Raw genomic sequence first — 72,089 nt, forward strand, 5'->3', positions numbered from 1 at the left:
TACTCCACTGACGGATTTACGGAGCCGATTTTAACATTACGAGGCAACGACAAGTACCCTAAAATTTGATATTTTGTTAAGAGACCATATTGGCGAAAATTGGCGCTTGAGCTGAAATGTGCATTGTGAAAATTTGAAGCAAATTGGACAAATATTGAACAAATTATCGCCAACAATTAGGGTCTCATGGGGTCTGAAATGCATAGTAGTCGCGGAAAAAAGCTACTTGTAGCTACCCGAGCGTAATATATCATAGCAGGCAATGCGAATTGCAAGTGGACCAGCGACTGAAACGCAATATAAAATCAGCTTGTAAAAGAAATGCGCAGCCTGTGCCTTTCATGCGGTAAAGTTGCTTGTGTCCATGTGTCAGATGTTTCGAGTTAAAATCTGCTGCCAGAAGAATCACTGATACAGGTTGTTCCCATGACGCATGAACCTTCATGGATGCTGCGACCAACTGCAATTGACCTCCAGGAGCTCATTCATGCTACGCGGTAAAAATTCCCTATGTGCGATGTGTCGGCTCGCTGTCCTGTTAGTGGCCTGTTAACCCGCGCCCTGCTGGGGGGGTGTTTGAACACCCCCCCTTGTGGTTTTTCGCGAATATCTCAAAAACGGCGGCGCGGAGCGCCGCCGTTTTTTGGTACACCTTATCATACATCAATTCTACACATGTTGTGAAAATTTCAGACCAATGTCATTCAAGGTCAGGTCACCAGGTCACTTGAAGTGACCTCACCTCATAACAAGTTTCAATGTCTGTCATAGCTACACCGAGTGACCGATCGCTTTGAAACTTTCAGCGATTGCTAAGAGCAATAGCATGTACAAAATGTATATCTCAGAATTTTGATATCGATGACCTAAGGTCAGGTCAATTTTGCGACCTCCCCATTATAAGTCAATGGGAGAAAATTGAAATGCGCCTCTTTTGGACGACAGACATTATAAACACTCCCAAACACCGAATTACAAGTGGTTTAGACACACTGAACATGAAAATGGTGTCCGTGACCCCTGTTTATGCCCTGAGGTCATCTTAGGTCACGAATGGTATCTAACAGTTTTTCTCAAATAACTTTTGATAGAGGCATGCTAGAGCGATGAAAACGCCTTAGATGTGTTCAGCTCGACGATACGGATCGACTGATATGCAACATGACCCTTTCCGGTCAGGTCATGACCTTGACCTGAGGTCAAATTTTCAAGTTGACCTTTCAAGGTCAAGTTATAGTTCATTCGATGCGTCTTGACGAGAGGAACACGATGCCGGTAAAAGTAAGCTCGTACAAGGCTTGGGTCAAAAGTTATTGCAGAAAAACTGTTTCCGAAAAAATCGGCTATTTTTGCAGTTTTTGCCCCCTGCAGGCAAAACCGTTGACGTTAGGTCAAATCTGAGAGAATTACTCAGAAAGGGCGTTAATAGGGCTATCGAATGCGCTTTTTTGCGGCGCTGTAGCTCTATTGGTTCCCGAGTTATGCGTTGGCTTCTTGGAAATTTTTGACATTCGACCTGGAAATCGGCGAAATTTTGCCTTCAATGACCTCTAGTGACCTGACCTTTGACCTGACCAAAAAATTGACCGATGTGATTTCGTCATTATTTTTGACGCTCTTTCGAACGCCGCCTTCCGCGTATCGCTACGTGGCCCAGGAGCCGAGTTAGAAGGGGGGGTGTTCAAACACCCCCCCCCCAGCAGGGCGTGGAAATCCAGGACCCCCAGCCGGGCGCGGGTTAATGAAGCTCTGCGGTGGACTAATGATGCCTGGTAGCGGCCTGACATCAAGAACCGGAGCTCAGCTGTCAGTGCCGTGCCGGACATTGGCTGGGCCGCGCGGAACTGCCCGCAGCCTGGAGGGGCTGCACCGGTCAACTGTACAAACTGCCGGACCTCGGCAGAACCGCACGGCACTGTTCGCCTGGCAGCAGCAGCGTGTAATACAACACCAGCCTGACAGCAGCAACGTGTAATACAACACCAGCCTGACAGCAGCAGCGTGTATTACAACACCAGCCTGACAGCAGCAGCGTGTACATTACAACACCAGCCTGACAGCAGCAGCGTGTAATACAACACCAGCCTGACAGCAGCAGCGTGTAATACAACACCAGCCGACAGCAGCAGCGTGTAATACAACACCAGCCTGACAGCAGCAGCGTGTAATACACCAGCCTGACAGCAGCAGTGTGTAATACAACACCAGCCTGACAGCAGCAGCGTGTAATACACCAGCCTGACAGCAGCAGCGTGTAATACACCAGCCTGACAGCAGCAGTGTGTAATACAACACCAGCCTGACAGCAGCAGCGTGTACATTACAACGCCAGCCTCAAAACTGTACAATGCAGCGTTCGTACCCAAGTTCGTACCTACACACCGAAAAGCATGATAATTTGAAACACATTACATAACTCGCGCCCAACTGGGTTTTAGCACACCATTCTTAATTGTTTGGTGTATGATGCATGTCATAGTATTATTGTCATTGCTGTTAACATTTCCTCTTGGTTGTGGCTGGTTAGGAAAGCAAAGCATTTTGATTCGGACTTCAATTATGACTGCTCAAGTGCATACACTGGCAATTGGGGATTTCTGGTAAACCTTGCCTTCCCAGATAACTCAGCTTGCCTGCTAGTTTATGCACTTTGCATGTACGTGTAAGCGTTTGGATGGAAGCTTGCTTGCATGATTGCATTTTAACAGTTAAGAGCGTTCTCCAGGCCAAGGGGGAGACAGCAACGAGCAAGTATACTGTCGTGGACTGACGGTACCCAAATGGACTGACGTGGGCGCGCCTCTGCTGTTCCGGCTATTCCTTGTACTTCAGCAGACACGACCTGTACTTGGCAGCCAGGTACTCTCTGGCATTCACGGCGTGGTACGGCTCGGCTCCACTGGGCGGAACCACCATGGCGTCGTCGTCGGGCTGTCCGAAGTAGACCAGCGAGAGCCGGTCGGCGCGGCGCAGACGCTCCTCCTCCGGCACGGCGACCCGGTGTTTGGTGGCCAGCACCTGGCCGCCGGTCCAGATCTCCAACAGGTCGCCGGCGTTCAGCAGCACGGCGCCGGGCACGTGCGGCGCCGGCACCCAGCGGCCAGCGCGGCTCAGCACCTCCAGGCCGCCACACGGGTCCTGCAGCAGCAGGATGATGCTGCCCCAGTCCGAGTGGGTGGCGCAGCGCACGGCGCCGGCCGGCACCGGCTCCGGCAGCGGCGGGTAGTGCACGGCGCGCAGCACGGTGCCGCTCTCGGCTCCCAGCTGGTGCCGGTGGCTGGCCGTGAGCAGCGCTGGCCGGCCGAGCGCCACCTCCAGACCGGCCAGCACCCGCAAACTCAGCGCCGACAGCGCGCTCATGAGCGCCTCGAAATCGCGGCAGAAGACGGGCGCCTCTGCCGTCGGCATGTCCTCGCCCGGGACCATCATGTCCCACGCCTCTTTGAGCTCGCTGAGGGTGTCACTGTCACGGCTACCGTCGGAGTTGGACAGCACCTCGTCTTTGATAGGTGTGTAGCCGTTGACCCTTGTCTTCTGAAAACGATGATACTTGAGCTTTGTCTCAATCGGTAAGGCAAAGAAGTCGCTTGCCGACTTGAAAGCAGAATTACGTAGCTCTTCTGGCAGGCCGTGGTTCAGCAGATAAACGAAGCCGATGTCTTTTAGTGCGTCCAAGATCCGCTTACCGACTTGCTCCAGACGCTGCTCATCGCTGAGACCCTTCAGATCTGCAAGGAGAGACGGCAACGTCAGCAGACGGGACGGGATACATCACTGAACATGGAGCTCCCATTGAGCCACGAGCAACTGGTCCGCACACTATGCGTATGCGTATAGTTACCAATTAAAGCGATATTGCCCTGCAGCGATTATTTCAAGTAACACGAGCCGTGAGGCCGTCAGTGGCGTAGCCAATATGGGGGCAGAGGATCAGCTGCCCCCCCCCCCCTCCGAAATTCCTGTCGGGGGTCCGCCATAGTTGAGCGAATTCGATCGATCGGAAACATGTCCGGTCGAACCAGGCGAGGTTCCCAGAAATGCCTAGACACGGGACTCTGGCAGGCTCTGAGAAATGGCGTAACGACTGACGATCATGTATGTTGCAATCTGCTATGCCGACAGCTGAATGCCCGTCTGGAGCTCCATCTGTGTAGGATGTGGACAGCCGGCAGCCAGACCGCTGAAATACTATGACCGGTGACCGGAGAGCTCATTAGCGATTCTGAGGAGCCGAGGGCAGGGCGGATGGGTCGGGTGGCGTACAAACTCTGCCACGACGGTCAGGCTCGTTCAGAAAGTCCCACACTCGACCCTGGACCGGACTGGACCAATTCTACAAATCATGTGACCATGGGGAGACGACACGGTCAAATTTTAGTTCATTCGACGCGTTTCGACAAAAAGAACACGATTCATGTGAAATTAATTTACAGGCATTGGTGTCAAAAGTCCAAGAAACATTTTTCTTTTAAATGTCAATTTGAAAAGTTTTCCCATCTGGACTCGGGAAGCTCCCGCTCAACCGTTGACCTCAGGTCAAATATAAGGCCACTGAAAGAAGTAACTTTTCTGCGCTTTACGTAACTTTATTCCTTTCCGAGCTATGCGTATTGCGCACTCAGATTCTGTGCAAAAACCGTCGACGACCGACTCCGAATCTGACCCCTTGCTTGTAGACACCTACTAAGAACGTCCGGCGAGACGCCTGCCCTGATGAAATGACTAGACCTACACCCAATGCATGGGTACATTACATCGCATAATGCAAATAATAACGATAATACAAATAAGCAATTCCACATCCGTGTATCAAAAACCGAAGAATGCGTTTCTTTCAACAGGACATCGCCTTGACTGTCGTTGAGATTTCTGTGATGAAACCTGATAGGCCAAGCGATGAATTAAGACTTCAAATAGGATATCGATTTCTTCGTTTCGTCACACCAACACGATCGCTTTGTCATCGGACCTCTAGCTCCATCGGGGGCCATGTGACTGGGGTTCCGACCGGTCCCCCAGACGTTTGCCGCTATAAGAATTGGAAAAATATGAGATTCAGCATTCGAGATGCAAACAAAAGAGCTTTGAACATAAGGTTTATTCGTCACCAAAACGTAAAAGACGAAAGCAATACCAACATGTAAAACGTGATAGCCTCCAATGGTGCGCAAAAGTGAAAGTACCACCCACTAGGTACAGTCACCAGCACTTGCTACTAATCACCTCGTTTTTGTTCAGCAGCTTGAAGACCGATCAATTCTCAGTCGCGCAAGATACGTCAAACGATCCATTTGGTCCTCCCATTTTCGAATATCTAACTTGTTTTTGTATATTCGAAGCATTTTGGGATGGGGAGCCAAAAAACCTCTTTTCTGCCCTAAAGTGTGCCCCAAGAAGTCGTAGAACCTAGCCCCGCCTCTGATCCACAGACCACTAGTGCCATCTCTTGTCAGCCGAACAAACCGCAGAAGTAAATAATGACACGTGACCTTTGCACACGCTACAATTTCTACGCAGCTGTAGTGGGGGAAGCGGGGCGGAGGCGTGGAGAGGGACGCGATCGGTCGGCTGGGGTCAGGTCGCCGAGGTCAGAGGTCATCCGCCGGAGGGTGTTTGGGCGGTTGGGCCGTGTGGGCTGGGGCCTGCGGAGTGGGGAGCGCCTGGGCCTGTCTGGAAACACGTCCTACAACGCTGTGGCAGTCGAGAATATTGTGAAGAAAGAGAGAGAGAGAGAGAGAGAGAGAGAGAGAGAGAGAGAGAGAGAGAGAGAGAGAGAGAGAGAGAGAGAGTGAGAGAGAGAAACAAAAAGAGAGAGAGAGAGAGGGAGAGAGAGAGAGAGAAAGAGAAAGAGAAAGAGAAAGAGAAAGAGAAAGAGAAAGAGAAAGAGAGAGAGAGAAAAAGAAAGAGAGAGAAAAAGAGAAAGAGAAAGAGAAAGAGAAAGAGAAAGCGAGAGAGAAAGAGAGACAGATGAGAGAAAGAGAGACAGATGAGAGAAAGAGAGAGGGAGAGAGAAAGAGAGAGAGAGAGGAGAGAGAAAGAGAGAGAGGAATAGAGAGAGAGAGAGAAAGAGAGAGGGAGAGAGAAAGAGGGAGAGGGAGAGAGAGAGAGAGAGAGAGAGAGAGAGAGAGAGAGAGAGAGAGAGAGAGAGAGAGAGAGAGAGAGAGAGAGAGAGAGAGAGAGAGAGAGAGAGAGAGAGAGAGAGAGAGAGAGAGAGAGAGAGAGAGAGAGAGAGAGAGAGAGAGAAAGCGGCAATCGAAAGAGCGTCAAAAATAAGGAGAAAAACACTTCGGTCATTTTTAAGGTCAGGGCAAAGGTCAGGTCACCAGAGGTCATCAAAGGTCAAATTTTGTCGATTTCAACGATTTTGAATACCCGACGGCTAACTCGGGAACCAATAGAGCTACAGCGCCGCGGAAAAGCGCATTCAATAGCGCTTTTAAAACTCTTTGGACAATTTGTCCTCAAATTTGACCTCAGATCAACGGTTTAGCCCCGCGTTTTCAGTTTTCACCGCTCTAGCACGTCTCCGTCAAAAGTTATAGTAAAAAAAAAACTGCTGAGGACCTTTCATGACCTGAGATGACCTCAGGGGCACACAAAGAGGTCACAGGTGCAATTTTCCGACTCAGTGTGTCATGTTTACCCATGAGCCGATGTTTGAGAGGGTGTAGAACGACATTCGTCCAAAAGAGGCGCATTTCAATTTGCTCCCATTGACTGATAATGGAGCAGTCGCAAAATTGACCTGACCTTAGGTCACAGATATAAAAAATCCGAGATATCCATTTTATACATACTGCTACTCTAAGCAAGTACTGAAAGTTTCAAAGTGATCGCTCAGTCGGTGTAGCTACAGCGAGCTTTCGCACGTTTTCTGAGGTAAGGTCACGTTACCTGGTGACCTGACCTTGAATGACCGGGGTCTGAAATTTTCATAACATGTGCGGAAAAGATGTCGGAACAGGTGTATCTGAAACAGCGGCGCTACGCATCGCCGTTTTTGAGATAGGCATTCGCGAAAAACCTGAGGGGTGCGTAAAACGTCCCCCCCCCCCCCCCAGCACGGCACGGGTTAAACGGTCGACATAGCAGGGGCGGCGGATTCCGGGGGGCAGGGTGGGCAGCTGCCCACCCTGAAAAATCTCAGGGTGGGCAAAACTATCTTTTTGCCCACCCTGTTCTGGGTGGAGGCCCTTTGCTCGGAATAGAGGGCCGCAGGCCCTCTATTCCGTTTTTTTTAGGACCAGCCATGCTTGAAAGAGGCTAATGGCTTCCGTGCAAAAAATGGCACTTTTATGCAAAAGAAGGTTTCCTGAGTGTCACTCTACAATGTTAAGATGAGGCTCTGCTGTGCCAGAAGACCCTCCCAGTCCCTGCAAAGAGAGGCCCTCCCAGAAACGGAGGAGGAACTATGTGTACGCAGGAGGCCCCTGTGCAAATGGGAGGCCATCCGCGTATGTACAGAGGAGGCCCTTCCGAGCACAGAGGAGGCCCCCTGAACGGATGAGGAACTAAACGTACGCAGGAGGCCCCGTGCACATGGGAGGCCCTCCATGCACATAGAAAATGCGTAGTATACAGAGGAGGCCCTTCCGAATACAGAGGAGGCCCCCTGAACGGAGGAGAAACGAAACGTAGGTACGCAGGAGGCCCCCTTGCACAGGGAGGCCCTCCATCTAAAGCGGAGGAGTGTCGGATACAAAGGAGGCCCCCTTGCACATGGGAGGCCCTCCATGTACAGAGCAGGCGCGTAGTATACAGAGGAGGCCCTTACGAGTACAGAGGAGTCCCCCTGAACGGATGAGGAACTAAACGTACGCAGGAGGCCCCCGTGCACATGGGAGGCCCTCTATCTAAAGCGGAAGTGTGTCGGATACAGAAGAGGTTTACGTCCACATGGGAGGCCCTCCATGCACAGAGAAGGCTTCAAGGCGCGTAGTATATAGAGGAGGCCCTTCCGAGTATAGAGGAGGCCCCTGAACGGAGGAGAAACGAAACATACGCAGGAGGCCCCCGTGCACATGGGAGACCCTCCATGCACATAGAAAACGCGTAGTATACAGAGGAGGCCCTTCCGAGTACAGAGGAGGCCCCTTGAACGGAGAAGAAACGAAACGTAGCTACGCAGGAGGCCCACGTGCACAGGGAGGCCCTCCATCTAAAGCGGATGCGTGACGGATACAAAGGAGGCCCCCTTGCACATAGGAGGCCCTCCATGTACAGAGGAGGCGCGTAGTGTACAGAGGAGGCCCTTCCGAGTACAGAGGAGGTCCCCTGAACGGATGAGGAACTAAACGTATGCAGGAGGCCGCCGTGCACATGGGAGGCCTTCCATGTTAGATATGTCAATCGGATACCAACTTTTTGGTATACCGATATCAAACCGATACCAACTTGGTATTTGGTATTTCAAGGCTAATTTATTTGGTATTTTGTTGGCACTATGAATCCTCAATAATGTAAAAGAGGTTGTGAATTTGGTAAAAAGTCGGTATTTTCCTCATATTCCCAAGTCGGTTCGGTTTCGGTATTTTCACATGATCATTGTTGGTATTTGGTTTGGTATCGGTGTCCCGACCTTCTGCCATCCTCGTATCTATTGGCGCCCTCTTGCTGGTCATCGCCCTTCTGATCATTGACGCCCTCACGTTGTTCGGGGCCCTCCCACATACTGGCGCCCTCCTGTTGAATGTTGATGACTGGCCATCCTACCTATTGGCGCCCTCCTGCTGCTCGCCACCCTAGTAGTGCCATCCTGGCGAAATTGATCAGTTAAGATCTCCTACCCTCTGGCGCCTTCATGTTGATTGCCGCCCTTCCACCCATTGGCGACCTTTTCTTGATAGCCATCCTCCTACCTACTGGCGCCGTCTTGTTGATCACCGCCCTTCTGATCACAAGCGCCCTCCTGTTGATCGGCGTCCTCCCTCCTCACAGACGTCCTTTTTATTCAATATCACCGTCTTGGGAAAAACGCCCTCTAACTATTGGTGTTTCTGTTTTCCTGTCATTCGCCGCCCTTCTACTCACTGGCGCCCTCACGATGCTCGCCACCCAAGCCTACCTATTGGTGCCTTCCTGTCGAATGTTGATCGGGGCTCTCCTACCTTTTGGCAACCTCCTGTTAAATGTTGATCGGGGGCCCTACTACCTATTTAGCGCTCTACTGATGATCTCCGCCCTCTCAAACATTGGCACTCTCCTGTCGATCACAGCCCTTCTACCTATTGGCGACCTCCGTTGATCGCTGCCCTCCTATCATTTCTCTACTCGTTAAGCTTAAGCATGTTTCCCAGTCCCAGCATAGCCGTTCTCTCGCACAATGTGATGCATTGCCTGTGACAACTGACACAAAGGAACGTGCATTCAGCACAATGAATGAAGTATACCTACCAAAGCTATTTACGCTCTTACGTGGATGAAACCCGTCTTGGTCTTAACTGATTGATTTTACAATCATGACTGGTATTTGGGAAGATTGTTGCTGCTACGCTGCTGCATTCTCGCTGTGAGCTTGTGCTTTCGCATCTCGTGCTCCGGTGTCGATGCGATGCGGTGATTTGGTGTGGATGCCGTCACCAATAAACTTTTTCTACACCGTCACCCATGGGCAGAACGTCTCCACCAACCCTTATTTTTGTCCCACCAACTTTGCTAAAGGGACACGAAAAGCTTTGAACGGTGAATACATAACAGGTGTGCCTAAAAAGCAGAAAAAAGGTTGTTTTTTGAAAATTCTGCGAGACTTCGGCGCGGCATTTAAAGAGCGTTTGGTCGAAAGAAATTTGGTACCTATGCCAATCACTTGCAACCTTTTTGTCGCGTGTGATATTAACCCGATACCAAGTTTCGCAGCACTGCGCGTCGCCGCCTTCCTTACATACGCAAAAAAGCTGGTGGCGTGGTAAAAAACACCCCTCCCCCTCCTGAGCGATCGTTAAGGATTTTTTTTATCTCGCCACCGTACGGCGCCCTCCTTGGGTAAGGTGGCGCCCTCCTAACCCAATTGCCCCCCCCCCCCCCTCCCTTCGCGATATTCTAAATACGCCGCTGACTACAGTTTTGAATTTTGTTTTCGTTGAATTGGCAGGCGGAAAAAAATATGCTTGCAGAGTATATTATTCTAAGTTGGGTCACTTGGGTGATATACGTTTAAACCTCCTTTCGTTCACTCACCAGAGGCCAGTTTCACCAACAAAAAATAGACGGTTGCGATTATTTTTTGACAAAACGATAGTCTATAAATCCTATTTACAGATGAAAAAAGTAATTGCTGACCAAATAATATAGCACTTGAAGGCGAAGTTGCTACATTTTTTAACCCGCGCATGACTGGGGTATTTTCCATAACGCGAGTGACTGGGGGGGCTCTCCAGAGCCCCCCTCCTATATCCGAAACTACTGGGCCGATCGTCAAAATTCAAACGGCATCTGATAGCCCTGGAAAAACTGTCGAGCGAAACCTATTTTCATTGACCTCGAGGTCACCGATGACGTCACAGGTCAGGTCAAAGTAAAAATTATCGACATTTTTGCTAGTTCACAATTTAGGCTCTGACCGCCGGACCGCCGGTCCGATCAGGCTCATTTTTGATTTACGCACTCCTTGACGGATGCCTTAGATACCCTGAGGGTACCGAACTTTTACTTTAAATTTTTAAGGTCAAGGCCAGGTCATCCTAGGTCACGAAAAGTGTATATCATGTATCGGTCACGTGGCGCATGTTTTATGGTCCATTTTACTCGTAGATTTCGAAAATAGTGTCGTCTGTGTCATTTGAGGTTTGTCAGCTGAATTTACCGGAGGTTAGGTCACTTTCAGGCCAGAAAAGGTCAAATTTTGAAAATGAAATTTTTCAACAAAAAAGGTGCCTATCAGATGCAGTTTGAGCTCAGGAACATGATGGTGCCATTTATATTGCTGCACGACGTCAAAAACGTACTGAAAATGGGTTTGAAAAAACATAAAATTGTAAAATTTTGACAATCACGCGAATAACTTGGCTATTTTTGAAGATATTGGGCTAAAACTTGAAAATGTAGTTGACCAGTGTGTGTTCTATCACATATATTCCGGTTTTTGCGAAAAGTCAAAAACTTTTTGAAAAAAATCAAAATTTTTTTTTTTGTAATTGTAAATACATATTTTTCAAAATTTTCAAAATTTCGATAATTCGAGATAGCAGTTTGATAGCTAGGTGTATTTTTAGTCCACCAATGCAAAGAAAAGGGATCTAGCTTCAAAACTGAGCTCTTGAGAGCGTTTGCCGTAATTCAGTATTTTGCATGAAAATCGGCCGACATGACGTCACTCTGACGTCATTTACGGCCAAACTATGGTGGCTAGAAAGTTGAAATTTTAACACAAGGTGTCAAGTTGATGCCTCTGAGGGTACCGCAAGTTTCGTGTTGATCCGTCAAACGGTTTAGAAGATATTGCTGAAAAACAGGAGGGGGGCTCTGTAGAGCCCCCCCCAGTCATGCGCGGGTTAAGTCAGCGATTAGTATTTTCAGCAGTAAATGACATTTTGAGACTATCATTTTGTCAAAAAATAATCGCAGCCGTCTATTTTTTTGTTGTTGGTGAAACTGGCCTCAGCCCTCAGATCTAGGAGGCCCCTATACACAAAAGGCCCTTTTTCGCCAGGAGGCCCCCACGATATCTTGCCCACCCTCTCAGAAATGCAATCCGCCGGCACTGCGACATAGCGACTCTCAGACTGAACAAATGCCTTTAACGTTTCAACGGTTGAATAAGGTGAGAAGATTGAGAAAGGCTTGTATCGGATTTTTCTTCTGTTTTTCGGTAGCTTAGGTTAAAGTTAATTTCGCGAGCTGTCCATAATCATTCAAGAGGGAAAATTCAGCGGCACATCGCTCGGGTCAAAGTAATACCATACATTCTTAAACTTTGTTTTTCAGGCAAAATTCGAACAATTATTCACAAAATATTACCGGTTGCCCTATTTTACATCCTATAGGTCATGTATGTAATGTCAGGAAAGATCATAAGCGATTGTTTATACTACAATTTTAAATACATATGCTAGCTTCGTGTTCAAAGCATATTCTAAGCTCTAGATCCAATGTATAAAAAGGCATACGATCTGACCCAAGATCTGACCTAAAAACGACCAAAAGACTTCCTTCATTGTCCGAAAACCGCTGTCAGTTGATAGTTCAATGACACTAGAGCCGTGCATAAGGAGGCGTAAAAACACTCCTCATCTCAATCTAGGTATTACGAGAGGACCATGTCATGGCGTGAGAAAGGTGCTCTCAAAATAAATGACACTCTATGAATGAATAAATAATCCGCGCCCCGTTGGGCTATTGGCGGACCCTACCACCTGATGGGGTGGTGCAGCCGTTTCGCCCTCCACCTGAGATCTCGGAAAGTTACCGACCGATTTTGAAAATTCAAAGAGCTTTCGATAGCCCCACCAGGGAACTACCTTGTTTCGCTGGGTTTCGCTGACCTAGGTGCAACCCATGACGTCACAACTCACAAGTCAGGTCAAAGGTCTGCATTTTTTACCGATTCAGTCTAAGGAATGCGTTAGTCAGTTAACACATCAAATAAAAGGCATGTTATCGAAAAACATCGATGGAGCGTTGGTTGCCTAATACATATGTTGCCTAAAGAGGTCACTGATGCCAGGTCAGGTCACAGAGGTCAGGTCACTAAGGGTCACAACATGAACCCAACTATGCTGGGGTCGCGTGATGCATGTTTTATGGTCAATTTTACATTTAGAATTAATTGATGTGGGCTAGACGGCCATTGGGGCGGTTTAGATTACGTTCTGGTGGAGGTCAGGTCAAACTCAGGTCAAACAAAGAAGGTTAAATTTCGAAGGTGATATTTTGCGTAAAAGGGGTATCTATTCGATGCAGCTCATCACGGGAAATCCAATGGTGGTCTTTGGCTTGCTTGGTGTGTTCTGTGACGGTTAGAAATTGAGTTGGAAAATTGAACGTAATAGATTTTGAGTAATTTTTGTCGCCATAACTTGCTTAAAATGAAGCTATCGGGTTTAAGTTTGACATATTTAGAGCAGATAGTTCTATAACATATATTCCAGTTTTAATTTTGAAAGCTGTTGGTTGTTTCTGGGTGTTATACATTTATAGTTTCGATGGTCCAAATCAATTTTTGTTTATAGAAATCAGAGTTAGCAGTTTTGTAGCGCTGTTCATTTTACATCTTTTTGATCTTGAATATTTTTCGTTATCTTCAAAACTGTAGGCGTGACAGCTCTTCCCGCTAAACCTTTTATTGGGTCGAAAATGACAGAACATGACATCACTCTGACGTCATTTGTGATTAACCTTTCATAAGAGCTCTAGAAAAATTTGGTCACAAGGTGTAAAAATGATGCCCAGAGGGGTCTTGAAAGTTTGGTGGCGATTTGCTATACTTTAGGCATAGCTTTAGGAGACATCGACTGAAAAGGGAGACCGGGGGCCGTTTCGCACCCCCTTCCCCCCCCCCCCCAACGGGGCTCGAGGCTTTGGAATTGCAAGTGGCAATATATTATATAAGCTTCCTGCCAGCGCCGGACCAGAGTTTAAGCATGCAGGCTGAATTTTAACATTTATATTTTAAATTCTTAAACCGTTGACCTTTTAGAAGTTGTATGAACTGTTCAGCTCCTTTTTTGGTCCATCACAGCGGGCTTATATGCTATTTGTCAATCAAAATCGAATTAAAAACTTTTATTGGGTCTGGTTACCTCGCCAACTTCTTAACTGAATCACTTAGTAGCTTTTGATTGGGCACTGCCCACGTTGCCTGTCTAACTTTCGTGTCATAGACCCTGTCTATGACACGAGAAGGGGCTGCCCTGACATCGTTTGTCGCGGTTAGATAATACCAATCCACGTCCCAGTGGCTGTTCGATCGCACTTTCCCTGGCCCATCTCTCCCGCCAGGCTAGACTTTGCCCGGCACAGCCGTCGCGTCGCCTCAGTGCCTCGGGCGGTGACCCGTTCACCCGTTCAAAGGGGCTCTCAATTCGTATGGTGCCGTGGCTCTCAAACCAATACAGAACAGTGAAACGCACAGGCTCACTTTCCATATAAGGCGAACGGCAGACTCTGGCGCCGGGGCTTCATTCATGCTAAGGCGCCCAATCACAGCGCCGCATTCCAGTTAGTGTCGGGCGCAAAAGCTACTATGCTCCGCCCCTTTATCACGTGACCCTGCCCTCACGTGGCCTCAGTCACGTGGTGTTTCCACTTCTTGGCGCATGGCGGCGCTAGTCTCGCAGGGGCGGTGGTAGCTTGCTCCCCCGCCGTCCGGGGGTGATGGGTAGCAAGTGCTGGTGACTGTACATCAAATCACAACCAACAACGAACAATGCCCACCCAAAAGCTCCCATACATTTGATGGCATACCTATGTATTCACTGTATTCACGTACATTCGGCAATGTCGAGTTCGAATACATTCGGTTGTAGGAACCTTGCTATTGCCCTGCCCATTCCCACTGATATTCAGATGCGGTGCTAATGATTACAGGCCATTTGTTGATCCATTTGACATTCACGTGGCCACTTATCGATATTTTCTTTAACACCAAGATGGCTTGACCGTACAAGTCAACGTTTTCAAAAGCGATTATGGCTGACGTCCACGGACACGGGCAGTTCGGACTGTTGTTGCGATGACCGTTGACCTTCCAGATCGACCACCGCCACCTCGCAGACGCGCCAGCGGCCCAGGCAGTGGCCGAGGGCAGCGGTGCCCGAGTTCTGGTGCTGCTCGAGGTCCGCGGTCGGCCAGGCCACCCCGTCGGCCGCAGCTGATACCCGCCGGCCTGACCGGCACCCGAAGAAGTATCTGAACGCCCTCCGGATCGCTGGGTTACTGAGGCCGTAAATCCAGGCTTCGCCCGCAATGGAAAGGATGCGTAGCAAGTGGATTACCTTCAGTCCCATGAGCGGTGACCAGCGCGATACCAGTCTTAGCACCGTGCCGATCACGTCAAATGCGATCACCACCAGCATGACCTTGACGATGCGCTGGAAAGACTTGAAGCGAAGAACGAACTTGCCACCATGATCTCGTAGCTGCCGCCGCGACTGTCGCCTCTCCTGTTGGACCCCTTGAGCGGCAGTGTAGACGAACATGCCTGCCGAGAATAGCGACGGAACCAGAAGATGGACTTCGAACCATATCATGAAGGCATGCGAATGCAGCTCGAATTTACACATGCGAGTGCCGTAACGTATCCCGAATACACGGAGGTCAAACTGAACCACAGACTCTAGGCCAAGCTGATAGCAGAGCAGTCCAATCATTGCTTGAAAGAGGACATAGGCCCAAGTGATAGCTATCATCCTCCGCGTCCAGGTGGCCATGATGTCGTTGTAGCGAAGAGAGTGGACCACAGCGATGAGCTGGTCGGTGGCGAGGAACAGCTCAGCCAGTTTCCAGCCGATGAGCAGTGCGGAGACCATGTAGTGGAGGGTGGCACAGATGGGCAGCGGCACGCCGTCCGCATACACCACGTCTGCCAGCCCCATCGCTAGGAAAGTCAGGGAGAACGCGAAGCCCAGCACAGTCAGATTAATCACAAGACGGATCATCGGCTCCTCGCGAAGGCTGGCGTTACGTCCCAGCACCCAAAGAGGGAGGAAGAAGTTCAACATCAGAATGCAACAGACCACAATTTTCAGCGAGACCAGCATCGCTTTGTTCAGGTGAGTACCGCAGACCAGAGCTTTGTAAGCGAATAGCTTTGTACGCTTACAAAGCTATTCTTCGGAACAAATCGGTGTGAATCATAATAGTAAATAGGACTATCAATACCATATGAAATGCTTCAGTAATCCTGAACAGTCCTTCAGATGCGTTTTTCAGTTGTCATGTCACAAGATGAGACACACTACCCTGTAAGCCTTCCAACAGACTTCTTCGTTAGACGTCTTCGTTATTCTGCACCACGGTGCAGCTGCTGCAGATGGTACCCTTTCTCGCCAGCCTCTGGCGACTGAGATCCCCGTGCTTCTAGTGCGCTATTTATCTCGTTTTCCTCCCGTTGGCACTCGTTGCCATGGTGATGCATCGAGACACACAACTGCGTTGGCGGCAAGGCAGCTGCGCCTTTGTAAGGTAAGTCACATGCCTACCAAATATTTTTTATTTAACCCGGCAGTTGCTGGGGTATTTCGCCACCCACCGTTTGCTGGGGGGGGGGGGGCGTTAAACGCCCCCAGCCGATAACTCGAGAACCAATAGGCGCAGCGAAACGCACGAGGCGGCAAACGAAAGAGCGCGACGAGACGCTTCAGATGAGTACTTTAAAGTTGAATTTTGAGGTCACAGGTCGGGTCAAGGTCAGGTCAAACACCTGAAATCGGGCTTTCAGTAGCATGGACTTCAGGACTTCGCAATGGGCGCCTCTCGCCATAAACTCTGTCAAAACGGTGCACAATCCACCCTATAAGGCCTACAAGAGTGTCAGCTCCATATAGGGGTCAGTCAAGCATAGGTCAGGGTCAAGGTCAGGTCAACCGGGTAGGCACATATCCCCGAAAATCAAAACTGATATTCGCAGCCTGTGACACATGTTTTATAGGTAATTTGGGGCGTAGAACACGATGGTGACATTCATTTTATCATATGTGTACGTGTTTGGCTCAAAAACTTCAATTTAAGAAATTCATGTATCATGGTCGTGAAGAGTCACGAAAAATTGCCAAGATTCAGTTCAAGATTTTGGAAAATGCGGAACAATAATCAATAATCGAAGATAGCCATTTGATTGATCATGGTATTGGCAGTCTAATCAAGGGCTCCGCCACCGGGGGGGACGGGGGGGACACGTCCCACCCAACCAAAATGTTGGGTGGGATATAGTGTCTTTTGTCCCCCCCAAAAATCTGTCCAAATTTCCCCTTTAGTTATATACCTAAACGTATTACAGATTTTGTCACTCTAGATTCTAGAAGAAAGGGAACGGCCACGGGGTAAGCCTATGAAGGAAAAATGGCTAGCAGAGGATTACTTCATATGGAAGCGATTGCTTTCAAACTCCATTGCCGCCTTTTATTTCATTTTTCAAGTTGTGGGAGGTTAACAGGCTTTTGCCGTAATACGTAATGTGCAAATATGTACAGAGCTGAAAAAATGGCTTGGCTGTCTCCAACTGTACAATAACAGGCTCAATTATGTCTCCCTGTCTCAAATTGTGCAGATATGACATACCACATAATACATATGTCATGGACAACATGGATTATACACATATGTACATTGGTTACATTTTTCTTTTGAACGTTTTCACCAAAATAACAGGTAACAATCGACCGCCCAAAAGGTAACAGAAATATCTTGATATTTTAATGCACGAACATTACAACTTGGTGTCAATGCTAACGCTAGCGGCAAGCAGCGTGATAGTGGCCGTGAAACGGACAGGCGTTTTTAGACGGTCGCCATAGTGTCCGCGCCGGCGAGCGCCAGATGAAAGCGCCCATTGTTACATTTTATGGCACACAGATGCTACCATTGGGCCCCAATCCCATACTGAACGATACGTAAGCGAATGCAGATGTCTGGGCATCGCTCCGAGCGGCGAAGAGCCTCCGCCCTACCCCATCCGGGCTAACCTGTGCCCGGGCGCCCAACATTTGTTGGGTGGCCGGGCCGCCTGTGGCCCGCGTGACGGGTCGGTGGTCAGGGGGCGCCGCCTCGCGTGGGTAGAGGTGCGAGGCGGCGTGGGCGGAGGCCGACGCTATCACCTGCAGTGTAGTGATACCCTAGATTGTGAATATCTATATTTGTGATGTATGAGTGTAAATCAGATGAAGGCATTGAAGCTAGCTGCAATAGTTTGAGAATGTTTGGGGTAGGGTAACAAACGTTTGCATTGAAGCGCTGTTCTCGTAATGGCCAACATATGGTGAATACATATCGTGGTATCGACTGGTCCTTGTGGATGATGCATGTAGAGTAGCTGATTAATTTATCCCGAGTGCAATAACTATATAGCTCTTTGCTTTTGTATAAAAGGTGACAACAGCATTGTTTAAACTAAGGTGTTGTGTATATCTTACCATCAACAAACGATTCAAAATAAAAATTAACTAAATTCGCAACTGAATTCGCGACAAGTAGATACATGCATGTACCTATTCATGTCTGGGCATCGCTCCGAACGGCGAAGAGCCTCCGCGCTACCCATCCGGCCTAATCCGTGCCCGGCCGCCCAACATTTGTTGGGTGGCCGGGCCGCTGGCCACCCGCTATTCTTACAACCGTCTTTGATTTGCGAGACCGCTCCCCCCCCCTTAACCTGAACTCCGTGGCGGAGCCACTGGGCAAACCTTTTTTTTTACTCTACTTAAAAAAAAAACAATCGCGCCAGGGCTATGACGAAAAATAAGTAGCCTAAATCCGATGAGAAAACAGGATTTGGGGGTACCCTAGGTTTAGAGGACACACAGGGCGATGAGCGAAGAATTGTCCCCCGTCCCCCCCAACCAAAAGTCCGTGGCGGAGCCCTTGAGTCTAATGGCGTTTACGGCATGTCTGTATGTCTATTCTGTGATTTTATATGATTTTTTGAACATATGCCGTTTTTGGTCGAAAACTCAGAAATCTTGACGTCACTAAAACCTCGATATCTCAAAAATATTCCGACCGATTTTTTTGAAACTTTGTCACAATAAACTTCAATCAATTCCCTACAGGTACCCAAGATTTGGCGCGCCTGCGGCGCGCCGTTTTTATGCTATGGCCCGGCGAAAAAAGTGGGGGCGTTTAACGCCCCCCCCCCCCCCCAGCAACTCGCGGGTTAACATCAGTGATGAAGTGCAATGATTTTCCGCTTCTTACATTTCGTAGATCTCTCGATCAGAAATAAAACGAAGTCAGTTTTGCGAAACACACATTCTGCAGATAGATGCAAAACTTAGAAATCGAATAGGGGAAGCGGGGGGAACACCGCCATGTGGGAAGCACCGCCATCCCATCTGGCGGTAAAGTATGAACAGTGAGTGTAAAGTGCTTAAATCCGTTATTTTCTATTAACCGCACGAAGGTAAGCGTCGTCTGATTTGCGTTCCGATGTTTCAGTGTAATTGAAGCTCAATATGGACATTTAAAGGAAAATGCTCTTATAAAAATTCGTTGAGTCGGGAGCACTTTTGTATGTCTTTAACCCGCGCCCCACTGGGGGGGGGGGGCTATTCATAGCCCCCCCTCCCGTTTTTTTGCATGTCCGGAGTCACCGGTATTGTATTAGGTAGGTCATCGGATAACTGATAATGTGCATATACAAACACACGTGTATAGGTATACCGATCGGTGGCACCGCCAAGCAGGGATGGTTGGAAAAGGATTCGCAAGTTAGTATTGTTAGAATGAGGACAGTTAGTGTTAAAGGTTTGTGAGGGAATGCTTGACGGTGCCAATCAATCAATCAATATGACAACCAGCGCAGTCAGTGGTCCACATATGGGCGCCATCGCTCGGCCCGCCACAAGGCTATCTCAGCCCCCAACGGGTCGAGGCCCACCACCTCAGACAGCCGAACGCGACCAGATATCACACCCGCTGCAATAACTTATTTAGTTATTTTTTGTTATTTTTCTGCAATAACTTCCAAACCACTTGACGTATCGACGCCAAACTTTCAGTACCTTCGGCTGCATCAATTTGACACCTTGTGTCAAAACTTGAACTTCGTAACTACAATAGGTCGGCCGGAAATGACGTCAGAGTGACGTCATGTTCGGCCGATTTCGACGCAAAACATTGAACCACGGCAATCGCTCCCAAGAGCTCAGTTTTTAAGCTAGATCCAATTTCTTTGCATGAGAGGACTCAGAATAGACTGTGTATCAAACTGCTATCATGGATTTTCGAAATTTTGAAAATTTTAAAAATCTAATATAATATCCAAAATTTATATTTCTACACTTTTTCACCAAGTTTTTGACTTTTCGAAAAAACGGGATATATGTGATAGAACGCATTATTATGACTAACTCTAGCAAGTTTTAGCTAAATATCTTCAAAAATGGCCAAGTTTTACGCATTATTGCAAAAAATCACAATTATTAATTTTTCAAATCAATTTTTCAGCACGAATTTGACATCGTACGCCAATATAAATAGCACCATCGTGTTCCTGAGCTCAAACTGCATCTAATAGACACCTTTTTTGTTGAAAAATTTTAACTTCAAAATTTGACCTTTTTTACCTGAAAGTGACTTGACCTAAGCTAAATTCGACTCAAAATGACCTCGAATGACACAGACGACATCAAATTCGAAATCTCTGACCTAAATGGACCATAGAACATGTGTCACGTGACCGACGCATGATATAATATTTTCGTGACCTGTGATGACCTGACCTTGACCTGAAAATCAAAGTACAAGTTTGGTACCCTCAGGGTAACTAGAGCATCTGTTCCCGAGTGTGTGATCCAAAAATGAGCCTGATCTGACTTGTAAGACGGCGGCCAGAGCCCAAAACGTGAACAAGCCAAAATGCTAATAATTATTACTTTGACCTGACCTATGACGTCATCGGTGACCTCGAGGTCAATGACATTAGGTTTCGCTCGACAGTTTTTCCGGGGCTATCAGATGCCGTTTGAAATTTGACGATCGGCCCAGTAGTTTCGGAGTTAGGAGGGGGGGGCTACGAATAGCCCCCCCCCCCAGTAGGGCGTGTTATACGCAGACCCCAGTGTGGCGCGGGTTAACTTTTTGCTCTTTTGACTTTAAACTTTTTGACGTTTTGACTTTTATACATTTTGACTTTCTTCCATTTGACTTTTATCCCTGTGGGCTTTTTGCATTTGACTATTTGCCTTTTGACTATTTGTCTTTTGACTTTTTGTCCTCTGACTTTTTGTCCGGTTACCATGCCACCCCCCTCCCACCCATAGAGATCTTATATACATAATATAAGATCTCTATGTATATAAGATCTCTATGCTCCCGCTCCCACCCTCCACGGGCGAGGGTTAAGGCCAGGTAGCGTTTCAGCGTTCAATTTTAGCATGATTATATGTTTGTAGCAAATAAATTGAGCCTATGGAAATAAATTCTTACTGAAAAAAACGCTTTCAAGCGCGGAGCATAGTGCTATAAAACAAGTGGGGAGTTTCTTCAATCTCGCACCTATTCCATATTATATATAAATATTCGTCAAATGCTATTAATTAATTAGCAATTAAAAATTAACGGATCGCTTTGTGTCGGAACTCAGAAGATCTGCAAACAGTGTAAGGAGGCAACTAAAATTATTTCAATGTAATAAGTGAATGAGGACTTTACTGATTACTCCACAAGAAATCGTTCTGGTCGGAGCTTTCGAATTGTACCTATTTACAGAACTTCGTCAGCGAGTCGTAATCGGGTTCGGGGGTATCGGTCGCAAAATTGAGGGCAGTTTTGTAAATACAATTCGAAAGCTCCGACCCGAGCAATTTCTTGTGGAGTTAAGTCCTCATTCACTTATTAGGGGAGAGTGGGGTAATTTGGCCGGTGGTGTAAATTGGCCGCCCCCACCTGTACGAAAGCTGATAAAAGTGAATGAAATAACTTAGGTCTCTATTCATTTGTCATCGGCAGAATTAAATCGAGAACAAATATCAAAACTTTCCCCCTCTTAGTTTTATTCAAAATTAATAAAAGGTGAATTACGTTAGAAAATGGTAACTTTTACTTCCGTTTAAAAATTTGTATAACATGTAGTATTTGGGCTGTAAACGAATTAAAACATTATAGCGCCATTTTTGAGGGTGTTCAGCGGCTCCAAGAGCAATTTCATCTAGTTCTGTACAGCCATGACGACTTTATAGACAAAAAATTTCAGAATGGCAATGTGGGGTTATTTGGCCGGGACCAGCGGGGTAACTTGGCCGGTGCGCTCAGAGTCACTATGCTGGGACGGCCGAGTTGTCATGGTCAATTATACCATAAAGGACATAATTCATGACCAACTTTGACTACCTTGATGCCATATTTCCTATTGGACAGCTGTAAGGGCATGTGACGTCATCAAAGGTTACCTAACGCTTTTTTGCTAATAAATACTTACAGAAAAAAGATACAGCCGCGCAAATGGTCTCATTGTGTTCAGTTCGTCAAGGCGCATCGAATGATATACATGATGACCTTGAACTCACGTAACCTTGAGGTCAAGCGACCTGAGGTAACGAGACCTGAAGCCAACCTTGACCTTGACCTTGACCGTGACCTCTCGAGGTCAACACATACATGTTTCGATGCGGAATGACGAGAGAATTACGATGGTGTTTTTAGTTTTGGCCTAACTTGATTACTTCAAAAGTTATTCGTAAAAAACTGTCATCGCATCTAGAGCCGCTATTTTGACTATTTTCGACCCCTGTGACGGGTGAGTCAACCTCCAAAATGCTTCAATTGCGTCGTAGGACACGCGTCATTGCTGAATGTGAAGCTGACTCGCCTATAACAAAAATCATGGCCTCAAACTAACACCGGCCAAATTGCCCCACACCCCCGGCCAAATAACCCTGCTAGTGGGGCAATTTGGCCGCTTTGCAGACCTTTGTAATCCGCCACAATTTCAATATAAGTAGTTACTCAATCATTTCAAGTTTACTGTCCAAGAAAGTAAAATGTATGCCACACCTGTCCGCGTTGAGAAAATGCAGAAATGTGTTGTCGATTTTTAGTTAGATCGTTTTCTAAAAAAAGCGGCCAAATTACCCCACTCTCCCCTACATTAACAAACTCCACATCAAGTCCTTAATAAAATTATTTCAACGGCTGAGCTGAGGTAAAAAAAAAAAACACACACACACACACACACACACACACACACACACGCACTCACCGTCGGGCTGCATATCCACTGACGGAATCGACTCCATGTTGGCTGAAAACGGGTGAACAAGTGCGCACCGCCGGCCAGCCAGTGCACGCGATGCAAAAACACCGCCCACCAGTGCGCCGCGCGGTGCAGTTTCGGTGAGTCCGTCCCGTGCGCAACGTCTGCCGTCTGGATCGTGTCCGCCAGGGGCGGTGGCAGTCGTGCACGGAGAGACGTCCCTTTCGCCATCCCGTCTGCAACACCAGACTGAAAGCCGACAGTGCAAGCTCTGTCTTCTGCTGTGAATGATTTTAGTACTTACAGATCATCATAAGTGCTTACAGTACCTATATAATTCATAAGTTGGCTTCATTTTGGAACTCTTTTATTTCAAATGGAATTGGAGCCTTTATAGTTCTTCATCGTAGCATTGTCTGGGGGCATCTGCGACCGCCCATCACGTGAGCAGACTGTCGTAAAGAGACGGGATATGGCAATGGAAAACAAATGAGGATAGAGAAAAAATCGCCAAGTAGTTATCGGGCTACCTGTGTTAGCTTTTGAAAAAGGCAGGGTAAAATGGTCAGGTCGGGTCCCCCCTGCTGCTGGCCAAGGGCGTCATCACACGCACACACTACACAACCAAAACTTCTCGCAGCACAAGTCATAACAGTCAATGCACTTTCGCCACACTATCACAAACCGGCTCAAACCGATATTTGACTAAACTAGGCAAATTTAGAGATGTTCAAACCCTTTTAATCATGAGCGGTAAACTGGTTGATGACGTCGGAGTTCAGCCAGAATGAATCCACCGTCCGCGTAGGTTTGTTTCATTGGGATGACATGTAACTAGGGACCATACAGAGGTTGGGGTCAGGGCTCAGTTTATATAGAGCCCCTTTGCTGCTGAGTGACACTGGAAAGGGTGACCCGACCGACAGGTTCATATAAGCCGTTTTCACGACGGCCATCTGGTACACATTTGGTGCAGATTAGGTGCAGATTTGGTCAAATTAGGTTCAGTGTGTCTCTTAGTAGCTGTCAGCTAGGGTTACACTAATTGCTTATATGCGTGCTTTGTCATATTATCAGAGAGTATCATCGATTAAAACACTGAAATAAATTCATGAAATAAAGATATTTGCTGTAAAAGAGATTAGGTGCAGATTTGGTCAAATTGCATATAGGTGCACTCGCCGGATAGCCCGTCGTGAAAACGGCTATAGCCACCCCTACACACCTGACCAACAGGAGCATAAGTGTCCCTTTGAGTAAGTGGCACTTTCTTAAAGTGACACTAGCCAACGGGGTTTTCTATGTAAACTGGGTCCAGGTCAAGTAACCAAATGCCATGACAGATCAGCTGCTGGATAAGATAGGGGAAAGTGACCTAATCCCGCGCTGCTCCTATTTACGCACAAGCGCAAGGAAATCATCTCTACAGGGGCCCGGGAACGATTTTCAAGTTGGGGGGGGGGGGGGGGGCGAGCCTAAAATGCCTGACATGATGCATATGAAGCAGTGGCGTAGCTAGGGGTCTAAGGGGACACGTACCCCCTCCCCCCATCGGGTTCAAGGGGACCCTCGGGTCCGAGAGGCCCTGCGGCGCCATTTGACCGCTGAGGGTTAACGATGGCCATGTTTCGGCTCAGAAGGGCGCCATGGGGCTCGTTAGAGCACCTCATGGGCCCTAAATAACCACACTAAGATCTCCATAAGGACCCCACGCCGGCTTCTGAGGGCCTCTTGCAGATTTTAAGGGCCCCTCAGTGGTCTCCAAAGACCCGTTACTGGCCTCTGAGAGTTCTTACCGGCCTATGAGGGGCCAGTTCTATAGGGGCATTTCCCGCCTGTGATGGTCACACACTTATTTTTCTGAGGGCCCCATAACGGCAACTGTGGGGGCCCTCATCGGCGCCTATGAGGGCCCACACCGGTGTCTCTGAGCGTTTCACACCCCCGACTCTGAGTGTCTACACCAGTGCCTATTAACCCATATATGCATGAATTAATTTTTTGTCGAGTATTTGTATGAAACTTTCTAGCATTGTTAAACAACATGTTACTAAGCTGCTGACATCAACTGTTTTGTTTTTACATTTAGTGCTTGCCTGATATGCTCGTTCAAAGTGACGTACAAAAATGTACGTCTATGCCAGGTGTCAACAAGACAATTGTGACGTCTGCCGCCGCCGTCCTAAAATAATACATCCGATATCCCCAATACAATGCTAACGTCTTTCTTACTTCAGAAGCGATGTATGAGGGATGGGTTGGGGTGGGGATGGGGTTGTGGAGGGGGTAGGGTGACGTCATGTCATCGTTAACCTGGGCGAGGGGAATAACTTGTGTTGTATGGTCAAATATGATGTATGATATGTTGTGTTGCATTAGAGACCCTTGGAAATGGTAGTTACAATTCATACGTTGAATTAGGAAATAGATGTAGATCATGTATGATGAAAATAAGGAAATTTGCAAAACACAACTCAATTATGTCAACTTTTACCGTCTATTGAAAACTTGTCTTATGTACATAATAGTCAACATAGTAGATCTATAAAAAGAGCACGTTGTCAATGGCGATCAGGAGGCGTTCTGCTGCTGGCCACCGACGCGGTGACCCTGTGCTCCCCTGTGGCAGTCACAGTCCGGCGCCCGGCGCGCTCCATGCTGACTACCTGACTGCAGAGCTTCTTGAGGAGACAGAAGATGTAGCCGTTCCGCTGGGGGCCTTCGCCCAGGACGTCTGCCTCGTCCACGCAGCTGACGCGTCGGTCGTCGTAATGGCACCACCTGTCCCGTCCCACACTGTACACGTCAGACACTGTCCCGAGCGCGTGGCCCCTCTGTAATGACTAAAGACGGCCATCAGCCGGACGTAAAGTCGCCGGCATGGTCAACGGAGCAGAGCGACTGGTCGCCCTCGACTTAGAACTCGGAGAGGTGCGTCTGTCCAGGGGCGTCGGCCGGCTCTTCCTTCCCCAGTGACGGCATGATCCCAGTAAACATGCCGACGTCGGCCCGACGTCGGGCCGAGGCTCGGCCCGACGTCGGCCCAACGTCGGTTCAACCTCGGCCCGACATCGGCTGGACGTCGGATATGCCCGCATGTTCCGACGTCCAGCCGAAGTCCAGCCGACGTCGGGCCGAGGTCGTTTGCCGAGGTTGACGAGATCGTTTGTCGTTGGACCGACGGGGCCGACGTCGGCATGTTTATTGGGACAACGCGCCAAAAATATCAACCGGCGGCGGGATTCGAGCCCCCCAGTCGCCGACGTCGGCATGTTTACTGGGACAACACGCCAAAAGCATCAGCCGGCGATGGGATTCGAACCTCGTGTGATTTGAACGCGAGGTTAGTGCGCTAACCACTACACCACGCAGCCAGATAGCGAATTTAGTTTGTTTTGTTGGGTTATGCCCTTTCGGTCTGACAAGACCATTTCAGAGCCGGAAGGATGATAGGATGGAGACATTGGTCTTCTTGGCGAGCACCCTGGGTCCAGTTCATATAGAGTCCCTGGTCCCATTGCTGTTACGTAACAGCAAAAGGGCGTTTTGCTGTTACGTAACAGCAATGGGACCAGGGTGGGAAAGGGCGACCCCACAATGGATTCATATAGCCACTCTTACACACCTGCACCAACGTTTCCCAAAGTGTCCCTTTGATAAGTGGCACTTTGGCAAAGTGACACTTGCCGACTGGCCTTTCTATATGAACTGGGCCCGGCCCTGGTGAGTTGCCGGGGCTGAGCCTGACCAAAGGATAGGCCGAGCAGCCCCCAAGCGCTCACCGCACCCGGCTACGGGCGAGCTCGGCTTACGGGCAATCCCAAATGGGATAAAGTTTCCCGTCCAGTCCGGATCACGGGGTTGCGGCGTGGAGGAAGATTTGAGTTTCCTGAGGATATTTTGAACACAGAAGCTCTTTATGAAACATGAAACATGTATTTTATATTATTTTAACGGTCAAAACAGCGGCCGATGTCGGTCCGACGTCACCCCGACGTTGGCCCGACGTCGGCTGGACCAGGCTGGACCTCAGCAATTGATCTCGGTCCGACGTCGGCCCGACGTCGGCTGGACCTCGGCTGGACGTCGGTACATGCGGGCATATCCGACATCCAGCCAACGTCGTGCCGAGGTTGGACCGACGTCGGGCCGACGTCGGCATGCCGATGCCGAGTTGCCGACGTCACCCCGACGTCGGCCGACGTCGGGCCGACGTCGGCATGTTTACTGGGATGGCCTCTTGGAACTCGTGATCCTCGACCACGTCCATCCAGCGGATAACAGCCGCACTGCAGCCGTTGTTGGCAGTCGTAAATGCTTCGATGGTCTGATTGGACTTCTTCTTGAAGGCGTTGATGTCGGTGAACTTGTTCGCCTTCAGAAGGCGATTCCCTCACATGGTACCCGTGCCATGGAACTGGCGCTTCTGGATCTCTGCTGCAAAACCGATCATCAGGGTCAAGCTTGGTGCTGCTTTGGAAGTGACATACATCCATAATCATCCCGAACCGGTTGAGCCGGTGGGTGCGACCAGTTACGGGCTCAGTTACGTCTTTACGGCTCAGTTACGTCAGTTACGGCTCAGACCAGTTACGTCAGGCGGGCTGGGTCAGCATTCTCTTCGTCGCTAGAGTCTTCGTTTGTGTCGACGCGAACTTCCGGCGGCTCTAGGACGACGACCGTGACATCGGCGACTCGACTTCGCTCCTCGATGCCATCCAGAACAGGGCTGCGGAGTCGGAGTCGGAGTCGAAGTCGGTCGGAGTCGACAATTCTGACCGGAGTCGAAGTCGGAGTCGATTTTGGAAACCGGAGCCGGAGTCGGAGTCAGAATCACCGACAAACCCATCGACTCCGCTGACCTGGCAGGGCTGCTGAGTCGGGAGTCGGAGTTGGAGTCGGTCGGAGTCGATAGTTCTACCCGGAGTCGGAGTCGGAGCCGGAGTCGGAGTCACTGAAAATCCATCGACTCCCGCAGCCCTGATCCAGAACATCGTTGAGGCTCACATTTGCCATCAAACCAAAGCATAAACGTGTTTAATGTTTGGGAAACAAAATGTAACGGATATGCATAGACGTACATTATTGTACGTGAGTTTTTGTGAAACGTACTATTTTTGGATTCGCTTGGTAAGCAAAATTAGCATAATAATGACACCACTCATGAAGTTAGGGTCATGCTTGAGCAGATTGCTGGCAACGGAAGCTAATCCGGGAAAAGCACTTAACTATAATTAAGAACACTTGGCTCACCCTGGGTCGAGCGTCTGAACGGGTGAAAATCTTCCCGTTGCGGCATCAACAAACCGAATGTCTCAAACTCAACACTGAATGCATTGGAACCGTGTTTTTTGGTATTCACCTGACGGCTAACAATGTAAATGATTTAGAACGACCACGTTTGATGGCTCATTAGCTCTATTTCTATAAAGATGGCACACATTGGTCAACTCAAATTGACGTACATTTATGTACGTCTATGCATATATGGGTTAAAGCCCTATATCGGCGGCTCTGAGGACCCAGCAGTCAACACCTGCGCATCTAAAGGCCTCACACCGGTGACTTGAGCCCTGAGGGCCCCACCGGCGTCTGACAGTACCATGCCGGTCTCTAAGGACCCCACAAGACTTCTTCTGCCGGCCTAAGGGCCCCTTGCTGCTCACTGAGAACCCCCTGCCGGCTTGTAGAGGGCTCGCGTCAGCAGCTCTAGAGACCCCACAGGCCACACTCGTCTGTAACGGCTCCATACCAGCGTCTATGAGGGCCCACAGCAACGCCTGTAAGAACCCTCACCGGCGCCTCTCAGAGAGTCACACTAGCATCTCTGAGCGCCCACACCGGCACCGGCATGGCGGCCCCGCACCAGTGCCTCTAAAGGCCTCTTACCGGCGGCTCTGAGGGCCCTACGCCGGTGATTCTGAGGGTGCTACCGATAACCGAAGGCAACACACAAGCCCTTAGTGTCGCTGAGCTTTAATCCCATACCGGCCTTCCGAGGGCACCACGTCAGTGCACTCATTGCCCCACACCCCTCCCTCACACCCGGAGCGGGTAAACTGTGTTATACCTATATAGGCTATAGCAACGATTTTACCACCATTGTGATTGTACGTTATGTATTTCTCAAAGTTGACTCAAAACGGTCCAGTACAAAATCTGGCCTGCCAAACTTATGGCCAAGGCCAGGCCCAAACCAAAGCGGGATGACAATAGCAGATGTTGTCAAATCGATACTGTGCAGAAACCATTCAGATGGCTAGGAAAATGCCGTTTGTTGATGTTTAGGTGAATAAAGGAAACAAGAAGGAAAGAAGTCCGGAAAAGGGAGGAAAGATCCTTTCACGCTGCCTCAATGTTGAGGGGGCGCCGCCCCCTCGGCTCTAAAGTTGAGGGGGCAAGCGCCCCCGCTGCCCCCCCCCCCTGTTCCCGGGTCTATGCATCTCTAGATGTCACTGCAGTTTGATTATTATCAGCTGACTGCGCTGCACCAAAGCGTCTGCCTTTTCTGCACCACGTGCGAGTCCATACGGCAAGCTTGGCTTATACATGCTGTAATGAGTCATCTTTCTATGAAAAATCGATGCGACTAAATGGTAAAAAAATGCCCAAACTAATATGCAGTGTTCGATATATCCCGAGTTTAGGAAGATTGAATATGTGGGCAGGCTTCTCATCTGTGCGTCATTAGGATTAAAAATGTTTGCTGTTAGTGTTCACGTTTCTAAGGTCATTTTTACCCAGGATGCGTCAGCTTTGTGATATGGAGAATAAAGGAAGAGTGTGTGTGATTAGGAACCATGTTCTCAAAAAACGCACAGTCGCGCGTTCAGGCGCCGTCTCTGCGCCTGAACGCGCTGAGGTGAGGTACAATGAGGTGCGTACAATGGGTATCAGATTTGAATCCAGTCCCTACCTACATAAAAACACACGCAAACCATCCACCCAACCAACAAACAAACAGATAAATGACGGAAAAGTGCCGAGGTTACCGGAGGTCACTGAGATGATCTCGAAATTGGTTCAATTTCTTTTTCATCAGAAAAATGTAGGGACCAGTACCACGCCCCATATACCTGACTTGATGGTACCTTGGACACTTTTTTTCTTTTTACGCTTCTGGAAACTCCCCCAGCCTGTTTCGGAAAGTCACGTCCGTCGTTCGTGACCCTACCCCCCCCCCCCCCCTCTGGTCTGCAGACCGCAACACACATTTCTTTACTGAAGCGCTCTTTTTTCTACATTGGACCGGGCCGAGGATGGAATAGGTGATAATTTTCGAAAAGAGTGATTAAGAGTTTCGCACCGGCATAAGCAAGCTTGTCAGTTCAAACGGATCAGTATTGAATCGACTATAAAATTACAAGCATCCACCCATGGCTTCTTACAAAGTACGACACCCATGACTGAACAAGACAAACATGCCTCGTTTCTTAACCCGCGCACCGACGGAGGTCTGCGCCAACTTCGTACCGACGGGGGGGGGCGGATGACCGCCCCCCCCCCCCTGAGATCTCAAGAACAAAGCAAGATAACGGCAAGCGGTAAACGGCAAGGGATACGCACGGACATGGTCTACAATTTTTACAAAGGTCATTTTCAGGTCAGGTCAAAGATGACGTCACAGGGGTCAAAAAAGTCAAAATGGTGGCGCTAGGTATGGAGAGTTTTTCTCGAATAACTTTCGAACTAATCAATATAGGAACAAACTAAGGGCAGCATCGTGATCCTCTCGTCTCCGCATCGAATGATATATATGTTGACCTCGAAAGGTCAAGGTCAAAGGTTGACCTCAGGTCACGTGACCTCGAGGTCATCATGTATATCATTCGATGCGCCTTGACGAGCTGAACACAATGAGACCATCCGCGCGGCTGTATCTTGTTCCTGTACGGAGTTATTGTAAAAAAACGCTGGTGACCTTTGATGACGTCACATGACCTTACAGCTGCCCAACAGCAAAACAGACCTCAAGGTAGTGAAGGTTGATCGTATATGAGGTCATTCATGGTTTATGGGGCCATTCCGACCCGTTTTAGTGGTAAAAACAGGGAGTTGATTTTTCCCCCGTTGACTCATAATGGGGAGGTCGAGAAATTGACCTGACCTTAGGTCATCGATATCAAAATTCCGAGATATACAAATTGTAACTACTAATGACCTTATAACATCCTGCGACTTTCAAAGGCCTCCGACATCTACTGTAGCTCTGGCACGGTGACAAAGTTGCAAAAAAGTGACTTGAGTTTGGGTCATTCAAAGTGACCTGGTGACCTGACCTTAAAAGTCAGGAGGTTCAAACTTGCACACCATGTGTAAAATTGATGAGAGAATAGTCGTACCAAATTTGTTCAGTCAGTTCGACCCCCTCCCCTCCCATCTTATACGTTAGCGACTGTGAGAACACCTGTACGGGCGATGGTCGATTAAAAAAGTACAGCGCAGTACTTACGTGTGAATAGAAAGACGCCATTTTTCTCATTTTAATCAAAAGACGAAATTGTTTAATGTTTACGCGTTATGAACAACTGAAGGTGAGGATGTGTGACTAGCGCACTAAGTCGCAACTCATATCTGCAGCGCCGCCAGCGGCCAGCCCATTTATGTCTCGATGCATCACCTTGGCAACGTTGGCCAACGGGAGAAAAACGAGATAAATAGCGCACTGGAAGCGCACGGATCTCAGTCGCAAGGGCAGCCTTTAGCTACTGAGCAGTTCGACAACCAGGTCCGCAAGTGAAGCTTGCCTACAACGAAGAAATTTATTGGAAATTCTAGCGGGTTAGTGTGTATTTCATCTGGTGTCGTAGCAACTGAAGAGCGTTTGACCGACTTCGAAACTGGATTAGGCTTTTAGAAACTTTAGACTCTGATGCATAACGATTCTTACTGAAGAGCTTTGTACCAAGTACATTTAACTCCTGTCTGCAATCCCCACCTGAATATAGCGATGCTCGTCTCGTTGAAAATTGCCGTCAGTATCATTTTGACGATGAACTTCTCCCTTCCTCTGTGGGTGCTAGGACGTAACTTCAGCCTTCGCGAAGAACCGATGATTCGTCTCGTGATCAATCTGACTGTGGTGTGCTTCGCGTTCTCCCTGACGTTCCTAACGATGGGGCTGGCGGACGTGGTGTATGCAGACGGCGTGCCGCTGCCAATCTGTGCCACCATTCACTACATTTTCTGCGCACTGCTCATCGGCTGGAAACTGGCTACGCTGTTTCTCGCCACCGACCAGCTCATTGCTGTGGTCCACTCTCTTCGCTACAACGACATCATGGCCACCTGGACTCGGAGGATGATAGCTATCACTTGGGCCTATGTCCTCTTTCAAGCAATGATTGGACTGATCTGCTATCAGCTTGGCCTAGAGTCTGTAGTCGAGTTTGACCGCCGTGCGTTCGGGGTACGTTACGACACTCGTATGTGTAAATTCGAGCTGCATTCGCATGCCTTCATGATATGGTTCGAAGCCCATCTTCTGGTTCTGTCGCTATTCTCGGCAGGCATGTTCGTCTACACCGCCGCTCAAGGGATCCAACAGGAAAGGCGACAGCCGCGACGGCAGCTGCGGGGAGGCCACGGTGGCATATTTGTTCTTCGCTTCAAGTCGTTCCAGCGCATCGTGAAAGTCATGCTGGTGGTGATCGCATTTGACGTGATCGGCACGGTGCTAAGACTGGTGTCGCGCTGGTCACCGCTCATGGGACTGAAGATAATCCACTTGCTACGCATCCTTTCCATTGCGGGTGAGGTCTGGATTTACGGCCTCAGTAACCCAGCGATCCGGAGGGCGTTCAGATACTTCTTCGGGTGCCGGTCAGGCCGGCGGGTATCAGCTGCGACCGACGGGGTGGCCTGGCCGACCGCGGACCTCGAGCAGCACCAGAACTCGGGCACCGCTGCCCTCGGCCACTGCCTGGGCCGCTGGCGCGTCTGCGAGGTGGCGGTGGTCGATCTGGAAGGTCAACGGTCATCGCAACAACAGTCCGAACTGCCCGTGTCCGTGGACGTTAGCCATAATCGCTTTTGAAAACGTTGACTTGTACGGTCAAGCCATCTTTGTGTTTAAGAAAATATCGATAAGTGGCCACGTGAATGTCAAATGGACCCACAAATGGCCTGTAATCATTAGCACCGTATCTGAATGTTAGTTGGAATGGTTAGCGTAACAACTAAGTACTACCGGGTATTCGAACTGGACAATGTACATATACACGTGAATACAGCCTACGTACATGCTGTCAAATGTATGGAGGCTTTTGCGTGGGCATTATTCGTAGTTGGTGTTCGTGACTTGATGTAGATATTATTTACATGCATGCACCGATTCCACGCTGTCAATTTTACTTTTATTTTACTGGTTACGCTGTTTATCTATTGATGTCTAATAAAAACTTCAAAATCAAAGTATTTAACATGTGGAAAATGCTGTTTTTCATCTCGCATGTAATCATACACATGACAGACGGAGGAGCACGGGCAGCGGGGGCAGCTGTCCCCACCCTCAACGTCGTAGACGCGGGGTAATGCTACTCCAACTCAAAAACAATTTCTCAAGATGAAGCTGATGAAGAAATGGGTGAGCTCAATAATGAACAGGGGCGGCGCTGACCTTCTGAAAGTAGGTGAGCACTTGGAAAAAGAAATGCCAAACCATAGAGCATAATAACAAAACTACAGATAGGCGACAAATTTGGTATCACGACCAATTTCTAGCAGTGGTCACGAATTGTTATCCATTCCATGATTCCAGTCACGTGGGAAAAATCGGAAAATATTTGTCGTAAAATAGATTTGGTGTATATTCGGCCAAGTTTGGCGCATTTGCCAGATACCCTGTCGTGAAAACGGCAAATATGGCCCCTCGAAGTTCCCATGCAGACTCCAGGGACGGGGCCACATTGGCACCTGAGCGTCTTTATGACGTCTTGGCGTCTATTATGAGGGTTCATACCACCTTTCGAGTATTCATATCAACCATTGAGGGTTTGAGTCCTGAGCCCCACGTCCGCGTAAGCAAGGGATCATCACTGGTTCCTTGACTATTGAGTCACCGCCGGTCTTTGAGGGCCAGGCGCCTTGGGGCCCACAACGGCTCTCGGACCTCACAAGACTCTTGATGCAACATGTCGACTTCTGGGGACGCATACCTTCTCATAAGGTCCCACGCTACATCTGAAGTGAGGGCCTTACACAAACCCTTGAGATGGTCCATATGCCGGTCCTCTTGTCAAGACTCTTGGCCCTTTTGAGAAAAAAAACGACTTTTGGGGTCCTATGTTGTCCCCTGAAAACTCAAGTCACCTTATGGGAGACCTACATCGGGCTTCAGTTTCTGAGGGGTCAAACAGGCCTCTGATTTGTCGACCCGGCCTCATCCCCTGCGGGGCCCGCGCGGACCCCAAACCGTGGGCACTTGACCCCGAGCTCAGGGAGGCCGTAGCGGAGCGCCGGGAGGCCCGAAGCCTGCTACAGCCTGGGAACGAGCGGTCCAGGACCAGGTGGACGGAGGCGAAACAGAGGGCGGCGGAGGTGGAGAGGAGACTGGAGAGTGTCCCGTGATCGCTTCCGTCAATTCGTCTCTGAGACGCTGAACCGTCTGGGGAGAGTATCAAAACTCCTAAAGAAGTGGGACAAGGCAACGGATGAGGAACAGCGAGATGGCCAGGCAATGGAGGACGGCGGCCGACTGCTTGTCACCGACCGTGCCAAGGCGGATGCTTTTGCGAGGACGTACGCCCATGTGTCCCGGCAGATCCGAGCAACGAAGATAGACCGAGAGGTCAAGAAGAAGTTGCAAGAACCCGCCCTCAAGCGCTGTGCGGAATGTCAAGGAGACAGAGAGGCCGGCCGCTGCTGTGGGCCCTTCACCCTTGAAGAACTCGCTCAACACATCCGAGAAACCAAGCTGAAGAAAGCCCCTGGCCCGGACGGGATTTCAAACGAGATGCTGCGGCACCTTGGTCCTGTCGCGCGTGACGCCCTACTACGTCTCATTAACCCGCGCACCGACGGGGGTCTGCGCCAACCTCGCACCGACGGGGGGGCGGATGACCGCCCCCCTGAGATCTCGAGAACGAAGCACGATAGCGACAAGCGGTAAACGGCATCGGATACGCACGGTCAAGATCTACAATTTTTACGAAGGTCATTTTCAGGTCAGGTCAAAGATGACGTCACAGGGGTCGAAAAAGTCAAAATGGCGGCCCTAGGTATGGGGAGAGTTTTTCTCGAATAACTTTCGAATTAGTCAAGATAGGGACAAACTAAGGGCATCATCGTGATCCTCTCGTCAATCCGCATCGAATGATATATATGTTGACCTCGAAAGGTCAAGGTCAAAGGTTGACCTCAGGTCACGTGACCTCGAGGTCATCATGTATATCATTCGATGCGCCTTGACGAGCTGAACACAATGAGACCATCCACGCGGCTGTATCTTGTTCCTGTACGGAGTTATTGGCCAAAAACCTATGGTGACCTTTGATGACGTCACATGACCTCACAGCTGCCCAACAACAAAACAGACCTCAAGGTAGTGAAGGTTGATCGTATATGAAGTCATGTATGGTATATGGGGCCATTACGACCCGTTTTAGTGGTAAAAACAGGGAGTTGATTTTTCCCCCATTGACTTATAATGGGGAGGTCGCGAAATTGACCTGACCTTAGGTCATCGATATCAAAATTCCGAGATAAACAAATTGTAGCTACTAATGACCTAATAACATTCTGCGACTTTCAAAGGCCTCCGACATCAACTGTAGCTCTGGCACGGTGACAAAGTTGCAAAAAAGTGACTTGAGGTTGGGTCATTCAAAGTGACCTGGTGACCTGACCTTAAAAGGCAGGAAGTTCAAACTTGCACACCATGTGTAAAATTGACGAGGAATTAGTCGTACCAAATTTCGCGGCGCTGCGCGCCGCGGTTTTCCCGCTATTCGCGAAAAACCTCAGGGGGGGGCGGATATCCGCCCCCCCCCGTCGGTGCGCGGGTTAACACCTCGTGGGCGACAGCAGAAGTCCCAAGAGAATGGCGCGCGGCGACAGTGATTCCCATCCCCAAGGCCGGGAAAGACAAGAGGCTCCTCAGCAGCTACCGTCCCATTGCCCTGACGAGCCACGTCGGGTGATCCTGGCCCGGCTCACCTACCTCAGCGAGAGCAGGGGCATGGTGCCGCCGGAGCAGGTGGGCTTCAGAGCTCACCGCTCTGTGGAGGACAGCATCAGCCGCCTCGTGCAGGAGGTACAAGATGGGTGGCAGCGCCCCCGACCGAGACACCAGAACCATCAAGACGGCGCCACAGCGCAGAAGTACGTCCTCCTCGCGTTCGATTTTGCGAGGGCGTACGACAAAGTCGACCACTGCCTCCTCAGACTGCGGTTGCTGGAACAGGGCCTCCCGGCTTGCATGGTGAACTGGGTGTGGCAGTGGCTCAGAGATCGCCGAGTCAAGGTAGAGGTGAACGGGGTGCTCAGCGGGGAGAGAGTGTTTAGAGCGGGCCTGCCCCAGGGCAGTGTGCTCTCGCCGTCCCTGTTTTTGTTATGGGCGGCGACACTCGTGCAAGATCTCCGCGACATCCCCGGTGTCTCACCGTACATGTACGCGGACGACACCGCAGCACTGTGCGCCGGGAACTCCATCCAGATAGCCAAGGACAGGGCCCAGAGGGCAGCAGACGCCCTTCTCGCCTAGGCAAAGAAGTCGAAGATGGTCGTTGCAGCTGAGAAGACCCAGATGCTGGTGTTGTCGCAGTGGCACCGCGACGCAGTCCACTGTCAGATTAAGATGGCGGGAAAGACAGTGTCGGCCACGGACTCCATCAACCTACTCGGCGTGCAGTTAGACCGTCTGCTCCACTTCGGCTCCCACTGCCAAAAGCTGAGGAGAAAGGTCCGCCCACGCACCGCGCAGCTGCGTCAGCTGTCCGGACGCTCCTGGGGCCTCGAGGAGGACCTGCTCCGGACAGTAGCCAGTGGCTATGTCCGAGGAGCCTTGGAGCATGCCGCAGCAGCCTGGCTTCCTGCCACGCCACCCTCCCACGTGGAACTTCTGGAGAGGGAAATGAGAGCAGCGGCGAGAGTCGTCACGGGGTGCACTCGCAGCACTCCGTCGGACGCGCTCATGGCGGAAGCGGGCCTTCTCCCGGTATCAGTGAGGAGAAGGACATTGGCTGCGCGATTCCTGGCCAAGGCGACTGCGCTCCCCCCGGAGGAGCCGCTCCAACGAGTGGCCGCGTCGGACGCCCCGGCCCGTCTACGATCCGTGACGGGCTGGAGAACCCTGGGACGAGAGATGTGGGAGGCGGCCGGTGTCGCCCCCCCCCCCTATCGACCCAGTATCGCAGGCGAGCGTCCCCCCGTGGGAAGTGAAGAGCGGGGTCACCATCAGCCTGGACGTGGGACCACTACCACTGAATGCGACTTCCACACAGAAGAGAGACGCGGCGACCTGTCACCTAGGTAGCCTGCCACAGTGCGCTACTTGGGTTTAATCCGACGGCTCGGTAGAGGGAGGCATCACAAACGGCGGCGCTGGCGTTTTCATCGAGGACCCGGGCGGCCAGCAGCACCTTCTCACGGTGCCGGCGGGGAACATCTGCTCCAGCTACCGTGCTGAAATGGTAGCCCTCAGAGAAGCGCTGAAGTTCTTGCTGGACCGACAAACCCTTCCTCCTGAGCCGATCGTGATATGCCATGGTGTGTCAAAAGTGGAAATAGCCGGTGCGCCGTCTGGCAACCCGGCAGCCCGCCGCCATAGGGAAATTCATGCTTTTTGTCGCTTTTTCACTCCCTATGAGTCACTTGATCTAATTAGAGCTTAACTAGGAACGAGGCGGGTCACTTGGACGTATTCGGGAGCCGAATACGGTGTTTTGGAGCCAATACCTGGGAAACCCTACCCGCCCAATGCGAGTTTTTAAGAGTCTGCATACCCAAATTAACGTTGAGCGCGGCCGTTTTCGGTCGGTTTTCCCCGACCTTGTGGCGAAATCGCCTTATTTATTCAACCAGGGTAGGCTAATTCGCTTAACTAGGAATGAGGCGTTGAAGAGAATTATTCAAGGAATAGAGCCGTGCAAAAATATTTTTTGTATTGTTAAAACTGTACCCGCCCTCGAACGATAAATATTGCTGACCCATCAGAAACACATCACCTGGAATGCGTTTGGACTTGGCTGGATCTAATATTAGCGAGTATCTGCTAATGCAGTTTCTTGGCTTACATAGTACGCACACAAGCATACACACTTCCTGCCCTTGGTTATTCCTCACTTGAATGAAAATTTTGCTTTAATAACCATTCCAAGCAGTTAACAGGCTTTAGTGTAGTGCCAAGTTGGAACCGTTCAGTGCCGCCAGTCTTCCAGGCGGCGCGTAACGGCTGCCGCCGGCCGCCGCGCCGCCGCTCTGGCAGGGTGTTTGACTTCATATCTCTGTTGCTAGAAAAGTTGTGGACCGATTTACTTGATTCTTGCATGAAAAGATCCGCCATTCAATTCTTAGCAAACAACGAAAATTTGACGTCAATTGCACGATCCGCTGCCCATATTGTGGTACTGCCATCTATTGACAAGGCTGGCGAACTAAAGCCGGGCGGCTATTTCCACTTTTGACACACCATGGCACGGACTCCCAGTCAGCACTGGCGGCACTCCGGGGTGGCCCCTCTACTCAAATAACACTCATAGGAGGAGAAATCTGGGCGGCGCTTCAACAGGTGTCGGCCCGCGGCAGGAGTACCTACCTGCAGTGGGTACCTTCCCACTGTGGATTGCCCGGGAACGAGAGAGCGGACGAGTTGGCGAAGCAAGCTTCAGCACTGGACCAAGAGGAAGTCCTCATCGACGCCATGACGGTGTACCGCGCGGTGGCAAGGACGGCGCGGGCCCAGTGGGTCAGCGACTGACCGCGCGGATGGTACCGCAGCCTCATGGGAGCGAAGCTGCCGGGACCAGTCAGACACCTGGATCGAGCAGCGGCGGTGGATGTGCACCAGTTGCGAGCGGGGCACTGGTCGGGCTCCGCCCAAGACCTCCACCGAATCGGCCGGAACCCGTCGCGACACTGCCCGCAGTGCGAAGACGTGGACTGCAGGCCGCCAGGGTGCCCGCTGCCCCCTGTGCAGAGAGACGGCGGATACTCCGTACCACGTCCTGGTCGAGTGCCCGGCCCTGATGGGCGCCAGGCTGCGACTCACCGGGACAATCAGACCCAACAGGGAAGAGGTGCGGAGCGACGGAGTTGTCGCGGCCCTGGCGGCCGCGTTCAGGACCCTGCAGAGCCGTTAGGCTACAGTCGACTGAGGTCGACCTGGAGGGAACAAACAACAACAACAACAACCTCCGGGTTGACGCTTTGCTCGCCCGGTCGGTGGATAGAGGGCACCGCCCGGGAGTGTTTAGCCGGGCGGTGCGGGCGGGGGCGTCTGGAGCGCCAGGGAGGTATCCTCCAGATCTCCCCGGCTGGGGAAGCATCCCCCAGCTCTCCCCAGGGCCGGGACGGCATGTCACAGAACGGCACCGTCCCGGCCTGGCCAGGCGGGCGCCGACGAAGAGCACAGAAACGTTGATGCGCTTGTACCTGTTTGTGTTTTTATGTGAATGTGTAAATAAAACTGTATGAAAAGAGATGGCACATCTGCAGAATGCAGTCACTGGAGCAGCAAGAGCCATCATCGAAGGAATGGTGTGTGTTGGAAGCTCCTTTGAAGATTCTCTCCAAGCACTTAACCCGCGCATGACTGGGGGAGGCTCTACAGAGCCCCCCTTCGGGTTTTCGGCAATATATTCTAAACCGTTTGACGAACCAACACGAATCTTCCGGTACCTTCAGCGGCATCAATTTGACACCTTATGTGAAAATTTCAACTTTCTATCTACAAAGTATGGCCGGAAATGACGTCAGGGTGACGTCATGTCAGCCGATTTTGATGCAAAATATTGATTACGGCCAACGCTCTAAAGAGCTTAGTTTTAAAGCTAGATCCAAATTATTTGCATCAGTGGGCTTCAAATAGAGGTAGCTATCAAACTGCCATCTCGAATTTTCAAAATTTTGAAAATTTTGAAAAATATAATTTTTCAATTACAAAAAGTATTATTTTATTTCTATTTTTCAAAATTTTTTTGAATTTTCGCAAAAACTGGAATACATGAGATAGAACACACACTGATAAACTACTCTAGCAATTTTTAGCCCAATATCTTAAAAAATACCCAAGTTATTAGCGCTATTGTCAAAATTTTACAATTATATATTTTTCAAAACCTGTTTCAGTACGTTTTTGACATCGTACAACAATATGAATGGCAGCATCGTGTTCCTGAGCTCCAATTGCATCTGATAGACACATTTTTTCTTGAAAAAATTTCATTTCCAAAATTTGACCTTTTCTGACCTGAGTGACCTGACCTCCGGTAACTTAACCCGGACCGCCTGGGCTATTTTCGTACCCACGACAGCCTGGGGGGTCGGATCCGACCCCCCCCCCTGTTATGTCGAGAACGTATCGAGCCCCGCGAGGCGGCGTTCGAAAGGTCTACGAGACCTTCCCAAAGCACTCTTAAGATTTTAAGATTAAGGTCAACTTTCGGGTCAAGGTCAGGTCAAAGGTCAAATTCTGGGGTTTTGCATGATTAGGCTTACGGACAGCGGAATCGATAGATGCTGCTCGAAACTCACCAAAAATGACCTCAAATACCAAGTGAAGGTACCATATGTGCGTAAAGGGGTCATACTAAGTACGGGTCAAGGTCAGGTCAGGTCACGAAAGGTCATGGTTTTCACTTTCTGCTACATGGGCGTGCGACACATGTTTTATGGCTTATTTTTCACGTCGAATCCGATGGTAATGGTTATATGTGACCCCAAGTCACTGTGCTGGTGATAAGTTTGCATTGAAAGCATAAAAATCGTTTATAACATACATAACTAAACGAGTGCTAAGAAAAAAAAATCAATTTTTTAACTTTTTATTTTTGACATAAAAATGCACTTTTCTAGACGAGCTTTGTCCTAAGAAGCTATTGGTGCCATTTGTTTTCACATGCAATGTTCAGAAGTGCCTCTAATTCACGAAAATGCTTATGACGTCACCATGCCCTATGCATGTTGGAGCTATTTTTTACAATTTGGGGGTCAAAAATCAATATAGAAAGTTGAAATTTGGGACATCTAATGTTCTAATAGAGCTCTATAACATATATTCTGGTTTTTTGAAAATTCTCAAAGTTTTGGATTTTATTAGCTGTTTTACAAAAAATATAGTTTTTTTAATTTCTAGGGGTGAAAAACGCATTTTATGGAAAATCCGAGATAGCCATTTTAAAGAACTCGTTGAGCTGCGTCTATTTATTTCCTTAATTTGTAATTTGCTTCAAACCTTGATTTTTGGCGATTTTTTAAACATTTACCACTTTTTGACTGAAAATGCCATGTACTTACATCACTAAAATCGTTATATCTCTAAAAGTTTAAAAAAAGTTCTTAAAAATTACACAGGAGACGTCAAATTGATGGGGGAGAAGGTATGCCAAGTTCCAAGTTGATAGCGTAAGCAGTTTATGAGTTATTCAAGAAAAACGGAGGGGGGGGGGGGTCGGATTCGACCCCTCCAGGCGGTCGCGGGTTAAGCTGAAAATGACCTATAAAACGTGCGTCACGTGACCGATACATGATGTACAATTTTCGTGACCTAGGATGACCTGGTCTTGACCTGAAAAATTCAAAGTAAAAGTTCGGCCTAAGCATATATCAAGGAGTGCGGAAACCAAAAAATGAGCCTGATCGGACTTGTCAGCCGGCGGCCAGAGCCTAAATTGTGGCCAAGCAAAAATGCCGATAGTTTTTACTTTAACCTGACCTGTGACGTCAGAGGTGACCTCAAGGGGTAAATGAAAATAGGTTTCGTTCGACAGTTTTTCCAGGGCTATCAGACGCCGTTTGAATTTTGACGATCGGCCCAGTAGTTTCGGAGATAGGAGGGGGGGGGGGGCTCTGGTGAGCCCCCCCCCCAGTCACTCGCCTAATGGAAAATACCCCAGTCATGCGCGGGTTAACCCTCGCCCGCACATGGGGGGGGGGGGGTTGCCACCCCCCAGGTAGTCTTTTGCTCTGCACTCAACATTTTTAGAGGTAGAAGGCTGATTTTTCGTATAGCTGCTCCTCTATCCTTTCTTGATGTCCACTGAAAATTTCAAGCCTCTGTGATGTTTGGTTTTGGAGATATGACCTTGTTTTCAGGTCAAGTCATGACCCAAATGGCCAATTCTCAACATCTTGCGTTTGCCATGGGCCTTATGAGCTTTTGAAACCTTGATTTCGGCCTTTTTTGCCAGTCTTACCTCCCACCTATCATGGAACATGTTGTTCGACGATGTACAGGTGTCAAGGTCAGGGTCAAGGTCAACCTAGGTCATCTAAGATAATTGCGTTTTAGGCAAGCTGAATTTGCTTTTTGTGAAATTTTTTGACTGCATTTTTGGTAGAAGCTTCTCAGATCATGATTTCATGAAATATGGACACAAAAACAATCGGTGCACACATCAGTATACACACAGACACACACAGACATACAAACACATATAATTGACCTTGACCTAACTTGACCTGAAATGACCTCAGCACCAAAAATCTGGTCGGGTAGTGCGACAAAGAGGTTCTAACTAGCTGGCTTGGCACCAGAAAACAGCATCGTCATCGGCATATGATAAGCACTAAGCAGCGCACTTGATATCCAACGGTGACCCAAAACAGCAACATTTTTTAGTTTGACCTGACCTGGAAGGTCAATGACTGACCTGAGAAGGTAAAACTGGGTATCATTGGATTCGTCTCTTCCCAAAGAATCTTTTTGGTCTGTACCGCTAAGCTCTATCTCCAACAGGAACGAAATGGCGCGGGGGTGGCAACCCCCCCCCCCCATGTGCGTTCTAGGATGTGAAAATGGCATGTGCGGGCGAGGGTTAAGGAAATGTATGGCAGAGGCAGACCCAAAACAGCAACATTTTTTTAGTTTGACCTGACCTGGATGGTCAATGACTGACCTGAGACGGTAAAACTGGATATCATTGGATTTGTCTCTTCCCAAAGAATCTTTTTGGTCTTTACCGCTAAGCTCTATCTCCAACAGGAACGAAATGGCGCGTGGGGTGGCAACCCCCCCCCCATGTCCGTTCTAGGATGGGGGTGGCAACCCCCCCCCCATGTGCGTTCTAGGATGGGAAAATGGCATGTGCGGGCGAGGGTTAAGGAAATGTATGGCAGAGGCATTGATGTGGTTCAGATGACCCTCAAGACTGTGTTTTCGTGTCCAGCTCCCAAGCCGTTCGATGCCAGATCTCTGGAGAGATACATATTAATTATTATGTATCGAGACCTTCCCAAAGCACTCTTAAGATTTTAAGATTAAGGTCAACTTTCGGGTCAAGGTCAGGTCAAAGGTCAAATTCTGGGGTTTTGCATGATTAGGCTTACGGACAGCGGAATCGATAGATGCTGCTCGAAACTCACCAAAAATGACCTCAAATACCAAGTGAAGGTACCATATGTGCGTAAAGGGGTCATACTAAGTACGGGTCAAGGTCAGGTCAGGTCACGAAAGGTCATGGTTTTCACTTTCTGCTACATGGGCGTGCGACACATGTTTTATGGCTTATTTTTCACGTCGAATCCGATGGTAATGGTTATATGTGACCCCAAGTCACTGTGCTGGTGATAAGTTTGCATTGAAAGCATAAAAATCGTTTATAACATACATAACTAAACGAGTGCTAAGAAAAAAAAGTCAATTTTTTAACTTTTTATTTTTGACATAAAAATGCACTTTTCTAGACGAGCTTTGTCCTAAGAAGCTATTGGTGCCATTTGTTTTCACATGCAATGTTCAGAAGTGCCTCTAATTCACGAAAATGCTTATGACGTCACCATGCCCCTATGCATGTTGGAGCTATTTTTTACAATTTGGGGGTCAAAAATCAATATAGAAAGTTGAAATTTGGGACATCTAATGTTCTAATAGAGCTCTATAACATATATTCTGGTTTTTTGAAAATTCTCAAAGTTTTGGATTTTATTAGCTGTTTTACAAAAAATATAGTTTTTTTAATTTCTAGGGGTGAAAAACGCATTTTATGGAAAATCCGAGATAGCCATTTTAAAGAACTCGTTGAGCTGCGTCTATTTATTTCCTTAATTTGTAATTTGCTTTAAACCTTGATTTTTGGCGATTTTTTAAACATTTACCACTTTTTGACTGAAAATGCCATGTACTTACATCACTAAAATCGTTATATCTCTAAAAGTTTAAAAAAAGGTTCTTAAAAATTACACAGGAGACGTCAAATTGATGGGGGAGAAGGTATGCCAAGTTCCAAGTTGATAGCTTGGAGTTCCAAGTTGTTCCAAGTTTCATCATTTGACATGTGCAAATGATGAAAATCATTCTTCATGCTAATGCTTTCTGTGCAGTCATGAATGGACTGCTATGTTTGACCACATTATTGCCAGCCTGGACCCAATTGGCTTATAATTGGCAGCTGACAGTGGTCAGTTATTGCGTCTGGTGCCAGTGAACTATTGTGCCTGGCCTCCATAAGGTCATTTTAATCAGTTTTAACCTTCACAATTGTGTGTGTGAGCACCTGGCGCCTGTGGGCTCCATGTGCCTGGCCTGGCAGAAAGGCTGTTTTACCCAGTTTTAACCTCTGTATGATTGTGTGTGTGAGCACTAGGTGCCTTGGAGCTCCTTGTGCTTGACCTGGCAAAAAGGTCATTTTACTGTTTTAATCTGTATGAAGTGTGTGTGAGCACTGGGTGCATGCTGCCCAAGTGCTTGACCTGGCAGATGGGTCATTTTACCATGTTTTAACTTGTGTTTTGTGTGAGTGGGCACTATTCCTTGCTTACTGGCACCTTGATGCGTTATCTGACTATGGTGTTCTGTTTGGGCTGCGTGTTCAACTTGCTTCTCTTAATTGGATAGGTTCACATCAAACCTAATGATAAAATCCATGTTCTGGGTTGCCTACAATCATGCAATATTTACCTATTGCAAATTACATATAATAAGCTTGAAAGCAAGTCACACAGCCATTGCTTACTTTCTTCAACATTCATAATCTCATTTTTCTTTTTGTGTTCTGTATCCTCGAATTATTTTCTTATAAACTTCTACATTCATAGCCACTATGCTCTCATCCTGCACCCCCCCCCCCTCCCCACATCCCTGTCGGCCCGCCCTTAGATCTGATACATAGATTGCAGTAACTATGTAAGTTGTAACACACATTGTGACATGTCACTCCCACAGACACGCGTGGGCAGCAGCCTTTGTCTGGCTATGATCGTGAACAAAAGCGGCGCCTTTGCCCTTTGTTTCTGGACTCGCTGCCGTGGCTGGTTTCGGTCGCGGTGGCTTGAGTCCGGACTGGCCCGTCCTCCGTCCTCCGACCCTAATAGGCATCTGACCTGCCTCAGCGCCATCTACCTGAAACTCCCTAGATGTCGCTGTCCTCTCGGCCTCGCGGATTGTCTCCCATTCGTGTGGAGGCCTGTTGAGGCTTGTGTGTAACCGGCGATAATGACTGCATACTTGCCTACGCCCACTACTTACCTTGGTTTCCATTTATCTATACTGAGGAGTGCTAAACGCCTTCTGGTGTTACTTGGTAACATGGTTAGCTCCCTTCATGGAAATTATTTCATGTCACCAGCTTACTACTGCACATACCACTTCGTAATATGTGCTAACTTACATGCATCAACGTTTTGATATATGTAACAAATGTGTCCTGGTAATTATATCAGGCATTGTTTGGTAAATTTGTTATAGCTTATTTTAGTTACACCCAATCCCTAAATCACCTGATAGGGTTTCCTTCCAGTACCTTTCATCACCTTTCACTCAACCTTCTTTGCATAATACTATATGCAAGCGCAACCACATGAAACCCTTCCACCTCTCCTTAATAACAAAATATTTAACCCGTTTCAAAGTGTTGGCCCTACGAACCTTTCCTTTTTACATGAGCAATACGAACACCTGAAACGTAACTGCAAATATTATACTCCTTTTCAACCGGAACTGTTTTCCCATGAGCATAGTGATGGGCTTTCTATTATGCACATCAATGTTAGATCCATTCTCACCAATGAAAAGTTTGATGATTTTCAAACTTTCATTTACTCAACCGGCAAACACTGGAGTGTTATTTGCTTAACAGAAACCTGGCTAGATCCTTTCACAGAGCAGTACAGGCATCTCCCAGGCTATACTTCAATTTTTAGTAGTCGTCCTAATAAAACAGGTGGAGGTGTTGCGATGTATATATGCAATAAGTGCATAAGCTCAACATCGCCTCTAAAAATCAATAAGATTGATGAGACAGAATCTTTATTTGTTGAAAGTACTGTACAATCCAAACAAATTGTACTTGGTGTTGTCTACAGGCCCCCACGTCTATGTTCTTCCCAGTTTATTGACCAAATGACTGAGGTACTTGAACACACAAGTATATGTCATAAGGATGTTATTATCACCGGTGACTTTAACTATGACCTTTTCCAAGTTGCAACAGATAGCTCTGTTGAAAACTTTCTGCACATGTTTACCACGAATGGTTTCTTTCCATGTATTTTTAGACCTACACGACTTGGTGTCGATAGTGCATCACTGCTTGACAATATATTCTCTAATAACCTTTCAATCTTGAATGACCCAGGTCTTATTTTGAGTGACTTATCAGACCATTTCCCAGTGTTTGTCGATCTTACTCTCAGAACAGACAATTCTCATAAACATATGAGGCAAACCATCACTTCTTTTAACTATAACATGATTCCTCACTTGCAAACTCGTTTGCAGTTGAAACTAAGAGACTTCTGTAATGAAACTGATGCGGAACACGCATGTACAACATTTATAGAAGCCTACACTTCCGAGATATCTAGGTGCAGCCACACCTATACTCCCACTCGGAAAAAGACACCTATTAAACCATGGATTACCCCTGGCTTATTGATTTCCATTAACAGAAAAAACGAGCTTTTTCGTATAAAGAATAGACACCCGTCTCCCTTCAATATCAACAACTACAAACGTTATAAGAATTTGTTCACTCATATACTGAGGAAAGCCAAACAAACTTACTATCAGAATGCACTAAAAGATTGTGGCCCGAGGGAAACCTGGCGGCTACTGAACGAGATAACGAAAGGAAACATAATTAAACAAGAAAGTCCACCTTCTTTTAAGATTGGTGATGATGTTGAAAATGACCCAAAAATAATCGCCGAATCTTTTAACTCATACTTTGCTAGTGTTGGCAATGACTTAAAAGAGCGGATACCTCCTTGTCCCACCGACCCTATTGAAAATCTTCCTAGAGGACTAGGAAACTCACTATCATCATTCACCGAAACTAATGACATTGAAGTTACTGAGATAGTAAATAGCACCAAAAAAGTTGGTGGTGGAATAGACGGCATTAATGCACGTATTTTTAAAGCAACTTACCAGACTGTCCTAAGAGAGCTTGTCTTTCTCTTGAATTTATGCTTACGCCAAAACGTGTTTCCTCGCCCTTTGAAAACGGCGGTTATAAAACCAATTTTTAAAGCAGGGGATAAGCAACGTTTTACAAACTATAGACCAATAAGCATACTGCCTTTTATATCGAAAATACTAGAAAAACTAGTACATACCCGACTTGAGCATTTCTTTGAACATAACAAAATCATCACCGAATTTCAGTTTGGTTTTAGAAAAAGCATGAGCACTTACATGCCCCTTCTTTTGGTTCAAGAAAAGGTAAACCAAGCATTTGAAGCAGGCAAAGTTGTCTGCGGCTTATACCTTGACCTCCGAAAAGCATTTGACACTGTGAACCAAACCATTTTACTTAAGAAACTGTATGCTTACGGTATACGTGACAATGCACTTATGATGCTGAAATCATATTTAGAAGGCCGCACACAATGTGTTGAGGTAGAGCATGTTCGCTCCAGCCTTGCTTCGGTTGATATCGGTGTTCCCCAGGGCTCCATCCTTGGGCCACTTCTGTTTTTAATTTACATCAATGACTTTCCCTCCATTTCTGATGATATAACTGCATATCTGTATGCAGATGACACTGCCATTTTCATTGAAGGCAATGATGAAGCCCATTTGCAAAGAGTCATCGACGCCACAATGCCCAAGATAGCTGTTTGGTTTCAAGCAAACCAATTATCTTTAAATACAGACAAAACTTTTTGTCAGCTCTACAATAATTCTAAACGCGCTGTCAATGTGTCTGTTTTGCTCTCTGGTGCACATATTAAATTTGTTAAAACAGTTAAGTACTTGGGCATGTACGTAGATGACGATCTGAAATGGAAATCACACATTTCACACCTTTCTACAACGCTGACTCGTAACGTTGGACTCATAAGCAGAGCTAGGTATATATTGGTACCTAAACAGCTGCTTCTTTTATATAACGCACTTTTCCTTCCGTATATCAACTACTGCTGTATGCTTTACAGCAACACTTATATTACAAACGTAAATAAGCTCGAGAAATTACAAAAGCGTGTGGTCAGAATGATTGATGGCGAACATAGACTCGCACACACAGCACCAATTTTTAAGAAACTGAAAATACTTAAGTTGAGAGACATTGGTAAGCAGCAGATGCTTCTGCTAATGCATAGAAAGTTGAAAGGAACTTTGCCTTCATCTATTGACAGACTTTTTACGATACTCGAACCGCTTCGAGATACTCGCTCGACCCATCATTTCCACGAGTTCTTCTCAGAAAAAAATTATCGCAGCTACACTACTAGGTGGTCTGCACCTAGAATTTGGAACTCAATAATTGGTCCTAAGTTCACAGATATGGAAGCAGTTCCACTAACAAAGAGAGAAATCAAGGATTTCTCAAAGCAGTATTTTATCGATCAATACTGATACCATTGCCAACACTGACATTTATGTTCTTGTGTTCCACCTGCGTTCGTAAACATACGAATACCTGCCAATGAAATGATCCCCCATTTTATTTATTGTGGGTATGTACGTACATTTACCTGATAATGTATTTTTTACCCGCTCTCTCACAGGTACATACTTGCACAGTACATAGTTATATGTACACAATTACAGAATTTGTCTTTAATGCATATCACTTATGCATACCTAATTTTGGAGCATTGTACATCTCTGTAACTGGGTAGGTATGTTCTAACTGGGTACCTAGATCGCCACAAGAGGTGGTGGTATTTAGTGGTCCTTATGTCTTTTCCCTGTTTGTCTTTTACTTCTTCTCGAACTTTTATCCCACATTTTTGTTTTGCCCTTTTATTTTTGTTAAGCTTTGCTTTTTCTCCCTATAAACATCATACAGTACGTACAGTACTAACTGTATGTCTTTGAATCATCGCCATCGCTCAATGACCTAGCTTTCTGTCTATTTACATTACTTGCTATTTGTATACCGGTCGTCTCGTCTTGTTTTGTGTACTTACAAGTCACACTTAAGTACTCCTGGATACGTAACAATACGTAAATCAGCCCTACGATACTTCCCACCGAACTGGGTTTACCGAGCAACAAGCTTGCTTAGCTCGGTATCCCTTTTCGGTGAGGATCTGACTCCTCCGGGTGTGACTAGGCTCTGTCCCTCTTCTATGATGCAAGCTTTGCATGCGCTTATTACCACTAACCCCTGGATCACTCTCTCCTTCTCACTATCTTCTTTGGGAATGGTGTAGCGGCCAGTCAAGCTACATTTAGTCTTGACTTCTTTGCCTCTTCTTATGACATTTTACTAACTTACTAAGTATTGTATTTAGCTTTGTTTTGTTTGCTTTCCTTTTTCTTAGCAGGGAGTGTCGCGACTTTCTTCATATTTTTGTCTTGGGAGGTGTTAACGTAAGGTGCTGTTGTCGCGTGGGTCAGTGGGTGGACACTCCTGGTCGTCTGATCATGGGCGGCGGCTTAGAAAAAAAAAAAATAGCGTAAGCAGTTTATGAGTTATTCAAGAAAAACGGAGGGGGGGGGGGGGTCGGATTCGACCCCTCCAGGCGGTCGCGGGTTAAGCTGAAAATGACCTATAAAACGTGCGTCACGTGACCGATACATGATGTACAATTTTCGTGACCTAGGATGACCTGGTCTTGACCTGAAAAATTCAAAGTAAAAGTTCGGCCTAAGCATATATCAAGGAGTGCGGAAACCAAAAAATGAGCCTGATCGGACTTGTCAGCCGGCGGCCAGAGCCTAAATTGTGGCCAAGCAAAAATACCGATAGTTTTTACTTTAACCTGACCTGTGACGTCAGAGGTGACCTCAAGGTAAATGAAAATAGGTTTCGTTCGACAGTTTTTCCAGGGCTATCAGACGCCGTTTGAATTTTGACGATCGGCCCAGTAGTTTCGGAGATAGGAGGGGGGGGGGGCTCTGGTGAGCCCCCCCAGTCACTCGCCTAATGGAAAATACCCCAGTCATGCGCGGGTTAACCCTCGCCCGCACATGGGGGGGGGGGGGGTTGCCACCCCCCAGGTAGTCTTTTGCTCTGCACTCAACATTTTTAGAGGTAGAAGGCTGATTTTTCGTATAGCTGCTCCTCTATCCTTTCTTGATGTCCACTGAAAATTTCAAGCCTCTGTGATGTTTGGTTTTGGAGATATGACCTTGTTTTCAGGTCAAGTCATGACCCAAATGGCCAATTCTCAACATCTTGCGTTTGCCATGGGCCTTATGAGCTTTTGAAACCTTGATTTCGGCCTTTTTTGCCAGTCTTACCTCCCACCTATCATGGAACATGTTGTTCGACGATGTACAGGTGTCAAGGTCAGGGTCAAGGTCAACCTAGGTCATCTAAGATAATTGCGTTTTAGGCAAGCTGAATTTGCTTTTTGTGAAATTTTTTGACTGCATTTTTGGTAGAAGCTTCTCAGATCATGATTTCATGAAATATGGACACAAAAACAATCGGTGCACACATCAGTATACACACAGACACACACAGACATACAAACACATATAATTGACCTTGACCTAACTTGACCTGAAATGACCTCAGCACCAAAAATCTGGTCGGGTAGTGCGACAAAGAGGTTCTAACTAGCTGGCTTGGCACCAGAAAACAGCATCGTCATCGGCATATGATAAGCACTAAGCAGCGCACTTGATATCCAACGGTGACCCAAAACAGCAACATTTTTTAGTTTGACCTGACCTGGAAGGTCAATGACTGACCTGAGAAGGTAAAACTGGGTATCATTGGATTTGTCTCTTCCCAAAGAATCTTTTTGGTCTTTACCGCTAAGCTCTATCTCCAACAGGAACGAAATGGCGCGTGGGGTGGCAACCCCCCCCATGTCCGTTCTAGGATGGGGGTGGCAACCCCCCCCCCCATGTGCGTTCTAGGATGGGAAAATGGCATGTGCGGGCGAGGGTTAAGGAAATGTATGGCAGAGGCATTGATGTGGTTCAGATGACCCTCAAGACTGTGTTTTCGTGTCCAGCTCCCAAGCCGTTCGATGCCAGATCTCTGGAGAGATACATATTAATTATTATGTATTATGGAACATATTTTGTATTATTATGTATTATGGAGCAGTACACGGTGCAACGACTACATTGAAGAGACTGGAATATGAGGGTGACCTGCAGTCTTGTGAGAACCTGCGTCATCTCCTGAGCAAGCTGCCAGTTGACATGCGGAAATTTTGGGCTGAACTCTCCCTAGGACTGGTGAGACCTACCCTGCTGGAGTTCGACCAGTGCAGCTGCGCCGTCTGCAGCTGCGCATCCAGCTGAGCTGTGAGGCAGTTGCGCCTGCACCCAGTCAGCAGAAGAGGACGGCTGGGATGTTCCTCACCACGAAGACGACAAGCACCTCAGGTGAGAAGAGATGCGTCCTCTGTGGTGAAAGCCATTTGCTGTGGGCTGGCGAGCAGTTCAAGGCACTGGCAGCTGATGCCTGATGAGCGTGCACGAGTTGTGGCTGAGCACCGACTGTGTTTCAGCTGCCTGCGGCCAGGCCATCGGAGCAGAAATTGCAGAACAGCTCGAGCCTGCGGCATCAATGGTTGTGTGCTTCGACACAGCCGGTATCTGCATGGGAGCAGGAGGATCAGGAGGCTGCAGCCCGGTTCGCCGCCGCCCTCAGGAACGGAGACGGACGACCGGCGAGATCACCATAGCGTCGGTCCGACGGGAGGAACAAGATGCGTGTCATGTTCTGTTACAGGTCGTACCTGTACTTGTCCATGGTCCCGGGGGACGGTACAAGGACACGCTGGCGCTTCTCGACTCGGGGGCGCAGACGTCGCTCTGCAATGCGTCTGTCCTAGACTAACTGCAAGTTGAAGGCGAGGTTCAGCCGGTCCGACTGAGCAATGTAGAAATATTGTAGAAGCTATGGGCCCTGAGAGGCTATCCAGGCGCACTGGCGGATCCAGACCTGCGTTTGGGGGCAACTCATGTCAGGAGCCAAACCTATAGGTTACCCCCAAATCCTGTTTTGTCATCGGATTTAAGCCACTTGTTTTTCGTCACAGCCCTGAAACGATATTTTAAACTAAAAATAAAAAATATTGAAATGGTAGCCCACCCGACCCGTGCCTTTATATTACTTTAAAAACACTTAAAATTGCTTTTGTTGACCAGTTAGCCCACTCCGGGTCGGTGCTTGGCGCATTCGCGGGCCGGGAGGTGTCTGTTGGACACCCTTGCCGTTCGGCCCCTGATCAAGCTAGAGCTTCGCGGAAAGGAATTTCTAAAGGAACTTCACTATCGAAGGCTGGGACTTACCAGCAATCAATCATTTTAATGACCAATCCCGGTGCATTTGGGGGGGGGGACTAATTTATATTGCCGCCCCTGTCGAGTTTCGAATGGGGGGGGGCTTTAGCCCCTGCCGCCCCCCCCCCCTGGATCCGCGAGTGGGCCCCTGGACCCTGACAAGACTGTGGTGCCCCTGACAAGCCCGAAGTGCCTCCGCTCTAACAGGCCCGTGCCCTGTGGTGCCCCTGACAGGCCCATGGTGCCCCTGGCGGCTGGCAGGCCTCTGATGACCCCTGAGGTGCCTTCAAAAGAGGACGTGGGGCCATCAGAAGCGGCTATATGACCGTCGGCATTGGGCCTAAAGGGAACTGCATGGGCCTCTGCTGTGACCCAAAATAAGGATCTCGAATGTCGAAATGGGACCTTCAGAGACAGGTAGGGACCCTCACCTCACCGGCCTGGGGCAGTAGGCACCCAAAAAGCAGTCGGGAGTCCCCCAGATGTCGAAATAGGCCCATTTTGCGCCCTCGGAGGCCAGCGCGGGACCTCATAGGTCGATGTGAGCCCTCTGAAGCCGGTGAAAAAACCTCAAAGGCCATCATAAGACCATCGGGCCACTGGACAGTATGGGACTCAATGGACAATCTCGACCTTTGGAGACCGGCGTTGGTCCCAGGGACGTACCCAGGGGCTGGAGCCAGTGTTTGCCATGGGCCGGTGATCACCAGCAATTCCACACCACGCGAAACACCGCCAACTGCCAGCTGCCGCGCCACAAACACGTGCCAACAGTTTTTTTGAAGGTCGACTCCGTTCGCGCAACTTTTGACTGACCCTCACTGCAACCATATTGCTTCCATATTATGCTGCGCAAAGCTTTACTTCACCAAGTGGCTAAAAACCTCCATCAAGGTATATTTTCTTAGCAATTTGCGTCCATGCTCTTTTGACGTTTTTTTTGGGGGGGGGGGGGCAAACAGGCCACTTTAGGCCTGGGGGCATGGTCCTAAATGCCCCCCTGGATCCGCCAGTGTCCAAGCGGACGACTCTTGAACTGTCACCGCTTGCGAGCACGGAAGATCCGTCGAAGAGGATTCTAGTGCAAGCGATCTTCTCCGTGGACAGGGTCAACGTAAGAACTCCTACGATTCGAAGCAAGAACGTGTCAAAGTTCAAGCACCTGGAAGGACTGAAGATTCCAGACATCTCCAGTGGCACGGTTAAAGTGCTGCTGGGAGCTAACGTGCTCGAAGCGGTAATCTAACGCGAGGCACGTGTCGGTGCACCAGGAGAGCCTGTGACCATCCGAACGGCTTTTGGGTGGTCCCTGACTGGTTCACGGACTGGTGTGGTGCCTGAACATGTTCGGGAGGTGATGTTTGTGTCAACGTTTCGTGGTCAAGAACATCATGACCGGTCGGACTGGTGGACTACAGAATCCTTCGGGACGCGCGCCGCCGAGCCCACGCTGACACCCGATGAGAAGAGGGCGATGGACATCCTGGAGAAGACTACTCAGCACCGAGGAGACAAGTATGAAGTTGGTCTGCTATGGCGAGACGAAGAGGCCGAGCTCCCGGACAACTAAACGATGGTGCACAGCAGGCTCAGGTCTCTGGAGCGCAACCTGGCGAAGAACCCAGAGAGAGCGGAAGCGTACAGAGAAGTACTTGAGGGCTAGGTACAACAAGGGTACGCGCGGAAGCTGACAGCTGAAGAGAGTCGAGTGAAGGAGAAGAAGCGTTGGATTCTGCCTCACCACGCCGTGACACACCCGGAGAAGGTGAAGCCGCGCGTCATGTTTGACGCGGCCGCCCAGTTTCAGGGTACCTCCCTGAACAGCGAGCTGTTGAAAGGCCCCGACCTTTTACGCAACCTGCATGGGATACTCTTGCGCTTCAGGCAGGAGCGGTACGCACTGGTGGCGGACGTCTTCCAGATGTTCCACCAGATCCAAGTGCTGACAGAGGACAAGCCAGCTCTGTCGTTTCTCTGACGTGAGATGCAGACGTCAAGACTACCGGACATCTACCAGATGTTAGTGGTGATCTTCGGCGCGAAGTGTAGTCCGTGCATCGCCAACTACATCCTACGCCGAACTTTCGTTGAGGACCAAGAAGCAGAGAGACAGGCAGGTCATCCGACGCTGCTCGCCAACTTCTACGTCGGCGACTTTCTCCGAGCCGAGGAAACTCTGGAGTCTGGAAGCAGCTCTGGCAACGATGGAGAAAGTGACAGCGCTGATGTCTCGCGGAGGATTCCGACTGACTAAGTGGAGATTCAAGGAGTTGTGGGTGTTCAAGCTCGACTGGGATGAAGCGGTTTAAGGCTCCGAGCTGGCCCTCTGGCGAAGTTGGCTGTTGGCGCTGAGTGAACTTGAAGCCATCAGCATTCCCAGGGGGGGCGACACGGCTATTCGCGCAATGTATTCGGTTTTGGGCCGCGCGGGGCCTCGCGATGACGCGGATGGAGGCAACTGCTCAGCGCGCTAGGATACTTCTGGCGGGGCCGGGCGCTGAACGGTGTGCAATAAATAGGTTATAGTCGGGCAGACAGAGATGAAGTATTGAATTTGAATTGACATAAGCAATCGGGTGGGGAAGGAGAACGTTTCTAATCTAGCTTGGGATGGGGAAAGCCGAAAATGACACGATCGGCTCAAAGCTCCGACAGGGCCGGGTGCCGTGCCATGTGTAGCAGATTTAGGCGGGCAGACAGAGATGAGTTATTGGATTTAAATTCACCTTACCATCGGTTTCTGGTGGGGTTTGAAGACGTTTTTAGTCAAGCTCGGGGTGGGGCAACCCACTGGCGGATCCAGGGGAAGGCATTTGGGGCAAATGTCTTCCCCCATAACCAGGGCAGCGCCCGAAACCGTTTTTCGAGAATAAAAGAAAACTTCACAACTCTTCTGAGGAAATGTTGGTCAATCACACTGCACAGCAGTGCGCAAGGAATCGAAATCCGAGTTTTTAAATTAATTCGGAGAAACCTTTTTGGGGTAAGCCCCCGCAGTGTCCAAGACCGCTTCCTGGATCCGCCAGTTGTGAATAAGTCACGGTCGATACCGAGCTTCGGCGGGACCAGGCGCTGTATACGTTGTACCTACAATGAAGAGGTGGACAGACACCTACTATGAACGTCAAACCCCTTGAGACCCCACTTTTTTTGCGATAATTTTTAAATGCGTCAACTTTCGTTGACAATATTCTGGCAATGCATGTTTCAGAACCTGCCGAAACTTTTATTACTAAGGTATTTTGACGCCAAACGATTATGGAAGGTACTTCTCATTCACTCGTAATGTTAAGGTCAATTCAGGCCCGGGCAGAGGCTTGGGCTCGGCCACACTCGAGCCCCGCCACCAGCGCCATCTGCTCTAAATGCCATCTACCAGCGCCCGCTACCGCTACCAGCTACCGCCCACCATCAAGCCTGAATGGAGCGAGAGACGCGAGTGACCGGTCGCCGGGCAAGGAGCGCCGGAGGGGTAGGGCGGAGCTTAGCGCTGACGTCATTACGTGGCTCCGCCCCATGAGCGCGTAGCCTCTACCCAAACAGCAGATTCGTTCCGTGAAATTTAACATTACGAGTGAATGAGAAGTACCTTTCATAATCGTTTGGCGTCAAAATACCTTAGTAATAAAAGTTTCGGCGGGTTCTGAAACACACATTGCCAGAATATTGTCAACGAGAGTTGACGCATTTAAAAATTATCGCAAAAAGTGGGGTCTCAAGGGGTTTGACATCCATAGTAGCCCCACATCCTACTGCTATGCCCGTGCTTCTGTAGGTGAAGCACTGAAACATCACGGAATCCCACAGGACCTGCGAGTCGACGAGGTGGCCGCTTTGGCCGCCGGGTACCTACTGCAGCTCCCTGGAGTTGCGTGGGGCCGATGGCAAAACCAAGGCCCTAAATACAAGGTTGCACGGACTTATTTCTACTAAACCTACCAGAATATAGTTTCAAGGTTGATTATTTAAATAATTATTCAATCAAAATTTCTTTATTATTATCTCGTAATCATTTATAAGCAATTTTATAAATCAACTTTCAATTTGCTTGCCTTTTACTAGCAAAATAACTTTTCTACTATTGGGTCAACATAGTGGTGTAGCAGTAGGAACCACATCTGGCAAAACCCCAATGCCTACATACAGCAGAAAAGCAGCCACCAGGTGTCGCCACAGTCGCCACTTGGTCGCCACACAGATGTCGCGCGCGTCGCCAATCGCCACACTACCGATTTCCATAAGGACGCATATGTACGGATATGTATAGGAAAGTCCCCCTTAAGGATTACGCTTACATCCTTTGCTTATGAGGTCGGTGGTTGGAAATTGGGAGGGGCTCAGCTATTTTCGACCACGGATATGCCTTTATCACATGATGAGGAACATGCTGATAAGCGTTTTATGCGTCATAACAGCACAAAAGTATTTTTAATCATTTTTCAAAAATAGCCGTTCTACCGTATCTTTCAGTGCAAGGTGCCGTCGGTCATCCCCGACGTGACGTCACGCAGGGAATTTGCCAGATTTTCCTACTAGACTTCGACACCCCCGGGCAAAACAGCAGCTCCGGCGGTGCCCCTATGGGCCGTAGTAATTAGCGAATTCCCGTAAGGTAGAGATCATATCCTCAATGATCTCCATTACGATTTTATATTCCTTAACATTATGACAGACCAATTATGCTTGCCTACGTTAAGGCATTACCTTTGATGGTTATACGCCCAGTACAACATTGTTGTCTGTCAAACAACAATCGATGACGGGATCCCTTCTCATCATCTCTTAAACCATCGGTTGTCAATTCACCCAACGACCCCTCTAGATTCGCCAGAGACGGGATCGGATTGCCGTTATTGCACCCGTCTTAGTGTCTTTAATGCATAGACAGCTTCGCCCACGGACGTCGGACGGGGTGATCGTTCTACGAATGTACTCACCATCCAGGCCTAGGATGCATCGAGGTTTAAAATAATGCAGTCTGTAGATCAATCAACATAACAATGGTGGCATACAACCACATTAAAATATCTCCCCGGCTCCCGCAACGTTCCAACGCCCCTCCGTTATGCATTCGCCTTGTGTGTCCGCCGAGCCGGCTTGCCTCCAATGACGTCATCGGCCGGCCGGCGGCGTTCACAGGTCAAACGGCTGGTGTCCTTACCTGGAGTTCTATAGCCTTGAGCATTCCAAGATGCCTAAATACGTCTATCACGAAGGAAGTCAAGAACACGCAACTACATTTGCTCTCAAATGCGTCCGAGAACGCGTGTATGGGACAGTGGCAACAGGAAACACCTTAAAACGTTTGACTTAATAACAATGCTCTAATAAGCATATTTTGTAAGCGGGAAGTTTTTGCCGGCTTCCAAACAGCCGCCGAAATTGAATGAATATCGAATTGGGTTGCTGCTGTTCTAAATACCGTGCGGCAGTCTCCAATCTCCAGCGGCATTGCCGACATACAATGCGGACACGCCGAACACGGGCGCCTTTTGCTGGTGCGCCGAAATTAAATGTTTTAGTGCCGAAACATGCAATGCTATACTGATATATAGCCTTGCGGTATGTCTACAAAGAATCCGTTAGGTCTAGAATTGACGCGTACGTACCGAAATGAACTCACAAAAGGTGACTTATTCAGCATTTAGCAGCAGGGCAATTCCACGACAAATCACCTAATTTTTTTCCAATTGTTCACCATGACTTCTCCGATTTTGCTCAAATTTGGCATGTAAGTTGACCTATAGGCACTACTTCGTCCCAGTAAATTTTTAGTCTCTAGGTCACAGGGGTCATGAGATATGGGTCATGCAAATTTTTAGGTTTTCCGGAACATTGAAATATAAACTATTTTTTATCTCTGCAACGGTTCACCGGATCAAAAAAAGTTGTATATGAAATAAGAAGCGCAAAGGCTGGTGCGTCTAGCAAAAATGTGAACGAGACCCCAGGGTCATTTTTTGACCCTTTGACCTCGTGACCTTTTCTTGACCCCGTGACCTTTCAAATTTGTCCTATTTTAAAAATTCTGATTTTTTCTATCAGAGATGCCTTATCCATGCTCTTAATAGTGGTATGTGATTTGGTTGGTATATCGGACCCGTTGACCTCAAACTGAGGTCAACAATGTGGTCATGACCTGACATGAAAATGACATCTGCCGAGAACGTCCAGAATCATAGGCAAGATGGGTGTCATATGAAAGCTTACTTCACGGAGAATACATTGGTGGTGTTTTTGAGTAGGTATGGGCCGGGTCAAGGTCACATTAGGTCAGTGACCTAACACAGCATTGTGTTCTTTGAAGGTGGCGTATTTTATTTGTTTGGTAAGCCCAGTGATCAGCACACAATAAAAAGGAAACAAAACGTCATAAAACACCGTCTGTCTTTATTCAAAAAGCACAGATAAAATGCATTCACCCATATACACACACTCGCACAAACACACACACATACATACACCTTGTTCGAGGAAGTTCTTTCAAACAAACCTCAGTGACACACGCGGTGTGAAGAACGAGTCTCAGAAGACTAGGAGAGCTTGAAGGCTGCTATGGTGTGGGAGTCGAGCGGTACAAAGCGGTGAAACGTCCTGGTACCTACTACCTACCCTTCACCGTGCGGGCACTTGTGAACCGTTCTCTTTCATTTTCGTCTTCGTTCCTGCTATTTGCGTTGCCGAACCGAAGAAGAAATGCATTTTATCGGTAAGGTGGTCCTCCCAGTATTACCAATACCATCGCATGCGCTTTTGCCATCCGAGGTGGCAAAAAATCCACTCACATTGAACACCGAAATCCTCGGCATGATGACATATATTTGCAAAATTGTATTTGTTCTTGTACTGGGACGCTGCTCCGTCAGAGAAGTAGTGTATTTTTTAGTCTTGGGCATTCATTTCAAATGTGGGGAATAACCACTGCCTGAAATGCCGCTTCAGCTCCCGCGTCAGCTCCCGCAACGCAAATAACAGAAACGAAGACAAAAATGAAAGAACGCTTCACAAGTGCCCGCATGGTGAAGGGTACCAGGACGTTTCACCGCTTTGTACTGCTCGACTCCAATACCATAGCAGCCTTCAAGCTGTCCGAGTCTTCTGAGACTCGTTCTTCACAGCGCGTGTGTCACTGGGGTTTGTTTGAAAGAACTTCCTCGAACAAGGTGTACGAATGTGTGTTTTTGCGAGTGTGTTTATATGGGTATGTGTGCATTTTATCTCTGCTTTTTGAATAAAAAAGACGTTTTATGACGTTTTGTTTCCTTTTTATTGTATGCTGATCACTGGACTTACCAAACAAATAAAATACGCCACCTTCAAAGAACACAATGCTGTGTTAGGTCACTGACCTAATGTGACCTTGACCCGGCCCGTACCTACTCAAAAACACCACCAATGTATTCTCCGTGAAGTTAGCTTTCATATGACACCCATATTGCCTATGATTCATGACGTTCTCGGCAGATGTCATTTTCATGTCAGGTCATGACCACATTGTTGACCTCAGTTTGAGGTCAACAGGTCCGATATACCAACCAAATCACATACCACTATTAAGAGCATGGATAAGACATCTCTGATAGAAAAAATCAGAATTTTTAAAATAGGACAAATTTGAAAGGTCACGGGGTCAAGAAAAGGTCACAAGGTCACAAGGTCAAAAAATGACCCTGAGGTTTCGTTCACATTTTTGCTAGACGCACCAGCCTGTGCGCTTATTATTTCATAAATAACTTTTTTTGATACGGTGAACCGTTGCAGAGATAAAAAATACTTTATATTTCAATGTTCCGGAAAACCTAAAAATTTGCATAACCCATATCTCATGACCCCTGTGACCTAGAGACTAAAAATTCACTGGGACGTAGTAGTGCCCATAGGTCAACTTGCATGCCAAATTTGAGCAAAATCGGAGAGGTCATGGTGAACATGCCTAGGTGATCTGTCATGGAATTGCCCAGCAAAACCCCAAAGACAAACAAATCCCTACTATGGCCGCAAAGTTGGTAAGTGTTGGGAAACGCACTGTTTTGTTTAATGTGTATGAGGGCCCGCGCTGGCCTCCGAGGGCGCAAAATGTGCCTATTTCGGCATCTGGGGGACTCCCGACTGCTTTTTGGGCAGTGTGGCCAAATTGGTATAGCGTTAGGGGGAGGATGTATAAAAAAGTCGTATGAGGATGTCACTATTTAAAAAAAAACTTGTCTTCAGCCTCATTTTAGGTGCAGTTTTTACAAGTAATGTGGAAAAACTATACCTGACGTCAAGTCCTGGTGAAAAGAAAAAAATCCAAATATTGTCATTAAAGATGTAAAAAAAAACAACATTGCAAGCGCATAACGTCACTCAGTGTATGAGCCAGAGCCTATTTTAAGGGAATTTGACTGGGGGGGGGGCAACCTGGAAAATTGTCGTTAATAATCCATTAACCCTCGCCCGTATTGGTGTTTTCCAGCTGCGGACGTATATGGGAGTTGGACCCTCCCCCTTGCCGTTTCGCCCCTGATCGAGCTAGAGCAGTGAGGGGCAAACTTAGAAAAAAAACGAACTGCCGACTGTCCGTCTCCGGACTCCAATTTGGCAGTTCACATATAATGAAATAACCAGCTCAATAGATGCAGTTATGATAATGACAGCATGTTATCAAAGTAAAAATAAAATCAAATATTTCTTCTGCAGAAAAGCGCTTGAACCCACTCAACTTAACTATATAACTAAGTTAATTATCATCAGTCATCACCAGACTTGCACAAACTTTATAATGTTATGCTTCTAAAAAAGTAGACAAATAATTTTGAATTGCACAATATACGTAACAAACACTGCAGCGGTATGATGTCTCAAGGGCTTTGAGGTATCACCTTTGCGGCAGCTCCTCCTATTCTTTTTAAACTTTAACTTTAACTTTCAGTATCTTGCCATGAGTTGGTTGGTTTCGAGTGCATGACAAGTGTTCAGCCCAACAGCCCTTCTAGCATTTTATTTCTTTGTTTTCACATGCGGCATAAACAAAATGTTTTTTTTCTTCCACGTTCCTTCTGTCATCAAAATTAATAGGTATCATAATTGCTTCACTTCTTTATATTCCAAGACTCCAAGTATTGCTGATATAGGTATCTTGGTATTGCTAATGTAATTCATGACATCTCCCAATCTCCCTTCAGTAAACCGTTGCCCTATGCCCGCCAAAGTAAATAAGTGGAATGCACCATTAAATGTCGATCAGTTCGTGCCTGACCTTCGGACGGGTCGGACGTGTGCCGCGGGGCTCCGCCAGCCGATGGCACGGTCATAGCCAGGCGGCGGCGGTAACGGGTGGCCGGCCGGAGCAGTGTTGTGGCCGCGTGGCTGTATTGTGGTGCTGAGACGGCGCGACGTTGAATCTGGACTGTGTTGTGTCGTTTAAAAGGACTAAGGTGCAAACCAGCATGGCGTCAGACACGGCACCGTCGGATATGGACTCTATCTTCGGAGACGCCGAGGACATTGTTAAGACGCCAAAGACCGGTGGGAAGCGTAGACAAGCTACGAGCCCTCACCCGACCCAGACACCCCAGCAGGAGTCACGCAAGGCAAAGCGTACCAAACACAGCAACCAGGGATCAAGGGGAGGTGAGGCCGATGAGGTTCATTCGTGTCGACTAGACGGCGAGTCGCTCAGCGCCGTTAAAAAGATCGTGGACGAGGGAATCGCAAAGGCTGTACAGCTAATGGATGTAAAATACAAAGAGCTAGAAAAGCGGACGGAAATTCTGGAGGCCGAGTTATTCGAAAAGAGTCACCAGGTTGATGCGCTCCATGCCATAGTTGCGCAGAGTGATACTGTCATACAGGCGCTGGCTGAACAGCTGGAAGGCATTGAAGTCAGCCGAAGGAGCGATTCCGTCATTTTGAGATGCGAGGAATTCGGTGTTCGAATCCGAGATGAAAATATCAATGAACGCGCGGCGGAGATACTGAACAAGCGATTTCCGGATCTAAAAATTTCCGTTAATGACTTTCAAAAGGTGTACCGTCTGCAGAACGAAAAATCGGTCGTCTGCAAGTTCGTTCAAACGAAACTGCGCGATGAGCTGTTCGAAAGACGGTTTGAGCTGGCACGGGGCTCGGGAGGTCTGAGGGAGCTGACCCCTCTCTACATTAGTGAGCTTCTAACAGCTAAAAACTCGCAAATCTTCAACACGCTGCTAGAAGCCAAGCGAAACAAGCGGATTTATACGGTCTACACGAGGCGCGGACTTGTCCATTTCAAGGCAGACCGCGAATCAAGGGGCCGGCGGGTCGACGACTTGCAGCAGTTGAAGGCAGTCATCGAGAGCATCAGATCGGGAGCCGGCGTGGCATCGGGGGACCGACCGCTGCACCTGGGTGCGCCCGGGGCCGCCGGGGCGGCCCGCCGCCGGGGCGGGGGTACACCGTCCGGCCGTCGGCCGGGTCCCGGCGGCCCGGCTGCGGCGGTCGGTGGGCGACCTGCCGCGGCATCTGTCGGCGGTGGCCCGCTCGGGCTGCCGGTTGGGCCCGCCCCGCCCGCGCGGCTGGCCGAGCCCGCGCTCACCGCGCCCGCGCCCGGGCTGAGTGGAGCCGCGCCTTCTTCGCTCGTTGCCCCGATGAATCGGGCGCCGGGGCGGACGGACAGCGACGGGCCGTCGTCAGGCGGCCTTTCAGCCGCTGAACCCAGAACAGCAGCAGTGACCGCTGCGCCCGCACAAGACGGATCTCAGCGCGACGCGACTTCAGAGATCGTTGGGACAGATTCGGCTTCCGGCGACTCGGGGCCATCTGCCGTCGGGTTACGGCTGATGCAATACGCCTACACTCCCGTTGAGACAGGCCACACAGCGAACGACGACTAAGGAAGCTGCGTTTCCTCCCTTACAGGTGCTGTTTCAAACATTATTGTTTTTTGGAATATATTTTCCTTCTTGTGTTTTGAACCATCACTATAATTTATAGCGAGATCAAATCAAAAGCTCTCTTTCGTAGGCAGGGTGTTTCACTAAAAGTGTCAAAAAGTAAAAGGTCATAATGCACATAATAATAATGTTTTCTAAGGAAATTTGCATATCATTTCATCCGCAATTGTTGGACATTTGAATATATAAAAACGATATCACCGTCACTCAAACCTATTCCACACATCTGCCCCTTCTTTTGATGCACCATTTCGGCACGTGTCCGGAGGTGCCTCACAGCCCGTTTTCATCTTCAGCGTCCAGACTGTCGGCAAAGCCTTGAATTGTGCTCTTCAGCTCCCGAAGTGATGCGACTTGAGTCTTCCTCAGCTCTGCAAGAGCTACTGAGTCACTGACCAAACCAGAGGCTTAGCGGTGACAGATCGGGGACGGGGCTTCGCGCTGGCCAGGGGCGGGCGGCGAGGCAACTGATTGTTCGGCCCAGGAGCTTCTGGTCCAGTCAGTTCCTGGTGGCTACAGCCGTTACAGTGGTTGATTTTAATAACTTGTAAGGCCCTGGCTGTTTCTGATGTTGGAATTAGCTTCTTGTTATCTTCAAAGGCCCTCAAAAAGACCCTGACCTTCTTAACGGTTTCCGCCGAGAGGTGGGGGCAACCCCGCCTTTTTTGGACTGGAACCGGCATCGAAGGAACCCTTGTAAACCTCTCAACAAGCCCTTTGAACCTTTTATAATCTGGAACGTAGCGAGGTGAGAGAGTAAAACGTTTCCTGAAAAGTCGGCATACCGTTTGAATGTTTCTGATGGCAACAAATGTAAGTGTAATTCACCCCTCCTGTTGCGGTATAAATAACCTGTTCTTGTTCTGCATAAGGAAAAAATGACTAGTAACTTTTGCCTCCTGCCCTCGCTCCGTATGAGTGTAAAATATATCTTAAATGGATAAATAATAAATGTCCAAAAATTTGCAACAAAGCCACGTGCGCAGCCACGTGATTTGCATATTCTATATATCTTTAATAAGCATTTACTTTTTGACACTTTTAGTGAAACACCCTGTAGATACACTGTCGTGCCATTTTTCTTCTCATTACTGTGACAGCATAGCTACATGCTGGGCATTCGAGGCGAAATGTGTGTATGTTCAATGTGTAGGTTTAAATGTTAGTGCGCAGGGATATTAGGACTTAGCTACAGAGGGGAAAGGGAGACCGCATGTATACTTTTTACGGTTCATGGAGCAGATGATGACGAGCCGGTACGACCGATCGGCCGGCGCCGGAGGGGATAGCTCGGCTGTATTAGCTGTCTTGGTGCTTCGGTCGGCCCCCGAACCACTGGTGCACACTCCGGTTACATATGCTCCGAGGTGTCGCACGATCGGGAGGGGAGGAATGTGGGGAGGGGAAGGGGACGTTGGTGTTGAAAACTGTATGGCTGGGATCGGATTCTACGGGTAATCAGAGCAGAAGTCACTCGAACAGTCCTTCATTATTATGCGGAGCACGCTTGCTTTTGTTTGACACCCAGCAAAACACTGAGTCTTGCTGCCTGCCTGTTTCGGCTGAGATAGTCAACTGGGGTATATTGAGGCCGCACGTACCGAACCCCAATGGAGGTTAAAATAATCACACTGAATGTGAGGGGGCTGAGAGGTAATGACGGCGACGTTCCGAAAAGGCGCAAATTATTTTCATGGCTTAAAAAACAAAGTGCAGATATATTCCTGTTGCAGGAAACACATTCAGACGAGAGAAGCGGACATATTTGGTTAAGAGAATGGGGAGGACTGGGTTTTCTTTCTCATGGCGGTAATGCAAGCTGTGGCGTTGCTGTACTGATAAAGCCGGGCCTTAACATCGAAATTAGAGACGTTAAAGTTTGTAGGAGAGGGCGTTTTGTTGTAGTGGCCGCCTCTTTGAATGGCTCTCACGTAACCCTTGCCTCTATTTATGGCCCTAATAATGATGATCCATCAGTGTTTCAAGACTTATTCGAAGCCTGTGAGCTTATTGGAGATGCAAATTTAATAATAGGTGGAGACTTTAACTTTCGCTTCGATTTAACTTTAGATCATGATAGCCGAGCAAGACGAATAGCAAATAACCAGCGGTGTAGGGCAACTGTTTTAGAATATATGGCAAGCCGTAAGCTTTTGGATATCTGGAGAACACTTCATCCAAATTTAAGAAACTTCACCTATCATCAAGCGGGACTACGTATGAGGTCAAGAATAGATTTTTTCCTCATAAGTGATAAATACATGAACCAGACTCGGTCTCCAATTGCAACTATTCTTGACGGATACATGAGTGATCACAAAATGTGTACTATAAAAATACACGTCGGTGAGATTTCCTTAGGTAAATCGTTTTGGAAGTTTAACAATACGCTGCTGCTGGACGATAGCTTTGTTGCGAAGGCGAAGGAAAAGATTGCAGAAATTTTGATAGATAATGACACTGAAGGTACATCCAGATGTCTCCTTTTGCAAACGTTGCTATGCGTGCTAAGAGGCTGGATTATAAAAATGTCAAGCCAAAAGAAAAGGGAGCAGGAGAAGCGACTTCGTCAACTGGATGAAGACATTAACCGGCTATCAGCCAGCGAGTCTATGACTGACGTTTCACGATTACGAGAGTTAAAAATGGAAAGAGACACATATATTAACAATGTCACACGAGGAAACATGTTAAGATGTCGTGCCAACTGGCGCCAATACGGTGAAAAGGGAACGAAATACTTCCACGGCCTGGTAAAGCGCAACAGTTATCGAACCGTGTTTGAGTCCATGGAGCTTTGTCATACTAGCCCGGGTAACAAAACCGCAGACAGCAGACATATGCTACATGAGTGTGTGCGCTACTTTGAGCAGTTATATTCTCACAGAGACAGCAACGGTTTGACGAATGATATACTCTCAGTGCTGACGCCACTAAATAGTCATGATGCAGAACAGTGCGAAATAGAAATCACCGAAATTGAGCTGGCCAAAGCTTTGGCAAGCATGAAAACGTCGACCAGTCCCGGGCCAGATGGTTTCACTGTACCATTTTTCAAATGTTTCTGGAACGAGCTGAAAGATCTCATAGCAAGCGCTGTCAATGAAATTTATACCAATGGACACATGCCGGGCGCGATGAAAAGTAGCATAACAATACTTTTGCCAAAGAAAAATAAAGAAAGAAATAAGGTCAGCTCGCTTAGACCGATCAGTCTTCTTAACGTATTATATAAGTTAATCACAAAGATGCTGGCTACCCGGATGCGCTGTGTTATAGAAAAATTAATTAACCCAGACCAAACAGGGTTTATTAAAGGTCGCTACATTGGCGAGAACGTCCGTTTAATTATAGATACACTACAAGCAGCCAATGCAAAACAACTCGCTGGATTGATTGTGTTTTGCGACTGGAAACAGGCGTATGATACAGTAAATTGGAAGTTTTTGAAGCAAGCACTTGTAAAATATGGTTTTGGTTCAAAAATGAGAAAGTGGATAGATATCATTTACGATGAAAGAACTGGATCTCCTTGCACAGCACAAGTGCAAATCAATGGGCATTTATCACAACATTATAGAATAGAAAGAGGTCTAAGGCAAGGATGTCCCCTCAGTTGCTATCTATTTTTGTTAAGTATAGAACCGCTAGCCGAAATGATTAGACAGAACGAGAACGTAAAAGGTCTCACAGTAAACGACACCGAACTAAAGATTTCATCCTACGCAGACGATACAACTTTGATATTGAACGCCTCCCCGCAGTCCCTGAGAGAATGTATGAGATGCATAAATTCGTTTCAAGAAGCATCTGGACTCATTCTGAATAACAGCAAAACCCAAGCAGTTTGGATAGGTGCCAATGCGGGCAGAAGTGATTCAATTTGCCCAGAAATAGAGATTCAATGGACAAATCAGCCAGTTGAATATCTGGGCATCAAACTGAATGCGACTGGTACTGACCTGCCTGGGCTAAACTATCCTGACAAAATATCTAGGCTGAGACAGAAGTTAAATCCTTGGCAGTCTCGTGGATTGACCGCATATGGCAAGATTCATCTTCTCAGGTCAGAGGCCTTATCACAATTAGTGTACACTATGACTTTAATGGAAAAACCTAATCGACAGCAGCTGAAACAAATTGATACCATTATGTTTAAGTTTATTTGGAAGAATAAGCGAGATAAGATTAAGCGTAGTATTCTAAAATCTAGCCATGGTAAGGGTGGTTTAAAAGTACCAGACCCGTCACTTCAGGCAGATAGTTTAAAAATTGCGTGGATAAAAAAGGCGTTGGACGAAAACTGCGATGCCAAGTGGAAGTCTGTTATGAAGGATAAACTATTCCTTACGGACAATGTATCTATTTTCCGGTGTGACATGTCACAACAGCAAGCTCTGCAACATTTTGAGAGTCGCTTTTGGGCTGAAGTGTTTTCAACTTGGACTGGCTGTCAGCAGCAGAGCGTTCGTTCGGCTTCGGAGGCTTTATCTACAGTATTATGGAAAAACAAGAATATGTGCCTAGAAAGTAAAAAAGTCTTACCTGTTAAAAAACTTATAGAGCGAGGTGTCATAAGAATAGAAGACCTGTATCACAATGGCGAAAGACGGCTCATGACTGCTGTTGAGCTTAGTGGGAAGTATCGAATAGCGAACTTCTTGATATGGCAAGCAATATTGAGATCAATACCTCGTACAATAACTGATTTAATAACACAAAAGCGACCACGTAGAAGCATGTCACCAAAAGTCTTTGAAGAGCTTGCATCACAGCAAAAGCCAGCAAAATGGGCGTATAAAAAACTTTTGCAACAGTTTGAGTCAGGGCAAATGTCCATACAACAAAGGAGATGGCGAACAGAGATGAATGGTGAACCACTCGATTGGAAGACAATATATAATCACGTGTACTCTATCACTGATGATTTTGAACTACGCTGGTTTCAATATCAACTACTGCAAAGAATTCTTCCAACGAACCGGTTGCTTTATTTATACCGATTGGTTGACAGCGATGAATGCGTTTTCTGCCCAGGTACAAAAGAAAGTATTACACATAGCTTTTGGGACTGCCGTCTTAGCAAGCCGTTTTGGGCTCAGATTAGATCACTTCTCGGCCTAAGGGGGGTGTTCAATCTTAAAACAATAATTACAGGGGTTTATCGTCGGCGAGAAGATATTCCAACGAGCGCCATAATGCATTGTGTGTTATTGGCCAAAAGATTTATATGGCGTGCCCGAAAGGAAGCTCAGCCCCCACACATCCGCGGGTTCATCCTAGCGTTTAGTGGGTACATTCGTGTGGAGAGGTTCGTGGCATTAGTTAATGGAAGGATGGACGAATTTCTGGCGAAGTGGTCTAATGTGATGGACAGAGTGGGTGTAGGTTGACTACAAGATGACCGGCCCCCGCCCCTAACCCATCCGGGATAACCCGTCGACCGGCCCTAGCGGTGTTGCAGGGCCGGTTGGCCGGCCGGGCCTGCGGCGCGCCGCTCAAACGAGCTGGCGCGTCGCAGGCCCGGCCGGTGACAGGGGCGCTGCCCCGTGGCATGTGGGACGCGGGGCGGCGCGGGCGGGGGTGCGGCGTGCATTGCATGTTTGTCTGTTTTGTGTTGTATTTATGGTGTGGTATCTTCTGCCAATAAATTTAAAAAAAAAAGAAAGAAAAAAAACCATTAAATGTCGAAATCGCGCCAAAACGAAAAACTCTGATGTGAAAAAATAACTGCACCCCTTTGGAGCCGCACCAGACGGCGGAGGTCAAGGTCACCGCTAGGGCGGCGGCGGATTGGCTGCGCCCGTGCAACCCCATCTCGGCAAATTTCTCCCCTGTGAATACCCCTGAACATCAGGGTACCCCCCCAATGAATACCCCTGAACATCAGCTATTTTCGGTTTTGTCGGTTTTGTGCACTTTGTCAGACGAGGGTTATACCTACCTTTATTATCAGAGCTATTAGTTTAGTTCCCATAATCCAGTGAGCTAGGATCAAAGATGTTCATCCCAAATGTATTATGACGAATAACCTTCGTGTTCCATATCAAAGACATAGACATCGTCAGCAAGGCCCATAAATATATATGTAAGTCGACTTTGTGCGCCTGAACACTTCGGCATCCACGGTTGTAATCAAACCATCCTTTCATGTCGAATCACCCTCGACACTCATGCAACATGATGTCCAAAAATACATGCTCTGAACTAGATGTGAAGCTCCGATTCCACTAGGCGATGTATGTAGTTCCAACCGCCCACGGCAGCTTTTCTGGCTACCACACAAAGTCGGCGCACAGTGTAGTCTCCGGCAGCATCCCGCGTGACGTCAGCCGTGCATTTGCAGACGTCATACTTATACCAATATCGGCAAAACCCGGCTATTCCTTTATACCCCCCAGTCGAAATCTGCAATGCGGAAGGACAAAAGGACATTCACACTTTTCACATGCAAACCGACTAAAGCGGGTATTATATCATACTGAACGAGCCGCGTATATTCGAATGCAGTATGAGTAGAGCATGGGTCCCGAAAAATTCTTCAGAAACTAGAGAAATTCTCGCGGGGCAGGACGTCTGTCAAACTAGCAGCGAGCTGCGAGCAGCGAGTCCAGCAGCGAGAAACGGGCCATCCCGATTTAGCTGAAAATTTGCTCACAGAGCTTTCTCAGCACGCTGATTCCGAAAATCATGGTCTCTAGGGTGGGAATCTTTACCGTTCTCGAGATAGAACCCTCTAAAGTTTTCGACACCCATGACCGGGCCATCCCGATTTGGCTGAAAATTGGCTCACAGAGCCTTCTCAGCACGCTGACTTCGAAAATCATGGTCTCTAGAGTGGGAATCTTTACCGTTCTCGAGATAGAACCCTCTATAGTTCTTACCACCCATGACCGGGCCATCCCGATTTGGCTGAAAATTTGCTCACAGAGCCTTCTTAGCACGCTGATTACGAAAATCACGGTCTCTAGGGTGGTAATCTTTACCGTTCTCGAGATAGAACCCTCTAAAGCTCTTACCACCCATGAACGGTCCATCCCGATTTGGCTAAAAATTGGCTCACAGAGCCTTCTCAGCACGCTGATTCCGAAAATCATGGTCTCTAGGGTGGGAATCTTTACCGTTCTCGAGATAGAACCCTCTAAAGTTTTCGACACCCATGACCGGGCCATCCCGATTTGGCTGAAAATTGGCTCACAGACAGAGCCTTCTCAGCACGCTGACTCCGAAAGTCATGGTCTCTAGAGTGGGAATCTTTACCGTTCTCGAGATAGAACCCTCTATAGTTCTTACCACCCATGACCGGGCCATCCCGATTTGGCTGAAAATTTGCTCACAGAGCCTTCTTAGCACGCTGATTCCGAAAATCATGGTCTCTAGGGTGGGAATCTTTACCGTTCTCGAGATAGAACCCTCTAAAGCTCTTACCACCCATGACCGGGCCATCTCGATTTGGCTGAAAATTTGCTCACAGAGCCTTCTCAGCACGCTGATTCCGAAAATAATGGTCTCTAGGGTGGGAATCTTTACCGTTCTCGAGATAGAACCCTCTAAAATTCTTACCACCCATGACCGGGCCATCCCGATATGGCTGAAAATTTGCTCACAGAGCCTTCTCAGCACGCTGATTCCGAAAATCATGGTCTCTAGGGTGGGAATCTTCACCGTTCTCGAGATAGAACGCTCTAAAGTTTTCGACACCAAAGACCGGGCCATCCTGATTTGGCTGAAATATTGCTCACAGAGCCTTCTAAGCACGCTGATTCGAAAATAATAGTCTCTAGGGTGGGAATCTTTACCGTTCTCGAGATAGAACCCTCTAAAGTTTTCGACACCCATGACAAGGCCATCCTGATTTGGTTGAAAATTTTCTCACAGAGCCTTCTCAGCACGCTGCGGCTGATTCCGAAAATCATGGTCTGTCAAATCGACCGGGCCATCCCAGTCAAATCGGGATGGCCCGGTCATGGGTGGTAAGAGCTTTAGAAGGTTCTATCTCGAGAAAGGTAAAGATTCCCACCCTAGAGACCATGATTTTTGGAATCAGCGTGCTGATAAGGCTCTGTGAGCAAATTTTCAGCCAAATCGGGATGGCCCGGTCATGGGTGGTAAGAACTTTAGAGGGTTCTATCTCGAGAACGGTTAAGATTCCCACCTTAGAGACCATGATTTTCGGAATCAGCGTGCTGAGAAGGCTCTGTGAGCCAATTTTTAGCCAAATCGGGATGGCCCAGTCATGGGTGGTAAGAGCTTTAGAGGGTTCTATCTCGAGAACGGTAGATTCCCACCCTAGAGACCATGATTTTCGGAATCAGCGTGCTGAGAAGGCTCCGTGAGCAAATTTTCAGCCAAATCGGGATGGCCCGGTCATGGGAAGTAAGAATTTTAGAGGGTTCTATCTCGAGAACAGTAAAAATTCCCACCCTATAGAGACCATGATTTTCGGAATCAGCATGTTGAGAAGGCTCTGTGAGCCAATTTTCAGCCAAATCGGGATGGCCCGGTCATGGGTGTCGAAAATTTTAGAGGTTTC

At 48.1% G+C, this 72,089-nt stretch overlaps 1 protein-coding gene across 2 annotated transcripts; it reads right to left on the bottom strand.

Annotated features, from left to right (window-relative positions):
* Positions 1-1,987: 1,987 nt before the first annotated feature.
* On the bottom strand, positions 1,988-48,234 carry LOC122393747 (2-oxoglutarate-Fe(II) type oxidoreductase ppzD-like). 2 transcript variants are annotated; one of them, XM_043390050.1, is made up of 4 exons: positions 48,207-48,234; positions 47,367-47,543; positions 22,850-23,092; positions 1,988-3,728 (listed from the first exon to the last, which is right to left on the bottom strand). In XM_043390050.1, exons 3-4 carry the CDS (start codon positions 22,884-22,886, stop codon positions 2,815-2,817), a joined length of 951 nt encoding a protein of 316 aa, XP_043245985.1. In that variant the 5' UTR covers positions 22,887-23,092; positions 47,367-47,543; positions 48,207-48,234; the 3' UTR covers positions 1,988-2,814. The 2 variants fall into 2 exon arrangements, with proteins under 2 accessions (XP_043245985.1, XP_043245984.1); XM_043390049.1 differs by lacking the exon at positions 48,207-48,234 and having other exon boundaries at positions 47,367-47,972.
* Positions 48,235-72,089: the final 23,855 nt, after the last annotated feature.

Source organism: Amphibalanus amphitrite, unplaced genomic scaffold (assembly GCF_019059575.1).
Source record: "Amphibalanus amphitrite isolate SeventyFive unplaced genomic scaffold, NRLGWU_Aamphi_draft 000551F_arrow, whole genome shotgun sequence".
Taxonomy (NCBI): Eukaryota; Metazoa; Arthropoda; class Thecostraca; order Balanomorpha; family Balanidae; genus Amphibalanus; species Amphibalanus amphitrite.

Excerpts from the sequence above, each read along its gene's own strand:
- LOC122393747 (XM_043390050.1), bottom strand. The coding sequence starts at position 22,886 with ATGGAGTCGATTCCGTCAGTGGATATGCAGCCCGACG. Across the intron at positions 3,729-22,849 it reads AGTGGATATGCAGCCCGACG|ATCTGAAGGGTCTCAGCGAT; the intron begins GTGAGTGCGTGT and ends CTCTCCTTGCAG.